Source organism: Pelodiscus sinensis, chromosome 8, assembly GCF_049634645.1.
Source record: "Pelodiscus sinensis isolate JC-2024 chromosome 8, ASM4963464v1, whole genome shotgun sequence".
In the NCBI taxonomy this organism is placed as follows: Eukaryota; Metazoa; Chordata; order Testudines; family Trionychidae; genus Pelodiscus; species Pelodiscus sinensis.
In genome coordinates, this window is record NC_134718.1 from 29,774,328 (window position 1) to 29,834,103 (window position 59,776).

The 59,776-nt window shown below is 45.4% G+C and overlaps 1 protein-coding gene across 5 annotated transcripts; it reads right to left on the reverse strand.

Annotated features, from left to right (window-relative positions):
- Positions 1-593: 593 nt before the first annotated feature.
- Positions 594-58,922, reverse strand: CHST3 (carbohydrate sulfotransferase 3). 5 transcript variants are annotated; one of them, XR_012905598.1, is made up of 4 exons: positions 58,208-58,922; positions 8,133-8,425; positions 3,309-6,765; positions 594-2,905 (listed from the first exon to the last, which is right to left on the reverse strand). XR_012905598.1 is itself a non-coding variant. In XM_075934949.1 (4 exons), the coding sequence occupies exons 3-4, from the start codon at positions 8,267-8,269 to the stop codon at positions 5,523-5,525; spliced, it is 1,380 nt and encodes a 459-aa protein (XP_075791064.1). In that variant the 5' UTR covers positions 8,270-8,425; positions 9,847-9,930; positions 58,208-58,922; the 3' UTR covers positions 3,228-5,522. The 5 variants fall into 5 exon arrangements, 4 of the variants coding, with proteins under 4 accessions (XP_075791064.1, XP_075791063.1, XP_075791062.1 ...); XM_075934949.1 differs by lacking the exon at positions 594-2,905 and adding an exon at positions 9,847-9,930 and having other exon boundaries at positions 3,228-6,765; XM_075934948.1 differs by lacking the exon at positions 594-2,905 and adding an exon at positions 57,364-57,440 and having other exon boundaries at positions 3,228-6,765.
- Positions 58,923-59,776: the final 854 nt, after the last annotated feature.

Below are 59,776 nucleotides of genomic sequence, written 5' to 3' on the forward strand. Positions count from 1 at the left end.
AACAGTGGTGCAGCTGCAGAGCCTTGGGTGAAGATGCTCTCCTGTTGACATAAGATAACCACCTCCACAAAGGGTAGCTATGCTGACACACTGATGCCCACGCTAGAGCTCAGATTGGTGTAAGTTATGTCATGTGCAGGTGGGGGGGGGGAGGAGAGAGTGGCTTATTCACACACTTCCACCACATAAATTACACCAGCACAACCTGTAGTATAGACAAACTCTCAGATTATGACAATGGCCACCTGAAAGGATGTCATTTTAAAGAAGTGCTGAAATAGTTTCTTGTCCAACAGCCTGAGCACCCGAGTCCATTCATTTTTGAGATTTCTTTTCAACTACCATTTCCTTAAAAATAAAAAAAGATGTTTTACAGTCTCCTGTTGCTATATAAAGGCCCCTGACTTTGCTAATAACAGGGAATAGCAAACTGGACTATGCAAAAATATTTTTCTCCAGCCTAGTTCAGTTATTGAGTGCGTAGGTGTTAGTTATAACAACAGCAATTAGCAGATTTTAGACAGAAGTGTGATTTTTTTTTTGTTTGTTTTGGGGTGTTAAGCAAAAAAAGAGACTTCTCAAAAACAACAGAATTTTGTTTGAAATCATTACTGTACTGTTCCAGGTTTAATTAGTTCCTTTTTCCCCTCTTTCTTTCCATTTCTTGGGATACTTGCCTGCTTGTTTTTGGGTGTAGCTCAAACTCCCTGCTAATAAAATATTTCCCCTCTTTTTCATACAATAAATAAATAAATTCCCCTTGCAGTTTACAATATTAAACCCTCCATTCTCTGAACGGTTCTACATGTTGCAGGAAGTGGCAGCCTCTTTCCTGCCAGACCGCAGCCCTTGTAGATAAAAAAATAAAAATAAACTTTTAAAAAGCACAAAATAGAAAAGAACAAACAAAACAAACAATAGCAATAATAACACCTATTCCATCAGAACCAAAAGTGCTGGTTGGAGCTTCAAGTAAATACTCTTTCCCCCTACTGAATGCACCAGGACCATTTCCATTGGGGGTTCCCTGCTATAGCTGCAAAATAAGTTTGATCAAAGTGAGGTGTGGATCTGATTTCTGGTTATTCTGCACCTTGATGCCAATCCCAATCCTGTCAAAGTCACTGGCAGTCTTTCCACTGACTTAAATGGGCCTTGGGTTAGGTCAGCTGGATAGTCATATAGTGTAAAGTAATAGTAACAGTATAGTATTGCCATTTTGTTGTGAGGACCTTTTACAGCCACTGATGAATGATGACACTAGGTAAAGAGCAACTGCAAACAAGACCCTTCTGCTGTACCTGCAGCATTTTTTGTTTTGGGCATAATCGAAGAAACTCTCCAGTATGCATTAAGGATACTACTCTGGAATGCATCTCGCTTCAAGATAGCTGCACGTACTGAACAGTGAAGTGTGCTTAAAGTTATGCCAAGCATAAGTACCTTCCTGAATTGAGGCCTACATCTGCTACCTACGAAAGAGAAACTAATTAGAATACATTATGTGGCAGTTATAGGACAGAATGGGAATATTAAAGAAAGCTCAAAAACAACTGCATGCACCAGAGGATCAGTGAGCTTCGAAGGAGGATGCTGAAGCCGGAGGTGCTGCTGCAGCCAAAGCTGGCTACAGGTTTTGCTGGGCTCTGAGCAAGGTGGACGTGGGGGCTAGGGTGTGTAGGCTCAGCTCTGGGTCTCTGGAAAGGGCATGGGCTTGGACAGAAAGGGGCAGTACTGAAGGATAGCTTCCTTCACCCAGCCTTAGTGATGCCCGGACCAATTTGTGCAGGGCTCCGGAGATGATTTAAGGGCCCATGGCACTGGCTGCTGCCGCTGCCATGGTAGCAGCCCGAAACCCCAGGCTCTTTTTAATTCTTGCCCCCCGGGGCAGCTGTCCCCTTTACTCCCACTCTCCTCATGTTGGCATCCCTGGCTGCAGCCCGTGGCTTGAAGAGGTTTCCCTCATATACAGGGTTTAGTTTGGTTCAATGGTTTTCAGCTTCCCCACAACACAAATTGTTCCAGCTCTCAGTGCCTGGTTTGCTTTCATTGTCCAAACTGAAATGCTGAAAGTAACCAAACTGCATAACTAGGGCAAATTAAATTCATATCCTTGAAAACAGTTTCACTTTTAACGATGTAAGTTGTTGTTAGCAACCCCAGGCAGGAGGCATAAATTGTTGCTTTTTTAAAAGGGAACTGTGATGGGTGCATACTACACACAGGCCCTGAAAAGATTCATGTGGGCTTGGGGACCCAATTAGAGCCAGGCCTAACTGAACAAGCGGCTCAGCTAGGCTGGAGCAGACTGGATTATGAAGCCAGGATGTTAGCTGCAGAAGGGGGCTACAGAGAGACTGTCTGAGTTTGCTCTGGGGAGCAGAGAGGAAGGAAGGTGAAAACACAAGAGGTCAAAGAAGCATCAGGGTTCTGATCAACCCCAGAGGACCTGGGGGGAAAGGAAGCCTGAGATAGTTAGACAGGAAGAAACCAAAAGAAACAGCAGTGAGGGGTAGAACCACGCAGACCGTGGCTGCCTGTTACAAGGTCTCTCGGCTGGAACTCGGTGTAGGGGGCATGCCTGGGTTCCCTAACCAGCCCCTGGGAAGTGGCACAGGAGCACTGGAGATGCGCACTGGACAGCTGGTTTAGAGATATACTGGAAGGTGCAGATTCTGGAAGGTGCAGATTACAGTGCAGGGCCAAGCCACAGAAACACTGCATTTCCTGTCACAGAGAGTGAGAGAGATCAGGGCATGCGGGGAGCAGAGGAAGGGGCACTGGAGATGGACAGATCTGATCTCCAGAGCAAGCAGGAGGAGCTGCCCCTTGTGTGCGTGGTCCTGGGGCAGGGACACTTTCACATGAGTGAAGATTGGGGAAATACACTGTGGCTATGTCTACACTGGCCCCTTCTTCGGAAGGGGCATGCTAATTTTGAACTTGGGAATAGGGAAATCCGCGGGGGATTTAAATATCCCCCGCAGGATTTAAATAAACATGGACGCCGCTTTTTTTCCGGCTTGGGGAAAAGCTGGAAAAAAGTGTCTAAACTGACGCGATCCTCCGGAATAAAACCCTTTTCCGTAGGATCTCTTAAGTAGGAATAAGAGATCCTACGGAAAAGGGCTTTATTCCGGAGGATCGCGCCAGTCTAGACGCTTTTTTCCGGCTTTTCCCCAAGCCGGAAAAAAAGTGGCAGCCATGTTTATTTAAATCCCGCGGGGGATATTTAAATCCCCCGCGGATTTCCCTATTCCCAAGTTCAAAATTAGCATGCCCCTTCCGAAGAAGGGGCCAGTGTAGACGTAGCCCATGTATTTCAGCCATTATTCTGCATTTATTTTTGCGTGTTCCACTTTCTCTTGCCAGTGTCATATAGGTTACTTAAATGCATGTGTGTGTGCAGTTCTCAAGCACAATCACCATAAAAAAGATGTGTCTGGATCTCCTTCTGCATTAGCATCTCCCCACTATGCCAATTACCCATGTCAGCAACAGCTTACTCTTTCTACCTGCTGTCCAGTTCCAGCTTACCAGTGCTCCCAGGCCATGCTCAGGATCCATGGGAGTTACTGGGGGCTGCTCCCTTGCCCAGCTGTGCTCACCCCCCACCCTTGTGCATAAGAATTTTTTGATATTCTCTCATGCTCGTGCATGAATTAGGAAGTGAATCCAAACATGGGCGAAACTGATTGCCCACAGTGCTGGTAAATGCATGAAGAAAACAGAGAAATGTCTCTTGCAATTTCTCTACATTTGACTAATCTAAAGTACTAATCGGTGATAATAGTAAGGAAAGGTAATTTCTAGTGAAATGACATCTGTGTTGACAGTAACCCTTTAAATGGGATTTGAAACAGAAACCTAATACTGCCCCTTGAAAAATTATTTAAAAAAAATCCCTCCCAGCCCAGCCCTTGTTCCAAGTTTCTTCCCTGAGGCTGTATTTAAGGGTGAGGGGACTCAAAGGGTATCTCAGCATAATCATGGGGCTGCAGAGGAGTCTAAGGACCTCTTTTCTGGACTAGTCTCTGGGTTGCCTCGGGAAGAGCTCGGACTCCAGGAAGCAAAAAACAAAGCTAACTGTCCATTGGACAAGGCTAGGAATTCATCTGCTGCAATCTGAGACCATCTTTCTGTTACAGAAACTATTCCTATTGACTAATTTTGGACGAGTTTCCTCTTGCCTGCCTCCCCATCTCTCCCCTTCTCCCTCTCCTTTCAAAAAGCTAATTGGTACAAAATATCTCCCTCCGTCTTGGGGAAGAGAATTGCTGGCAGCCTCCAACCAGCACTTCCAAAGAAATACAAACAATAGCAAGGAAAAAAACATAAATACAATTACAGAAATACCCTGCCACCACCAGCCAAGACAGCATTCAATATCGATCTCTAGACACCAGCAAATGATCACTGAGCAACCCAGCCTACAGACTCATGGTAGTGGAAGACAAAACAGCTGATGCCACCTTGGAAGGAGACAAGTTGAATCCCCAGGGATGGAGAGCATTGTGCACTTGCATGCGCTCTCTCTCGTTCCCTCATAGTGTTTTTATTGTCTCCCTGCCATTTCTCAGCTGCTGGCTTTGGTGCAATTGATAATGACACAAACAGCAGCTGAGGTGGAAAATGCTCCACCAGGGCCCGTGATCCTGGTGCGGCTGTTTGCTGGCTCTGCTACACGTTTTCCCGATGTCCTCGGCATTTTGCTTCTCCCAGTGCACAGTCTAAGGGAGTGTGTTCATCCTTGTAGGGCTCAGTCACATCTCTCAAGGTTTAATGGGCGGGTGGTATGTTTAAAAGTCTGCAGAGACGCACAGCGTGTCTTATACGGGAGTGTTTGTCAGCGTAAGGCAGCAGCAGTCAGCATGGAAGGAAGGAGTCCCCCAGGCGCCCCTCGCTGGGGATTTAGTAAGATGTTTCTTCGCAACAAATCCCAGTCAAGTCCCTTTCTGACAGTTCTGTCAATCCAACCAAAACCAGCTACGCGAGGTCTTTAAGTCTGCCCAAGACGATATCAGTGCAACCCTTAGCTCCTTTCACCTCTTCTCATGCTCGGCGAGACGAGGGACTGTAAAGTGTACAGACAGTTTTAAAACATACAATTCTCTCTTTGGGTGTGTAGTGCAGAAATGCCCTTTGAAAGAAGGGTGGCGCTTGTGCAGAGAAGCAGTTAAGAGGTGAGGTATGGGAGCTAGTGCTTACTGCTTTCTTTCTCCCCACTGCCAGATTTTGAGCTCCATTCTGTTTCAAAGGGTGGCCACATTATAATCCATCTAGATAAGGCAGAGCTCCTGGATGTTACTGCATTTCCCCTGCTGTCCCCTGGAGAATCAGAAAGGAGGAGCACAGGGCAAACACAAGCCTTACAAACAAGGATGTGAGCCATGTGAGCAGAGGACAGCGGCGGTCCCTTTCCACTTGCCCTTTTCCTGCTTCCCCAGCTGATCCTGTGCTCAGGTTTTCCTTTTCTCAGTCTAATCACACGTTTCCATATAGAAACCCAGCTCTGAGGGCTCTTACGTGATCCAAAAGGCCCTCCTCTCCTCCAGCAAACTGATGGATCTGTTTGTGAGGGTCTCTGGGTTGCTGGCCAGTTTATAGCCAAACAAACTCATGGCTGGCCCGCAGACACTCTGCACCACCTGGGCCAGCTTGAAGGGGATGCTGAAGCGCCACTTCTCGAACTGCTCTGAGGAGTTCTTCTGGGTGGAGTAGATGCCATTGCTGTCCTGCGGCGCCTGGGTGTTCTTCTGGATCCATTCCTCCACCTGCGGGGTGAGGCTGATGCCAGCAAACCTGTACATCTCCTTGGCGTTTTGGAGGGGTGACCTGGCAATATCCTCATAGCGGATCAGCATGTAGCGGCCCTGCAGCCACGCTGGCTGCTTCAGGCCAAGTTCAGCCGAGAGACGGATGCTCTCGCAGTTCCCCCGCAGCCTCTGCACTTCATCCTCATTTAGGGGAGCTTCACCTTCTGAAGCCCATTTCTTCCACGTTTCATACTTGCCCGAGAAGGCCACAATGCGAGAGGCCAGCACTGCCCGGGGGTCCCGCACTAGCTGGATGATCCTCATGTCTAGGCGAGGGTCTTCAACCAGGGGTCGTAAGAACTCCAGCTGCCGAATTCGCACTGTCTTGAGTGCCATGTGATCCTTGTGCAGGCAGGCCTCTGCAGCAAGGGTCACGTTGAGGGGGCCGCAGCGCCGGTTCTTGCAGTGGTACTTCTCAAAGACCTTCTTGACGAAAGGGGTGCAAACAGGGTCTTCGCACAGGGAGCGGCTTGAGCCCCGCCGGAACATGAACGGGGTCAGGTGGTCCTCCGGGAGCGGGGTGATGAAGTTCTCTAGGATGTAGAGGTCACAGAGGAACAGCTGCTTCAACACATCTCGGTAGACAAGGGCTGACCCCACCGCGTTTGCGCCACCGGGCTCAAATGAAACCGTCCTCTCGATGTGCCACAATGGCTCAAAGAGGTAGAAAATGTTGCCCTGTTGGTTGAAGAACTCTCCCACAAAGGAGGAACCTGTGCGGGTGGTGGCCATGAGGAGGACGTGTCTCCGGGGTTCCTGTGCCATGGCAGGCTCCCTGCTCCCCCCCAGCTGCAGGGTGACATTCTGAAGCTGGCTCTTGAGCTGCAAGAAGGCAGAGTCCAGCTCACTGAGGGACAAGAGGGACCCATTTTCTGACAGCACTAGGCCAGGGTCTGTGCTGTTGGCCTCCATCAGAGATTGTGGGGTTTGTTTCAGCTTGTCTGATACCCTGCAAACAAAGAGAACAAAACCACAAAGAAAAACCATGAGGCTGGGGTTAAAAAGGGGCACATTTAGATTTTTCACCTCTGAGCATTTGAGGGCAAGGCTTATTTCACCTGAGGCCTAAAGAAGTCAGTGATTTCAGCTTACTCCCTTGTGCCCCGCTGCCTGTGTCGCAAAGCCCACACAGACTGGCACAACTGGCAGCTTCTTCAGGAGAGGTCTGGTTTGGGAGCAGCAAGTCAGAGCTGTACGTCGGGATTAATGGGCATTGGTGGAGCTATCAGGGGACCCAGAAGTAGAGCCGCAGGGCTTGCTGCAGGTCAGGACTGTGGGACTCCGGTAGAACAGCTTGCGCCACCCGTGTCCACTCTAGTCACCCTTCATTTTCTCAATCATTAACATTTATCAGGTTTTAAAACAAAAGCCCAACAGCATGTCTACACTGGAAACTGGCATCGCTACATCTCTTCATGCCTCTGAAAGACGTCGTTCAGCTGACCTAACCCCGTATAGACAGACAAAGTCTTCCATTGATTCACTACCCCCTCTCGCAGAAGTGGATTAACTAGAGTGAAGGGAGAAACTCTCCTGTCACTACAACAGCTGCACTGAAATGCTGCTGCACCTGCACCACTGCAGGTATGTCATGGTAGTGTAAGTGCAGACATAGGCTTAAATAAAAACCCTTTTAATTCCCTCAGTACAGGCAAGTTGGCAGTTTCAGCTAGACACTTTGGTATCTCCTTACTTGTTATAGTCTATCTTGCTACAATCGTCTATGATGCCCATCACCAGTGTGATTGGCAGGCACATTCTCAAAGTGCGAGACTTACAAAGTAATCCGATGATCTAGGAGTCACTATAAAAATGTTTGGGTTGATGGAGCAGGCTGTTAACTGAAAGAGGGAAGAACTTGAAAAACCAAGACTAAGCACTGCTGCAAGAAGACCTTTCTCTGTAGACAGCTGTAGTGACAGACTGAGATTGTAATGGAAAGGTGACAGGGTGACAGGAAGAGAAGGGAAACAAAGCAGAAAAAAGAAAGTAATAATGGGAAAAGAGAAGAGATAAAGAAATGGAAAACCTTACTAAGGAAACGACTGGAAGAGATTTTAATGAAATGTGTGGTGTCACTCCAACGCTAACATGCTCGTTGCTGGGATATCTAGGTATGTGAATGAGAAACTCCTTCAGGCTAAACCCCGGAATTCAGAAACAGAATTAATGGCCTTCACATTCCAGGGGGGAGAAATGTATCCAGTTCTGAGGGGCTGGAAGGCTCACTGCAGATAGCTGGGGTGAAGGCTACATTGAGGATGAAGAGAAATCCCCTCCCAATATAACAAGAGTTTGCTCCCTCTTTTTTCCTACCTTGAAATGATATTGTTTTCCTTCTCGATAATGACAAGAGCTACAACAAACACCAGGAGAATGGCATATTTGCTCTTCATTCTCAGGCAGTGCCGCAGGTCCCGGATATCCTGGGGTAAAGTGTGTCCTTTATCCATGGGGAGAGACTGGGGTGTCCAAGGTTTTGCCTCGGAAAGTCCCTCCCCCTCCAAGGAGAATAAAGGAGCACCTCCCTGGCTCCTACTGCTTTGCAGCTATCTAGACGGCATCGTCCAGTTTTAATACTTCCTGATCAGGCTGGTGACGCCCTTGCCCTGCACAGAGAGAGAAAAGGGGAAATGTTAGCATGGGGAATGAAAAGATGGGTTGCCTGGAATATACCAATTGAAGCTTTTTAACCTTTACAGGGACAGCATCTTTTATATGGTGGATGCTCTAGTTAGATTCCAAGAGTTATACAATATGCTGATGCAGGGAAATGTCCACTGTGATTTACCCCTGCCCAATTACTGTGATATTTCCTCTAGTATCTGCTCAGAGGCTTCAACAGACTGCCCCGCACAAAGAACTTTTTCTCCCCCTGGCCCACTGCTGCCTCAGACAGTCAATAAGGGTATATCTACACTAGTTTGTTAATTCGAGCTAGGTAGGCAAATCAGGCAACCGGAGTTGCAAATGAAGCCCAGGATTTAAATATCCCGGCTTTATTTGCATGTTCCTATCCGGCCGACATTTTTAAATCCCCGTTAGTTCGAACGAACTGCCCACGGCTACACGCGGCAGTTTAAAGTTAATCCGAACTAAGGACTTAGTTCGGATTAACTGTTACACCTCATTCCACGAGGAGTTGGCTAAGCATCCTTTTTTATACTTTAACTTTCTTATCTAACTTGGCATGTCTTGATTTGTTACCTTAGCTTCGTGTTGCAGCGTTATCGGTTAGCATATTTCAACTCTATTCCACTCAGTAACAACCACCAGTATAGCTTACTTAAGCAATAGCAATTAGCAAATTTCCCTAACTCAAGTAATACATGCAATCTAGTCCTTGAGAAATGGGTCTAAACAGCTAGTTCCTCTACAGCTTCTAAAACATACGCAATCAGCTAAATGATACGTGCTGTTTCAAGCTTAAGTAATGGAAAGGGGAAGAAGCACACATAGTTTTTACTATATTTTACTACACTGTCACCTGAGGATGACGGTCAAAGTGCAGTAAGAGAGGAAGGTAGGAAGGTATGTGGAGAGGTGGATTCCTTACTTATAAGTGAATCAAAAATGTCAGGACTTGATGCTTTGGAAACATATAGCTCTCTGCTCAGCCTCCGAAGAGAACTGCTCTAACAACCAGTTAGGAAAATATCTGCTGCTCTCAACATCTGGAGAGCGGGTGGTGTCAGAGGTCTGTAGACAATTCCTTTGTGCTGAATTCAACCAAATTTCCCCTAACAATGACAGCAATAAACATGCAAGGGGCCTCCTCCTCTTTAGAACCTCCATCCTGCTCTGTAGGAACAGCTATCAAGAGCATCCGCCAGCCTCTGCCTCTTATTATCACCCTGTTCCAAAACTAAATCTTGTGAAAGAGCCCCCTTGCTGCACTTCCCCTCCAGCAGCCTCCCTCCCCCGCACCTATCAGAGTCTCAGTTCTCAGATCTGATACAACTATCTACATTTTTTTCCACCCCACCAGTTCTTCAGCTGCTGTGCCCTACAGGCCCTCCTTGTGAATCACCAATGAGGGGCACGAGAAGGGGGAGGGGATGAGGAAGGCAGCCTTGTTCTCCATCACCCTGCCAGTGGACAACAAACAGGGCCTCTGTGGAAGAAAACAGAAGGCAGGGAATATTTTCCTCACTCGGATTTGTTGAAACAGCACCAGAACCAACAAATCCTGCGTGGAAGTAAGGGCCCTGCTGTTTCCTTTCCACTCGCCTGTCAGGACTAGCCAGGGCAAAGAGAGAGCACCTGAAAGTGCCTTGACACACAGGCTTGTTGCAAATGGAATTCCTGCTTCATTAGTCACCATTCCAGCCTGATGCTGTTAGTTTATACTCAGGCCCCAGCCTGAAGGCAATGTATTTTTGGAAGGGAGCTTTATAGTTTTTCAGCCATTAAGAGGAAACGGTGTAGGGAATCAAAGACTTCCGTGCTCATATCCTTCTTGCTTGATTTCCTAGAGCACCACACAGCATTCTCATTTTCCAGAAGTCACCAGCTCTTTGTTGTACGGACAATGTCCTTTTGGGGTTTTTTTTTTTTTTTTTAAGACTTCATCTACACTTCTAAAATTAAAGCACTGCCAGAGAAGAGAAAGTGTGGTCATGACGCCAGTGCTGGGAGAGAGCCTGCCCAGCACTCTATGAAAACCACCTCGGCGAGGGGCATAGCAAACACAGTGCCCTTCACACTGGCACTTTTCAGCGCTGTCATTTGCTGCATTCAGGGGGAGGCGTTTTTTCACACCCCGAGCCAGAAAATTACAGTGCAGTAAAGTGGCAGCGTAGACTTAGCCTAAGTGATCATTGAAAACTGCTTTTTTGCTAATTTAGAATTTCGTACCTGTACAAGAGACCAAGGGTGGCATTTCGGGAGAGCAGGGTGGGAGGAGCGGGGAGCAGCTGTGTGTGCTGGGATGCAGCTTTTCTTCCCATTCTTCAGATGACAAGGGAGCGAGGGGAAAGTACTTGGATTCCCTGTATACCTCTCACTCCTGGCTGGTGAAGGGAGAAAGCCACAGAATCCACTTTGCTCTTGGTCCCTGATCATCAGGGGAACGGGATGAAAAGCAAGTTGTGTCCTGGTACAAGTGGCTGCAGCTTCTCCTCCCCCCTCCCGCACGAAACTCTGCCCTTGCAAGGGATGAAATTCATACACATGTCCAAATTTATACTGTTGTGACTGGAGCTGTGTGTGACTTTCCTGTCTAAGGCTTCACAGAGATCTTTCCTACGGCTTCAGTTCAACAGAACTCTGCCTAGGTCCACCAAGAGGTTTGTGAGACTCAGAAAACTTTGTAGTCAACATTGGCCCAAGTACTGGTTTAGTAATGAAACCCCCAAATTTGCAGACTTGGCTTTAGTTTGGGTTTTCAATACAAATACGTGTGCAGCTCCAATAGTGACTCCAAGCCACAGTCCCATATGATCACAAATATGAGGTTGCACAGTACATGGCTCCTACTTTGGATTAATAGTATATCTTAAGACGTTACATACAAACGCTATGTATGCAGCACATTCATCCCCTGGGGATGAGGCATATTGTTGGTTAGGCACAACACATGTTTGTCTTGCAAGTCAGAGCCATGTGCTTAGCAGATTTACAGACTGTTTCTTAACTAATGGCAGCTTCCTGTTTTGTAGATATTAATATAACAATCGTTACATAGTGTTTTCCATAATTATGGTGAAAATCTCAGTTGAGTATTTTCTTATGCCCAGAGGTTATGCTGATTCCCCAGATGTTCCCAATGGTAATGTCACCTTTACAAAAGGCAAATATCCAGTTTCTCATTTGGCTTAGTCCAGGGGTGTCCAAACTTTTTTCAAAGAGGGCCAGATTTGAAGAAGTGGACATGCGTGAGGGCTGTCCCCGCACTCTCAGCCCCAAGGCGGAGGGCCCGCAGGGTCGGAGGCGGGCAGAGAGCGCAGGGCACGCCGGCCTCACGGCGGCCCGGGGGCAGGGCGAACCCGCAGCCGAGCGGGGGAGCGGGGCTGCGGACGTGCCCTACAGGGCAGGCTCTAGGACCGCGGAGGCCATGGGCGGCAGCGGCGCGGCCGGAAGCGGCGCGCTGGGCGCGCCAGTTCAGAAGAGCGCCGGGGAGCCAGGAGAGGGGGAGGAAGCGGGGGCCGTATTAAATCGGAACACGGGCCGCAATTGGCCCGCGGGCCGGACTTTGGACATGCCTGGCTTAGTCCAAACTCCATTTAAGTTGATAGGAGTCTTTACATTCACATGAATAGCAGTTAACATAGGAACAGCCATTCTAGGTCAAACCAAAGGTCCATCTAGCCTAGTATTCTGTCTTTTGTCAGTGGCCAATGTCAGGAGCCCCAGAGGGAATGAAAAGACCAGGCAATCATCAACTGAACCATTCCCTGTCACTCATTCCCAGCTTCTGGCAGAGACTACGGATATTATCCCTGCCCATCCTGGCTAATAGCCACTGATGGACCTATCTTTCATAATTTACCTACCGTATATACTCGAGTATAAGCCGACCCGAATATAAGCCGAGGCACCTAATTTTACCACAAAGAACTGGGAAAAAATATTGACTCGAGTATAAGCCTAGGGTAGGAAATGAGGCAGCTACTGGTAAATGTAAAAAATGAAGATAGATACCAATAAAATTACATGAATATTTATTTCAAAGAAAAACAATAACCTAGCTCTGTAAGTGGAAAAGGGGGTCAACAAAAACAATATGGTATCAAAAATACCGTAACTTTAAAAGTACAACAACCTTAGCTCAATCAGCAACCAAGCTCAATCAGCTCCCCATAGCTCTTTTCCTCAGGTGTCCCGGCTTCCTAGCTGTTTTCGTGTTTTTAGCTGAGGGAAACTTGCAGATGGCAACTCCCTCTCCACATATACCATTCCCCCGACACAGAGGATAAAATATTTCCACAATTCCTGGGCAGATCCTGCTTTCCATAAGGATTTTATCCTTTCCATTCAGGCCCCTTACCTTATCTCTTCTCTTCAGCCTGCGCCGAGCCGCGCTTCTGCCTCCGGACCCGCCCCCTGCCCACAGCACAGTGACAAGCCAATCACTGGCAGTCATTGTGCAGCCAACAAGCCTATGTATGTGCGCTGTTCATCGCACATACATAGAGCTTTCAGACCTCAGAAATTGACACGAGATACTTTGATGATGAATTTACAGTGCAGTCCATAACAATAACACCTCCTGACAGATACGACAACCTGGATGCCTTAGAACCTGACCAGCGTACTCACTTTCCTCAGTTCTCGAGACGCTGACTCGAGTATAAGCCGAGGGGGGCATTTTTCAGCACAAAAAATGTGCTGAAAAACTCGGCTTATACTCGAGTATATACGGTAATTCTTTTTTGAACCCTGTTGTAATCCTGGACTTCACAACATCCTCTGGTGAAGAGTTCCACAGGCTGACTACTCTTTGTGTGAAGAAGTACTTCCTTTTATTTGTTTTACACCTGCTGCCTCTTAATTTTCACTTGGTGCCCCCTCCTTCTTGTGTTATGAGAAGTTAATAGCAGTTCCTTATTTACTATCTCCACAACAGTCATGATTTTATAGACTTCAATCATAACCCTCCTTAATTGTTTCTTTTCCAAGCTGAGAAGTCCTAGTGCTTTTCATCTCTTTTCATATGGAAACCATTCCATATCCCTAATAATTTTTGTTGGCTTTTCCCAGATCTTTTCCAACATATCTTTTCTTGAAATGGGACGACCACATCTACATGCAGTATTCAAGATGTGAACAAACCATGGATTTATATTGAGGCAATAAGATATTTTCTGTATTATTCTGTATCCCAGAGCTACTCAATACCGGGCTGCACGTGGCCCACAGCCCCTTTTGTTTGTGGCCCACGGTGCAGTTTGGGTTTACGCGGACCTCAACATGCAGCCCGCAGGTGGGATCCTTTGAACATGGTCTCCACTGGGAATATGCTCCACAATGGTGAGGCATCTCCCAGGCTGGGTGAGCACTGAAAAATGCAAGCAGACGGGCTGGGCTGGCTGGAACAGACTGGTATAGAGTGTCGGCATTTCTAGCCCCCAGGGAGGAGATACCGGGAGCGCTGGGGCATTGTGTGAAAGAAGCTATTTGCATATATATGTGCATGTACATGCAACCACACTTAAGTTGTGGCTCTCGGCATGTGCTGTGAGTATCATTGTGGCCCCCGGAGCTTCCAAAGTTGAGTAGCTCTACTCTATCCCTTTGTTAATGATTCCCAACATTCCGTTTTTTTGACTGCTGCTGCACATTGAGTTAAATCTGGGCTGTGCAGTGCATGTCGTCTAGTAGCCTGACTACCGGACAGGGAACTAGAAACTTCTGCATATCAGGCATGGTTCTAACAATGATTTCATTTGTTGCCAGGAGAAAGTGACCTAACCATGCTGCCTCTGTTATCTCAGCTGTAAAATGGAGATACTAATTCTTAGATCCCACAATGGAGAGTTTAGATTACATTATATTTGTAAATTACAGATGAAGGACACTACATGATGCAGGTGCAAAATGTCCTTATTACAAGAACGCAAGGGAAGAGGAGTAAAGAGATTCTTGTGATTAAGGCCCAGGACTGGAACCCAGAAGATTAAAATGAATTTCTTGTTTTCCCACAGACTTCCTATGTGACCTGGCCAAGTCATATTATCACTCTATGCCTTCTCCTCCGTATCCGTACCATGGGTATTCCCGCAATAGGGACACCTGGAGTACTGAGATTCCCTGTCAGTGTAAATAGAGGCCAGTTAGGAAGAGCATACCAATCACCAAAACAACGCAGAACAGTCAGGGGCATTTTCTCCTTGTTGGTTTTTTTTTTTGCATAAAAGTGTTGGGGGGTGGTGATGGGGTGTATCACTGATGGAGTTACACTGGGCCAGTTGGCAGAGAGTCCCACCGCCACAGCCCTGCTGGGCATGCTCCGACTGGAGACTGGCTATAAAAGCCTCTGGAGCAGCTCAGTTAGGGCTGACTGCTGAAGGGGAAGGAGGTGCTAAGGGAGGGCCACAGGAGGAAGCACAGCTGGACCAAAGAGAGGCAGCCGGGCTCTGCACGACAACCAGAAAAGCTGCAGAATGAGAGCAAGCATACGGAGAAGACGTCTACCAGGAAGTGGTAGGAACTAGCCCAGGGCAGGGAATTGCTCCCTGAGAGCTCAGCGTGTAGTGGCAGGATTCCCCACAGAGCAAGCAGTGGACTGTGCTTCTGCCAATAGGGCCCTGGTCCCCCTACCTCCTCCATACGTATCCCCAGCTCGGGGGAAGGGGAAGGAGTTTTACCAAGGATGTATTGACTAAGGCTGCAGGGCCATAACACCTTGATTAGAGGGACTGTGGTGTGGACTAGAGCCGCAGGGCCGTAATATCCTGACTAAAGGGGCTTATACATGGACTTAGGCCACTGGGCCATATTACCTGGAAGAGAGGGGATTAGTATATATGGACTGAGGCCTCTGGGCCATATTACCTTGCATACAGGGATATGTATATTAATTGTGGCTGCTGGGCAGTATGACCCTGCACACAGGGGCATGTATATTGAATGTGGCCACTAGGCTGTAATAACCTGAGTACAGAGGGGTGACTATTTGATTGAGGCCATTGGGGCCATGACACCCTGAGTAAAGGGGAAATTATAGCGACTGAGATCGTTGAGCCATGCCATAATAGACTCAGAGGTTGTGAGTTTACTCAACCAAGAGATTACAGCTGAGGGGCCTCCAAGGGCTTGTCACCCCTCAACAGGGGGTTTCTGATTTGTTGTGTACAGTCAATCGCTCTCCATTAGGTGAGAGAGGGAGAGACTAGTGAAGAGCAGAGCCCAGAAATGTGCATTTGTGTCACTGGCCTAGAGGAGATTATGAAACAGATACCTAGGAATATCACTCACTCTGTAGAGTCTCTGCTCTTCCCTACTTCTCAACTGCACAGAACAGGGAGCTTCTTGCAATTGGTCTCACAAAGACTTTTATTTGCAGTTGGACTTTGAAATAACTTGATTTCATTATTTTACAGATGGGTGTCTCTTCCCCAGTACAAACTTGACAGCAAGCAACACTCTTTCAATCCTCACTAGTTAGAGCACAGCCCCCACAGTGCTATGGATTAATCAGTTTCTCAGATCATGTGACTATGATGAGAAACTTAAGTCACAGGAAACGTTTCTCTCTGAGTAGTATCTAAGAGCAAAGATATTTAGTTTTCTGCAGCAGCTTTGTTTGTGGTGGAGGAGGGGTACAGGAAGATTCAAAATAGCTCAACACATTTTATTTGGTACTGTTTTTCACATAGTTTGTTTATTCCCCTTTTCTACTTCACAAACAACTAAGAAAATAATTATTGATAGTATATAGAAAAAACACTTGCCCCACTGTATGTACTGGGGCAAATTTCACTTGGATTCCATTTTTTAAAGGCCTGATTCTCTATTGCATCTTGTGTAGTCATTCACAATGGTACAATGTGAGTGAAAAGTGGATATAGTTGTATTTTGCACCCATGTTTGCACTGGTGTAAATGCTTGCACAGGGCAACTGAAAATCACACCCTCCATGTTTAAAACTAATAGAAAAGGAGTCGGTGTGTCAGGGACAAAGGGACAGAGTGGAACAGTTTGACTAAGAGTCAATCACTAGCCATCTTTAAATAAGATAGATGCATTTGTTAGAGACAGACACTGGCTTTAAGATCAGAAGGGATCATCATGATCATCTAGAGTCTGACCTTCTACACACTGCAGGCCACACACCCTCTCCCACTCCTGTACTCTTAATCACTGCATGATTTACTGACATCCTCAAATCATGGTTTAACAATTACAAGTGGTTAGAGACTCAACCTTTTACACTTGTTTAAACCTGCAAGGGACCCAGGCCCCATGCTGCTGAAGATGCGGGGGAAGGCTGCAGTGGATAATAAAAATAATTCCTTTAACTATTTCAACTATGATTTTTGTGCAAACAAGATATACATTAATTAGGAACAAAAAACAGGACTATGTAGCACTTTAAAGACTAACAAGATGGTTTATTAGATGATGAGCTTTCGTGGGCCAGACCCACTTCCTCAGATCAAATAGTGGAAGAAAATAGTCACAACCATATATACCAAAGGATACAATTTTAAAAAATGAACACATATGAAAAGGACAAGGCAGCGATATAACTGTAGCACCTGCTTTCTAATGAATACCTTTTTCAGTCAATCTGGATTCTGTAAATTGCTGCAAACTGTCTTTGGTAAAACTCTTCTGGAATTTAATAGAGAGAGAAACTTTCTGTAGGTTTGGGAATAATCGGATGGAATCTAACAGAGATTTACATCCCTGATATAAAATTATAAAAGATAGTTTTAAAACCCATGGAAAGGATATTGTTCTCTATCAAAGTCTATACTGCATTATTGATTTTATTCCTATTACATTCTATAGCCCTTTTCAGTAAGGGCTGAACTTGGGCTGAGAGAGGGCCAAGTTTGGTATACTTAAAAGCTGAAGGGTCTGTTTATAAATGACTGAGATTCTGGAAAAACTTAAACAACAAATAGTTTAATAGATTCTTGGTTCTGGACTTCCAACTTTCGCATCATCTGCAAAAGTGGTCTGTGCCCACGAAAACTCATGATAACATCTACATGTTTTGTTAGTCTTTATAGTGCTATTAAACTATTTAAGTTGTTCCTGTTACAGACTAACATGGCTACCCATGTGAGATTCTGGAGTAATGTACCAGATTTCTAATGCCTAGTTATTGCTACTACAACTAGTAAATGAAGGTTATGCTTGCTATTACAGCATCTCAAGAGCTGTGCTATAGTTGAGTGCAATGGCATGTCCCTTCTACATCCCATCTTTCCAGTCACCTTCAACTTTCTCAAACTCCTCTTTGAGCTGAAATTGCTACTGATTAAAGCAACCTTGTCTGCCTCTTCCCATGTTGGACACTGATTGCTATCAGGGCTGGATGCTGCTAATGTGAACTGGGGAGAACACTAGGACTGCATTATTCCAGTCTCTGCCTCAACCATCAAGCAGAGATGGGGATGGTGAATTCATTTTCAATCCAAAATTAAGGTACTTATTTAAAATGAAGTGTTAGCCTAGAGGCTGCTTCATATTATTCTGACTGATGACGTATCCCACTCCAGTGGTCAAAGAGACTGTTGTACAGAACATACGAAAGGATGTAGAGTTCCAGTGCTGCAAAACCCACGGCTCTGACTACTTTGGCTATTGTGCTACTAAGGTCTCCACCTTAATGTTGCAGTAATAGTTTTGTGCATGCACTTTGAATGAATTCCAAGTGTTCCAGATAGCCTGAGGAAAAGGCAAAACAAATCCAGGTGAAATCCACACTAGAATCAAACCCAATCCACTGTTTGGAATTAGAAGTATAATGAGTCTAATTTCATCTCTAAACAGGGAATTTGGCAGAAGAGCATAAAACTCTGTCAAACATCCTGAACTGTTGTTTATAAAGAGATCTTTGTCTTTTTAACCCCTTCTCCAGAATCAATGCTCTCATTACCATTTTCACACTGACAGTGAATATCTTACATGCAATCATCACCCATATAATATATGTAGCCCCTCTTTGCTAATTATGCTCAAACATCACTTCCTTTACATTGTGCTCATACTTCCTCTTGCAGGATGAACTTTTGCTTTTGATTAAATGATACAGCCTACTTCTAGAACAAACAACTAGGCTACGTCTAGACTGGCATGATTTTCCGCAAATGCTTTTAACGGAAAAGTTTTCCGTTAAAAGCATTTGCGGAAAAGAGCGTCTAGATTGGCATGGATGCTTTTCCGCAAAAGCACTTTTTGCGGAAAAGCATCCGTGCCAATCTAGACGTGCTTTTGCACAAAAAAGCCCCGACCGCCATTTTCGCCATCGGGGCTTTTTTGCACAAAACAAATCTGAGCTGTCTACATTGGCCCTTTTGCGCAAAAGGACTTTTGCCCGAATGGGAGCAGCATAATATTTCCACAAGAAGCACTGATTTCTTACATGAGATCGTCAGTGTTCTTGCGGAAATTCAAGCGGCCAGTGTAGACAACTGGGAAGTTTTTCCGCAAAAACTTGCCAGTCTAGACACAGCCTTAGGGTATGTCTACACTACAGCATTATTTCAAAATATCTTATTTTGAAATAACGCGTCTAGACACAAAATGCATTAGCACGTCCACACTGATTGGATGCTGAATCACATTTAAGGTTCAACAGGTTCCGGCAGGGCATCACGTCAGAAGTTACCTTGTGGCCAGGGCGGCCAGCAGGGCACCCTAGAAGGGCTGGAGGCCCTCTATTTCGAAATAAGTGTCTACACAGCGCTTATTTTGAAATAGCAATTTCAAAATTGGAGTTATTCCTCGTGGAATGAGGCTTACCAATTTTGAAATAAACCCTCCACTATTTCGATATAATTTTGAAATAGCAGTTGGCTTGTGTAGACACTAGGGCAGTTATTTTGAAATAACCCCTGGATAAGTAGCACAGGCATCAAATTCATCAGCCTCTTTTAGAGACTTGTTTAGCTTTGCACTGTCCTCTGTCTCAGGCTACCTCTACACTACATCCAGGATCCATTCTCTGAGATGCTAGTGGGAAGGGGGTAGGTTTAGAAGTTAAAATAAAAAAGAACAAGTTAAAAATTACTTAGAAAAGTTAGATGTCTTCAAGTCACCAGGGCCTGATGAAATGTGTTCTAGAATACTCAAGGAGCAGAGGGTATGTCTACACTACCATCCTAGTTCAAACTAGGTGGTTAATGTAGGCAACCGAAGTTGCAAATGAAGCCCGGGATTTGAATTTCCCGGGCTTCATTTGCATCTTGCCGGGCGCCGCCATTTTTAAAGCCCCGCTAGTTCGGATTCCGTGCCCGCGGCTACACGTGGCATGGAGTAGGTAGTTCGGACGAGGTGTACCGGTAGTTCAGAATAGGAAGCCTAATCCGAACTACCTACTCCGTGCCGCATGTAGCCGCGGGCACGGAGTCCGAACTAGCGGGGCTTTAAAAATGGCGGCGCCCGGCAAGATGCAAATGAAGCCCGGGAAATTCAAATCCCGGGCTTTATTTGCAACTTCGGTTGCCTACATTAACCACCCTAGTTCGAACTAGGGTGGTAGTATAGACATACCCTGATAGAGGAGGTATCCGAGCCTTTAGCTATCATCTTTGAAAAATCACAGAAGTCAGGAGAGATTCCAGAAGAAGGGAAAAGGACAAATATAATGCCCATCTATAAAAAGGGAAATAAGAACAACCCAGGAAACTACAGACCAGTCAGCTTAACTTCTGTGCCAGGGAACATAATGGAGCAAGTAATTAAGGAATTAATCTGCAAGCATCTGGAAGATAATAAGATGATGGGAAACAGCCAGGATGGATTTGTAAAGAATAAATAATGTCAAATCAATCTGATAGCTTTCTTTGATAGGATATCAAGCCTTGTGGATAAGGGAGAAGTGGTTGACATGGTATACCTAGACTTTAGCAAGGCATTTGACATGATCTCACATGAAGTTCTTATCAATAAACTAGGGAAAAACAACCTGGATGGGGTGACTGTAAGGTGGGTGCATAACTGGCAGGATAGCCATTCTCAGAGAGTAGTCATTAATGGTTCACAATCATGCTGGAAGGGCATAACAGGTGGGGTTCCGCATAGATCTGTTCGGGACCAGTTCTGTTCAATATCTTCATCAATGATTTAGATGATAGCATAGAGAGTACGCTTATTAAGTTTGCAGATGATACCAAGCTAGGAGGAGTTGCAAGTGCTTTGGAGGATAAGGTTGTAGCCAGACACAAAACCCCATCTTGTTTTTCCACGAGCCCCATCTTGTTTCCCCCCCCCCCCAGAGAGCAAGAGAAAGGCAGTCAGCCTTTGATGCCCTGGGAACACAGGTTTGCTGCCTGTCCCTGACTCTACCATAAACAGAAACCAGACAGTAAATGGGCTAGCTGACGACCCGGGGCCTCCCGTCGCCCTGATGGCTAGTACCAGTAATTGACACGCCTGCACTGTCCCAGAGAGGAATCTTCGCCCATCACATACCAGAGGTGCCCATTGTCTGCATTTTCCCAGGTGTAAATTATGCTTTGCACCCTTCGTGGGAAACTTGGCATTCAAAGCCATTTTTCCTAATTGGCCACTTGAGCCTAGGAAGAAGCCTTCATGACCCAAGGGGTATAAAAGAGGTTCAGCAGCCCACCCCATTTGAGCTCCAATCATCTATACCTGCTGGCAGGTATTGATTGTCTCCCGAGGTCTGTGGGACGCCCAACCTCGCCCTACTTCTTCCCGAGGGATTGAGAGAAAGACGCTGGCCACGCCAAGTCTGGAACGCAGGGGTGAGAATATATACCTGCTATGTGTCTATTTTGCATGCATTTAATAAGAGCTCAGAGAACCAAAGGGTTTCATGGTACCTGTAAGTGACTTATTAGTGTAATTTCTGTCCTGTCCTTTGTAGTGTCTGTGTTATCTGTAACACAGTAGTAGCATTTAACAGCTAAGTTTACCCTGTAACAATAAAATAGTAACTGTTTAAGCTTTAACCTGACTCCTTCAGTTGCTGTAACAGAACCAAGCACAATTTAAAAGAACTTCAGCCGGTCATAAGGGACTCACTGCCCTGACCGTCGGCTGACAAAGGTCAAAATTCAAAATGATCTGGACAAACTGGAGAAATGGTCTGAGGTAAATAGGATGAAATGTAATAAGGACAAATGGAAAGTACTTCATTTAGGAGGGAACAATCAGTTTCACACATACAGTATGGGAAGTGATTGTCTAGAAACGAGTATTGCTGAAAGGGATTTAGGGGTCATAGTGGACCACAAGCTAAATATGAGTCAACAGTGTGACACTTGCAAAAAAAGCCAACATGATTCTGGGATGCATTAACAGTGTTGTTAGCAAGACATGAGAAGACATTCTCCAACTCTACTCTGCACTGATTAGGCCTCATATGGAGCATTGTCCAGTTAAGGACACCAAATTTTAAGAAAGATGTGGAGAAATTGTTCAGAGAAGAGCAACAAAAATGATTACAAGTCTTTCCTCATAGGTCATGTTTTCTCAACTGAAAGAATTGGGATTGTTTAGTTTAGAAAAGAGAAGCCTGAAAGGGGACATGATAGCAGTTTTCAGGTATCATCACAAGGAGTGTTTCCAGTGTTACAAGGAGGAGGGAGAAAAATAGTTCTCCTTGGCCCCTGATGATAGAACAAGAAGCAATAGATTTAAATTTCAGGAAGGGAGGTTTAGGTTGGACATCAGGAAAAACTTCCCGTCAGGATGACTAAGCACTTGAATAAATTGCCTACGGAGGTTGTGGAACCTCCATCACTGGAGATATTTAAGAGCAGTTTAGATAGACATCTATCAGGGATGTTCTAGATGGTGTTTGGTCCTGCTGGGAGGGCAGGGGACTGGACTTGATGACCTCTCGAGGTCCCTTCCAGTTCTAGTATTCTATGATCAATATATCAGCAGTCAATTTGCGGGTCTAGTGAAGATCTGCCAAATCAACCACAGGTCCCTCTCTAGTTGACCCCTGTAATTTACCCGAGAGAAGACTAAGGGAGAAGTCTGTCTCCTGTTAAACTCACATGGTGTAGACTCAGCAGTAACTTGACCGAAGGTATGTATCTAGGGTTGTGTACCTTAGATTGACTTACTGTGACAGTGCAAAGCTGTTTTAACAGACCATGTTACACACAACAGCCATGAATCTCTCTCCCTCTCTCTCTCTCTCTATATATATATATCGACCATGGCTGTTCCCCACTCTGGTATTCTGAGTGTAGAAAAGGGGAGGGGGGGACATGAAATACTTTAAATACCATGCCTCTATAGGCTCTGCTTACCAAAATAATAATAATAATAATGATAATCCCCAGAGTCACAGAAGCACGGACAGGAAGATGATAGAGAAATAGCCGGTTTAGTCTGATCTTGGTAAAACAAACAAAACAGTTATGTAGCACTTTAAAGACTAACAAGATGGTTTATTAAGTGATAAGCTTTTGTGGGGCAGACCCACTTCTTCAGATTATACTGTGAAACTGAATAGGCATGATCATTATGTAACAGAGGGATACAATGAAAAAGTAAACAACATATACTGTAACAAATCAGATTCAGGCGGTCCCCGAGTTACACAGATCCGACTTATGTCGGATCCACAATTACGAACTGGGCTTTTCTCGCCCCGGAGGACGGGAGCGGCAGGACGCCCAGATGTGCCGCGGTCCGCCGCCCCCGTCCTCCGGGGCGAGAAAAGCTGCTCCCCGTCTCCCTGGTCTGCAGGGAGACGGGGAGCAAAGCCTTGGACCACGCCCGCAGCGGGACAGCCCGGGCGCGCTTGAGGTGTCCCCCTGCGGGCGTGCTCCGCGGCTTTGCTCCCCGTCTCCCGACCAGCAGACCAGGGAGACGGGGAGCAAAGCCACGGAGCACGCCCGCAGGGGGACAGCTCAAGCGCGCCCGGGCTGTCCCGCTGCGGGTGTGTTCCGCAGCTTTGCTCCCCGTCTCCCTGGTCTGACTAGCAGACCAGGGAGACGGGGAGCAAAGCCTCGGAGCACGCCAGCAGTGGGACAGCCACAGCGCGCCTGGACTGTCCCGCTGCCCGTGTGCTCTGCGGCTTTGCTCCGCGTCTCCCAGGTCAGCAGACCAGGGAGACCGAGCAAAGCCGTGGAGGACTTGGGCGGTCCCGCCACCCCCGTCTTCCTGGTCTGCTGGGGGGGTGCAGCTAGTGCCCCCCCCAGCAGACCAGGCTTTTCTTGCCTACCCCTGGGGTAGAGCAGCTGGGGGCTGCCGGGTTGGTCCCGCAGCGCTGCTCCGGACCAACCCGGCAGCACCCCAGCTGCTCTGCCCCAGGCGTCCTGATTCAGCCGCTGCTGGTCAGTTTCAGCAGCTGACTACAGGAAGCCCGAGGCAGAGTTGCTCTGCCCCAGGCTTCCTGGAATCAGCCGCTGATCAGTTTCAGCAGCAGCTGACTTGGGGACGCCTGGGTTTCTTAAGTTGAATCTGTATGTAAGTCAGAACTGGCGTCCAGATTCAGTCGCGGTTGAAACTGATCAGTTTCAGCAGCGGCTGACGCCAGTTCCGACTTACATACAGATTCAACTTAAGAACAAACCTACAGTCCCTATCTTGTAGGTAATCCGGGGACTGCCTGTACATAACATAGAAGGTGGAGGTGAGGGGCAGTGACAAGGAAGGAGGAAATTGCTTATTGTAAGCATCAGTTAAGTGGCTTATCTGGAGTCACTACAAATATCAAAAGGTGGGGAGGCTGTCTTTGTAATGTGTGAGGTAATTATCATCTCAAAGGGTACATCTACACTTGCTCCCTAGTTCAAGCTACGGATGCAAATGTAGCCGAGCGAAATTGCTAATGAAGCGGGGATTTAAATATTCCATGCTTCATTAGCATGATCTTGCCCGCATGTTATTCCGCTCAAAAGCTGATTCGAGCCAGGAAGTACGCTCCGGGATGCATTAGTTCGAACCAAACCGCTTGGTTTGAACTAACATTACTCTTCAAAAAATGATATTAAATCCCCGCTTCATTAGTAATTTTGGTCGGCTACATTTGCATCCCTAGCTCGAACTAGGAAGCAAGGGTAGTCGTACCCAAAGAGATTTTAACACCAGATTACAGAGAGAGACTTCAGAACTCTTTTTTATGCTAAAATTCAACACATTGCGAATGGGCTTTAATTTAGATAATTACCTTACACAATACAAAGACAGCCTCCCCACCTTTTGATATTCATAGTAACTCCAGATAAGCCACTTAATTGATGCGTACAATAAGCAATTTCCTCCTTCCTTGTCACTCCCTCCCCCCCTCACTCCCACAGTCTAGCTATGTATCTGATTTTTTACTGTATATTTTGTTTACTTTTTCATTGTTTCCCTCTGTTAGGGTATGTCTACACTTGCTCCCTAGTTCGAGCTAGGGATGCAAATGTAGGCAACTGAAATTGCTAATGAAGCGGGGATTTAAATATCCTGCTTCATTAGCATGATCTTGCCGGCACATTACTCCGCTCAACAGCTGATTTGAACCAGGAAGTGTGCGCCGGGACGCGTTAGTTCGAACCAAACCCTTTGGTTCGAACTAACATTACTCCTCAAAAAATGACCAGTGGCCAGAGAGTGAGGAGTTGGCAAGTATAGCAAGCAGGGGGTTTTCATGGCCTGAGAGCAGGGGAGGAGGGACAAAGCAAGCAGGGGGCAGCCCCCTATCGTCATTTAAAAAGAGACCAAAATGTTACAGTTCTTATTTCAGATTTTCATGCATACAACACACTTTGTGTTGCCCTGCTCTGCTCTTTACCACAGAAAAACAGAGAGCAAGTTTTCCTAGTACCCCATCTCTCTTTCTCTCATGCACACATGCCCCCTTTTTGATACTTTATAGGTTTACTCAAAATATCTAAAAAAAATAAATTAAAATATTGTCCTTCCTTAATCCTAACACTGCCCCGGTGATCAGCTAATTGCAAGAGATAAACCCAAAAGGCTAGAAACATGTTTTGCCTTGACTGTGCTAACTTTTCAGAGGCAAGTGTTTTGTGACAGAGAGGGATGGGGAGAGGTTCAGAGGGCAGTGGCTTGTAGATTAAATTCTACACTCATAGCATGAGTTCAGGTTTTTCTAACAATAAAATATTAAATCCCCACTAATGTAAGCTGGGGGAGAACACTAGGACTAAATAACACAGAGACTCAATTTCCCTCTAATTTTAGGAGAGGGGATAGTTCATGTCCCATGTGTCAGGGTTGAAATGAGGACAAGTTCAAGGTGGAAAAGGTTGAGTATCATCTTAATTAACTCTGGCCTTCTGCTTTGCTCAGAGGAACAGCTCTAAGGGTGGAACAAAACAAAACAAATAAGCAGAAACATTTCTCTTAGACTCATAGGGTTGGAAGAGATCTCAGAAGGTCATCCAGTCCAACCCCCTACTACAAGCTTCTTTCCATTCACAATCTTGTCAGAACATGTCTAACATGATGAGCATATAAAAAGTGACACACTAGACAACGCATTCTGAACTCAGGGTCCTGCACAGAGTGATAGCAAATACCGTACTCAGCTTAGGAAAGCAATAGCTGTGATTAGCTGGGAAGTTTGCAGGTCAAAAGTGAAGTATTGAGTCGGGGAGAGAGAAGACTATATCATGAGGAAATTAGCTACCCCACACCTTGCCAAAGCTTTTAAACTGGACTAGCCTCTTTGCCCTACATCCTTCTGGCCAGGTCTCTTGGTCCATAGCAAGCTTTGACAGAAAAGCAGCTTCTCTGACCTCTGTCTCAACACTGGCCTCCTTTTAAACATCACATTTTGGTTTATGGGCTTTACTGTAACTGTTTAAAGCCTGCAGTGTGGCTCACAAAGTAACATGATCTGCAGTTTAATCTGAGGCTCTGCTTGAGAATGTTCCTCCAAACAGCTTTTCTTCCAGGAAAAAGAGAAATTCAAGGAGTTGACCAGACAGAAAGTTCCCTGCGCCTTTGACTAGAGTGGAAGCTGAAACAATTCCAAGTATTGTCAGCAGTTCAGTGTTCAGAATTCCTGTGCTCCTCACCTGGGAAAATTCCAGCTTTTCCTCTGAGAATCCCAAGTGTCTCCTCATTGTCCTAACTAGGGACCCCACAATTCCATAGCTCTTCCCTGCTGTGGTCAGAGGAGATTCATTCTCCATGTTCATTCAGCTCAGTTCAGGCCCTTTGGAGGAGCAATATAAGCAATTAGTGTTCCTTTCTGGGAGGAATCTGCACAGATTCTCCAGTTCCTTTTCATTGCTCCACCAGTGTACCTCTGCCACTGTGCCCAGAAGGAGATACTGTATTTCTGCACTCCACTGCTAACCATGCCTCTTTGTATCACAATCTGACCCTTGTGAAGAGATGCAGCTAAGCTGTCAGCATACAGCAGCTGCCAGGTGGGACAAAGCTGTCTCAGATAACAATTGAGATGATGTGTGAAGCAAAATAGCAATTCTTGCAAAAGAATGAGGAACTGATTTATCAGGCAGTGTTTCAGTAATAGGCAGCGAAGTCAGAGGATGAAAATGACATACCCAGGAAGTTATTTACAAAGGCCAGTTTCTATGACTACAAACCCCAGGAACTCTACATAAGCAGATCCAAGGGACACTCTTGCAGCTTGATATCTCAAACTGCAAAAGAGCAACAACTGTTACAGAAAAGGATGTCATAATTAGCGCATTATGTAATTCTGAACAGTATCCTACATGAGAATCAGATATTCTAGAGATGGGAAGAACATCTATTTCATCTCTTTCCAAGGCAGGATTTCTACCTACTGTACTTTTAGTTCTCTGATCTGTCTAGTTTTAAGTGTCCTAGGGATATTAATACCTACTAATTTATTACTCTGCTGTAGCTCCCACCCAATGTTTCCTCTAATCTTTTCCATCCACATCCAGAATAAATGTATTTATGTGCACCGAGGCAAGTGTGAATGTGCACCACCAACAGAAACAAAAACATAGCTGTGGGAGCTCTACTAATCAGCTGAGTGGCTGCAATCCTGCACAGCAAACAGGGAACACTGCTCCCACTCCAGAGGTAGGTGGAGTTCACTGATGCTTTGTTTCTGATTTGTAAAATGCTTTGGGATCCCTGAGTTTAAAAGTGCTGTTTGCGAGGTTGCTAGTTTTTATAAAACATCTTCAGCTAGCTCCAGATTTAGAACTTTTTCTCAAGAGAGAGAGGGAGGATAGATTGGAGGAGGGAAGGGAAAGGAAAGATGTGAAGATGAGCAAATAAATATAAATAAACTAAGATACCATATTTATAGAAATGGTAGGCTTTTCTAGTGCTCCTGACTTGCTTAGATGCTTAAGTCCCATGATTTGTGATGGGATGTACGTGCCCCTAACTTCTCTAAATTAAAAAAACAAACAAATTACATTTTGCTTTCTTTACCTATTTTCTGTTGGCACCCAAATATTATAACCAAGGTTACACACACAAACTGAATTTTGGCTTCAATTTCATCTCAAAGTTCCAGTGATTTGAGCCTCGTGGTTTATATTGTCATCCCTGATGAAACACAGCCTTGAAATAGTTGTAATTGGGTGTAACTTATTCCCTTTGCCTAGCAGAGGAAAGACCAAGCCTGTGTGACAGCTATTATTTTACTGTGTCCCACAGCAGAATGAGGACTAAAAGAACACTACTAGAGACATTGCCAGCCAGAAAACTCTTGTACTTGGTCTTAAAAGCCAAAAAAATATGTTTCTGGCATTGTATATCAGCTATTATTAGCTACATAACCTTCCTGCTGTGGAGGAGAAACAATGTAGAGAAAGAAAACAATGCAGAGAACAAAGAGCAAAGGGTCAGATGGAGAGGGATATAAGAAGAGAGCTAAAACTGATTGGGGTTAAGTTAGACTGGTACAAAAGAGCTATTCCTAGAAGGCAGTCATATTTTTAAGGCCATCAAAAAGGCAACAAAAGAGATGTTTAGAGTTGCTGGAGAAAGAACAAAGGCTCATTCACCAACTGCAATTCTCCAAAACATTTTGTTCGTCTTTAAAGTGCTACACAGTCCTGTTTTTTGTTTCAGCTACACCAGACTAACACGGCTACATTTCTGTCTCCAAAACAGTGGAGATTCCTTGTTCTCAGTAGAAGACAAATATGAGATTTTTCTGTTTTAGATGTCTGGTTCAGCTTGAGTGAAGTCAATGGGAGACTGGCCACTGAACTGAACAGAAAGAAGGAGTGGACAACTCCCCCGTCAGTAATGCAGAAGTAAACAGGAAGCTGAGGATGTTTAGCTGAACAAAGCAAAAACACATTGAAGCTTTCCTCTCAGTATAAAGTCAGTGATGGAAAAACTCTTTATAACATAAGAAAATTCACATAGTAGTCAATCTGCATTTTAGTAAAAAAAAAAAGATTTGCATAGTAAGATTAAAAGTTCCCCCTTCTGAGAAGCAACTTTTCTTAAACCAGATGTGTGGTGCCTGATAAAACATTTGTTTTCCATTCTGCAAGATGATTTTCTACTACATAACTCTGGGGAAGGCAAATAACTATTTTTGTGGAAACTTTTTCCCTCCTGGTCCAGTAAATTTCTCCCTGTTCTTTTCCTATCACTGTTCAATTCTGTGCATAAAACATTAATATCCTCTGTAAGCAGAGCCAACTAACTACTGTATCTTGTATCCACATCCAAAGCCATTCTCATGACAGTGTAAAACAGGAATGCCACTGCACTAGTGCAGGTAAAAGGAGAATCAAGCCCACTGATAGCCAGCCCATTCTGTGCTTTCTGCTTCTCTTTAAATAGCTGTCACTCAGGATTGCAAGGTGTAAAATCAATCAATGAATCAGCATCATTGTGAACTGATGCTCTAGTGTCATGCAAAGTCTGTTCCTAAGAAAAGAGTAGTGTACATAAAGTATTTTGTAATCTTTGGCAAAATTGACAGATGGGGTATTATGTAACTACCTGAACTGCAGTGATTGTTTTACTTGGTTTAAAGTTTATATTTACATTCAGGCTTTTGAATGTCAATTGGCTCAAAGAGAGTTGCTTGCTTTTGTTTTTACACTAATCTTAGCATAATGTAACTTCTATCAGTGGAGGCTCCCTGTACAGCAGTTGTTGTTTTGCACATTCCAATGCATGGGAACAATTTGGAGAGTTTGCTGTGCATCAGAGCTATTACTGGATTTGGTGCATTTCAGTTAATGGAATGAGCTTGACACAAATATATTTAGCTTTATACACACACACATGCATGCATGTGCATGCACACTTTGGAGATACGGTATTCTGGGAGATTTGCATATTTGACAAAGATATGTACATGTCTGCAAAGTTGTTTGTATTTTCACAGACAAAAGAACTATTTCCATTGGTGGTAAAAGCTCATTAACTCAGTTACTTTTGTTGAAGTGCAAATCTGTCCTTGTATCTCTAATTCTTGGTCTGTAGATACCCAACAGGCATAAGACAAGTTCTGCATACACAAAAGTTTTTATGGAAAACAAATTTTAGTTTTCAAATTAAGATAACAGCACCGCTACTCAATAATACATCCACAAATGTTGATCCTTTGAAGTAACACTTCACTGAAGAGCTGCAGCAGAAGCAACTACTGTATGGCTGTGTCTAGACTGGCAAGTTTTTCCACAAAATCATCTGCTTTTGTGGAAAAACTTGCCAGCTGTCTACACTGGCCGCTTGAATTTCCGCAAAAGCACTGACGATCTCATGTAAGATTGTCAGTGCTTTTGCGGAAATACTATGCTGCTCCCATTTGGGCAAAAGTCTTTTTCTGAAAAACTTTTGTGCAAAAGGGCCAGTGTAGACAGCAGAGATTTGTTTTCTGCAAAAAAGCCCCGATCGCGAAAATGGCGATCGGGGCTTTTTTGCGGAAAAGCGCGTCTATATTTGCCACGGACGCTTTTCCGCAAAAAGTGCTTTTGTGGAAAAGCGTCCTGCCAATCTAGACGTGCTTTTCCGAAAATGCTTTTAACAGAAAACTTTTCCGTTAAAAGCATTTCCGGAAAATCATGCCAGTCTAGACGTAGCCTATATGTAGTTATTTCACTTTGGCTCATACTAGTCAATTGAACACAACTGGATCCAAAGGTTAGTGCTTCCTGGTTCCATGTATATAAAGCAGCCTATTGAACTGCTCAGTGCATGTCTGCTACATGGTTCCTGAAATTTTGGTTACTTTACCTTTGTAGTGACCAGCAGTGAAAGAATCATGCACCAGTTTGTATATTTAAAGCTTTTGTTAGTTTAATTTGTCAGCAAACCATTCAGAGGGAACATGTGTCTGGGACAGCTGCCTTTTGGTTTACTAGACTCTAGGGTTGCCACTAGTCAGTTTCAGCCAGAAAGTAAAGCTTTCAATGTTCTGCTCAGTGTCTAAGTGATGACAGAACTTGTCAGAATATTTGAGCAACTGAATAAGAAAAAAAATACAACGCCCCCCTCTAAATATCTTCTCTACTCTGTTTCTGCTTCTACATTTCATAAGGCTTAACAATCTCTTCTGAGATTTTGATTTATTTGAGAGAAATTTTGTTTTCCCTTCCATTAGGTTATTAGAAAATAAAAATAGCTCATTGTGGAGTTAAGGAGCCCAATGCAGTTAAGAAGACATGACAAAAGTGCATTGTTCTTTATTCCTTCTGGATTAGGAGGCAGGAGGGAGGCAAGAGTGCAGAGAGTGGAGCATCACATCCCTTGAACTGAGCAAATACAAGAGTACTTTTTCAGTTTCTCAAATAAAATCAAATTTGCTGTGTTTATGGTACTTTTTTGTTTGCTTGTGGAGGATACTGCTGTGAGTTTATTGGCAGCGATTCACTGTTTTTGTGGGTATTATATATGTATACAGCGGGTATTTAAAGAAAGTGAATTTCAAACCTATAATCACAGATATCTGCACCAGAAACTTGAAGAGTCAAACTCATCCAGTCAGGGAACTAAACATTACCATAAATCCTCAATGGGCAATGAAAACGAACAGATGATGCTTCAACTTCCGATACTTACAGCAAACTCCTTGTAAATAAGTCAGAGCCAAAAATTATTCGCTGGAATTTTTCAGTGAATTATTTCAGATAACTATGTTTGACAAAACAGATCTATTCACAGACAAGTCACAAACTGAAAGAGGCAACAATACTTAAATTATTGGCTACAAAATATGCACCCAGTTCTATCCATCCAAAAAGGGAATAAGTCATCAGGTACAGTGGGAAAGAAAAGTTATCTAGAATATTGCCCTCTTGCTTTAACTGTACAGAGAAATTTGAGATTGCTGATGATCACACTGAACTCCATATGCCTCTCTTCTCTCTAGACTGCAACTGCTGACCCTCTAATTTTCAAACACACACAAAGCTTCTTTTCAGGAAGAAATCCCTGCTCTCAACCCCTCAGTTACACAGCCATCCAAGTACATTATGGTTTGGTTTGTGCCCTGAAAAAACATCCAGTGCCCATTGCCTGCCACTGCTGGATACAGCTTACAAGCTTGGATGGGCCAATTACCTGGTACAATAGGTTATCTAGTGATCAGTAGCATTCTGGAGTGTGTGTAATTTTGATGGATGAGAGCATTGTATGCTTTGTGTGTGCTAAATTTCATAAAATATTAAGTGACAATTGAGCCACCTTCTTCCAGATGAGATGTCAAGTGAGAGTAATGACTTCTTTCTTGTATTCTGTTAGCTCCCATGCCACTTCTACCTGTGAGATTGTGATAGATACTGAAACTACATGCAATGTATCTCAGGGGACCATATTGTATACAGCTTATGAATGGTTTATGTATGATTGTGTTCTACTCTATAGGGTTGGGCTACCACGGCTCCTATAGGAAATCAAAAACTGATGAGGAAAAGGGGAGGCAATGATTAATGGGAATCACTCTTGGGTTTAAACACCTCCAGAGAGATGCCACCCCCTGAGGCTGCTTTCATGTACTGGTTCTAACTGAACTGTCCAGAGACCAACAATCCTATAACTTCTAGCATAAACAGGCTTTGTTCTTTCTGCTCCAGCAAACCTTCTGTCCCTGGGAGCCTCCAAACTTTGTGGAAGGCTGTGAAATAGGGATGTTAACAAGCACATAATTCATTAATCATGTAGTTGAGAAAAATGTTGTCAATTACATGATTAATCAATAAGGGTTAGCACTGCCAGCACTCAGTCCCAGCTCGAGCTGGGTACTGGCAACTTCTCTTCATTATAAGCACTTTAAGCACCAGTGCACAGGCCAGCTGGCTCAGTCCCAGTTCACGCCAGGTCCCAGCATCAACCCCCGCTGTGACTCTGCACTGGATGCAATTTAGGAACCGGCACATGAGCAGGCTAGCTCAATCCTGGCTTGAGCCAGGTCCCAACCTCAGCCTCTGCTGAGCCTTTGCCTCCAGGAATAACACGTGTTAATAAGAATCCGGACAAAGAGTAAAAGAGCCCTGCCAGTGACTATAGTTTCATAGATTCCAGGCCACAAGGTTTGTGATCAACTACTCTGATCTCTTCTATAATACAATCCATAGAATTTCCCCCAAATAATTTCTAGCAGAGATCTTTTTTGGAAAAACAGCCCATCTTGCATTAAAAATTGTTAGTGATGGAGAATCCACCATGACCTTTGGAAAGTGGTTCCAATGGTCAAGTACCCTTATTATTAAAAATGTACACCTTGTTACCAATATGAATTTGTCTAGCTTCAACTTCCAGCCATTAGATTGCTATATCTTTCCTTGCTAGACCTAAGAATCTACTATTAAATATTAGTTCCCCATGTAAATACTTAGGCCACATCTTCACTTGCCACACTGGAGATCAGTCTTCTGGAATTCGAGTCAGCAGGTCTAAGACCACTACATCAAATGCTGAGAGTGGCTCCGGTTGGCGCTGGTATTCCTTGCGGTCATGAGGAGTAAGGGAAGCTGACAAGAGCATTTGGACTCCCTCTGTGAAAACAGTGGCAAGCTCAGTTTAAGGTAAGCCAACTCCAGCTACGTATTTTATGTAGCTGGAGTTGTGTACCTTAACCTGACCTTCCAGGTCTAGTGTAGACCTGACCTTAGACTGTAATCTTGTCACCCCCTTACCCTGCTCCTTGGTAAGCTAGATATACTGAAAGATTCAAGATGCCCAGTCTAAGGCAGGTTTTCTAACCCTTTAATCATTCTTATGGCTCTTCTCTGAACCCTCTCCAATTTATCAACATCTTCCTTTAACTGTGGGCACCAGACCTAGAGACACTATGCGTGTAGTGGCAGTACCAGTGCCAAATACAGAGGTAAAATACCTCTCTACTCCTATTCAAGATTCTCATTTATACCTGCATGTATCCCATTAGCTCATTTGGCCACAGCATCACATTGATTATCCACCACAATCCCCAAATATCTGTCCGAATTCTTGGTTCCCAGGATAGCGTGCCCCACCATGTAAGTCTGATTGATAGTCTTTGTTTCTAGAGCTGTACATTTACATTTAGTCTCACTAACAGCATACTTTTTGCTGGAGCCCTGCATAACAAGTAATCTCAATCGCTCTGTGTCAGTGACCTGTCTTCATTCTCTCACTTTTTGTGTCATCTCTAAACTTTATCAGTGATGATCTTATGTTTTCTTCCACATCGTTAATACAACTGTTAAATATCATAAGGCCAAGGACTGATGCTGTGGTAGCTCATTAAAAACATACCCATTAGATGATAATTCCCCATTTACAAAGACATTTTGAGACCTATCAATTAGCCAGCTTTATTGTGTAACCTGTTAATTTTATTTTTCCAGTTTTTTAATCAAAATTTCATATAGCACCAAGTCATATACCTTATGTAAGTCTATTATATTGACATTGTTACCTATTATCAGTGAATCTGTAACTTCTTAAAGATCTCAAATTAATTTGACAAGATCTATTTCCATTAATCCATGGATTGTCATTAATATTACCCTTGTTTGTTATTGAGTCCCATATTAGTCTCTCCATTATGTTGCCAAGGATCAACATCGAACTGATAGGCCTATAATGACCCAGGTCATTCAATTTATCTTTTTAAAAATATTGATAGAACAATAGCTGTCTTCCAGTCTCCTGGAAATTCCCAGGTGTTTCACGACTTATTAAAATCAACACAACCACCTCTTTTAAAACGCACGTATGCAAGGTCTGGACTTGCTGATTTTTAAAGTGTCTAATGCTAGTAGCTGCTGTTTTAAAATCATTCTGCGATACTAGTAGAATGGAAAGAGTAATATCCTATAATACGACTACATCATCTCCTACTTCTATGAAACTGAAAATTGTATGTCAGAGAATATGGGATTTGAGTCCGAATATGCCATTAGTCCGTACTGATAGACACAAACACAAGGCACTGAGAGGTCAGCCCTCTATCACCAACAGTGAGGGTCATTCTAAGATTGGGCCTTGCTATTCCTGGGATTGCAAGGGAGAAGCACAAGAGTAACAGTTTGCTCTCCTGCTCTTCTCTGCTACTCGGCACAGCAAAAGTACGAAGGGTTGCCAGGTGTCTGGTCTCAAACTGGACAGTTCGGGATTTTTGCCTCCTGTTGGGCAAAAAAAAATCAGAAACTACCGGACACCTAAAATGTCTGGTACTTTCTGATTTTTTTCCCAGCCAGGAGGCAAAAATCCCAGGCTTTCCGGCTCAATACGAAGGCAGCCTGGCAACTCTCGTGCTTACTGAGTTCCGCAGGAGAGCTGTCTAGCCCTGTGCAGGGAGGCAAGATGGTAGGCAGCCACTGGCAGCCTGTTAGGGCCAAAAAGCCTCGCCATGCAGTGGGTTGTTGTTTTTTTCTTAACAACCCTCGGGGTCCCCTTTTTTTTTTTTTGCTCAACAAACTTTTTCCTGCCAAGTTTTTTTTGTTCCGTATTTTTTCTGAAACTATCTGGTAACCCTAAAAGTACCTCTGTAGCTAGTATTCAAGGGGGAGGCAAGGAAGAGTGAAAATCGGACTGGGTAACACATGTGGATGTCGTCATGCAGGAACACTGGTGAGAGAAAGTGTGTGCTCATTGCTGGTAACCCAAGACCTCATTACAGAATAGAGGAGCTCGGGACACAAAGAAGTCTAGGTAAAAGAAATAGATGGTCTCCCTAACAGACATCCTCAGTAAAGAATGCAAGGCCAAATTCAGTCCCTCCTACTTTTTATTTTCTCTTCTTCAGTACTGGAAGTAAACTGTGAGCATGTGTGCCTGCCTGCTGGCTAGTGATGAAACAGAATGAAAAGTCATAAATGGGCCATTGTTAGCTGAAACAGAGAGGGTCTCTGTGCACCATTTAGCACTTCCCTCGTGGATAAGTTACTCCCAATCTCCTAACTAACTTTGTTTTATCCATGAGAACTAGGATTTCTGGGTGGAGGAGAATTATGTTTTCTTTCAAATCAAAGTCAGACCATGTTGCTGACAAAGGATTTGGTACTTTGGGATTGGGGGCAGCAAGCTTTGTAGCTCAAGCATATTGGCGTTGTGATGCAACAGAGTTGTGATTCTGTAAAAACCCATGGGCTGGCTAGCTTGAGATTGCAGGAAAAGGAAAGTGATAGGCACCCTCATGGCTGTATCGACCCTGATTAAATGGTTTTGCTGTTAACCCAAATCTCTCTGAGGGATATGATACTGCACCCAAAAGGGGATAATAAATAGGATGTGTTGTGCTCTTCTCTTTCAAGACACAACCTGAACTCAGTGTACTCAGTTTATTAACTATAAAAGGGTATGTCTACACTACAGAGTTATTTTGAAATATCTAATTTTGAAATAGTTACTTTGAAATATCTTATTTTGAAATAACATGGCTACACACAAAATGAATTTCGAAATAGCTGTTTGCTATTTTGAAATAGCGCGTCCACACTGATTGGATGCTGAATCGCATTTAAGGCCAGCAGGGCATCAGGTCAGAAGTTACCTTGTGGCCAGGGCGGCCAGCAGGGCACCCTAGAAGGGCTGGAGGCCCCCTATTTCGAAATAAGGGTCTACACAGCACTTATTTCGAAATAGCAGTTTCAAAAGTGGCACTATTCCTCATGGAATGAGGTTTACCAATTTTGAAATAAGCCCTCCGCTATTTTGAATTAATTTCGAAATAGCAGTTGGCTTGTGTAGATGTTAGGAAAGTTATTTCAAAATAACGGCTGTTATTTCGAAATAACTTTGCTGTGTAGACATACCCAAAGAGTCCAGTAGCATTTTAAAGAGTAACAAATTTATTAAGGTATAGGAGCATAAACTTTTGTGAGTGAGCTACAACTCACCTCCTCAGATGCTGAAGAGAAAAGGAAAAAAATCAGGAAGGAATTCAGAGAAGGGAATGTTTAAGTAGTATTAATTAAACTGGAGTGGATGTGGGTCACCTCAATCGTGTTAAGCAGGTGAGAGTAACTGAATGAGAAATTACCTGTGGTAATGTAAAAACCTCTCCATCTGTCTATTTAATCCTCGTTTCAGGGTGTCAAATATGCATGTTAATTCTAGCTTGGCAATTTCTTGTTGTAGTCTGTTTTTGAAGGTTTTTTGCCTGAGAAAGGCACCTTGCAAGTCTGAAACTGTGTATGCAGGGAGGTGAAAGTGCTCCCCACTGTTTTTTGTATGTTGCCGTTGTCAATGTCTGATTTGTGTCCATCTATTCTTTTGTGTAGAGACAATCCAGTTTGGCCAATGTACATGGCAGAGGGGCATTGTTGGCACATGATGGCATATATCACATTAGATGTGCACATGAATGAGCCTTTGATGGTGTAGCTGATGTGGTTAAGTTCTGTGGTGTCTCTACGGTAGATGTGTGGACAGAGTTGGCAATGGGGTTGTTGCAGAGATAGGTTCCTGGATTAGGTCTTCTGTTGCAGGGTGTTAAGCAGGTGATGAGTATCTGTCTCAGGTTGAGGTCTGTCTGTAAGCAAGGACTGGTCTGCCTCCCAAGGTCTGTGAGAGCAAGTGATCATCATCTATGATAGGTTGTAGGTCCTTGATGCCGTGTAGGAGAGGTTTTAGCTGTAGGTAATGGTAGTGACATTCTGTTGCTTTCTTTGTAGGGTCTGTCCTGTAGTAGGTGACTTCTGAGTATCCACCTGGCTTTATCAATCTGTTTCTTCACTTCTCCAGGTGAGTATTGTAGTTTTAAGAATGCTTTATGGAGATCTTGTAGGTGTTTGTTTCTGAGGAATTAGAGCAAATGTGGTTGGATCTTAGGGCTTGGCTGTAGATAATAGATCATGTGATGTGTTCTGGGTGAAAGCTGGAGGTGTGTAAGTATAGTGGTCAGTACCTTCCAAGGTGTGAATATATTCCTATTTGTTTCTAAATTAAACATACATGAAGCATTGCTCTAATCTGCTTGCATGGAAAAGAGAGGTCACTGATATTTTGGTTTTTTGCAATTTTTAATACAACCTTGGGCTCACTGAATATCTTGGCAAATTGCAAGTTGAACTGATTCCAGCAAACACACCCATTTCTCCTCCTTGTATTTGGCCCTGTCACTGCTGAGAACAGAGAGGTTTTTAAAGCTCTAGGCAACCAACTATACATGGCCTCTGTATTCTGTACAAACAGATGACGGGAATTTTTCATGGTTTGAAAACAGAAGTAAATGTGTATTCATATCGCCTGAAAGATAACAGAAATAACTAGCTTTGTCTAGCCCTATTAAATGCTTCTGCCACATCATCTTCACCACTAAATGGTCTTTATTTAAATTGCTCAAATATTGAGCCATTGTTAGCTTTCCTTTGTCACACCGATCCAGGTGTCTCGGAGCAAGCAAAAGGAACATGTAACATTAGACATAGAAAGAAAACCCCTAAAACTAAGCACAGGCTGTTTGAGCTTTCCCCTGCTTCTGTAATGGTCGTGAGCTTCACCCATCTACTGACTAGTGGTCTTGCCACAATTAGAGCTGGAAATGTTTTTCAGTTATGACCCGTGTTGCTACAACTGACACTGACAAGATGGTCAAGACTTTACCCTTTTATATCTGGAAGCTTATTAATATTAATAAATACTAGTCAAAGAAATGCAGTTCTTATAAGCAAATTTGCGGCTAGGAACACACACAGCTATATATCCCCAGGCAAGGACAGACTGGTTCAGTGGTATTATGGAAAATTACTGAAACTTTCTACTAAAGATAGCACACAGTCATCACAGTAACACAGAATGGGATACTAGAATTTGACGTAACCCACACCAGACACCAGAACATATAATCTTTCATAGATCTCTGGAGTTTAGAAAGCCAGAGTTGACATTGAACCTAATACTGATGATAGAAAGAAACAGATGTCACTGGTTTTAGCCACATCTGTGTGGGGGGGAGGGCGGAGAGGAGGAGGAGCATGGAAGAATGAAACCGTTTTATTCTAGATCACCTCTTATACCTCCAAGTATCTTATGAAGAAACTGGGCATGCAGTGGCTGTACAGGCATGGCATTATGTATGTGCTCAGCCACAGCTCACATGCTACCTTGAACATCAAAACTAGTTTAAGGTCCTGAGATGCCCAGAGATACTTAGCTGGGCAGGCCCTTAAAGATAATTTTTGTCAGTCTGCCCACAAAAATTATGCTTCTACTTTCTGAAAAGTGCTGGGAATTCTTCAACTTCCATCTGTACAGCAGCTAGAGCCAATGTCTTGAGAAAGTGTTTGTCAAACATCTCATCTGAAAGACCACAACTCCACCTTGTCCAGACCCTACTTATACAGACTCGGCCCTTATACTGCACTGCAGTGTCTGCACTAGGAATAAGCTGAATCCTCATATGGGAACATGATGCCAAAGCCAAAATGGTACCAGCTGAGAATTCCTGCCACCACATAAGAGAAACTTCCTCCAGAGAGAGTGGCATCTGCATGACAGGGCATCTAAGGCTACACTGACAACTGAGAAACAAAACTTTTGTCATGCAGAGGCGCTAACTCCTTCTCCCTCTCCCTGACCCCAAAAGGGATATGCTGCAGTAAGTGTCAGTGTGAACAGCGTGTCGTCAACAGAAGTGCTCTCCTATTGACAATGTGAGCACTGCTGGTTGGGGGTAGAAGTATTTTGTTGGCTAAAGTGCTGACAAACAGCGTTTCCACCACCCGACTTTTAGCAACAAAGCTGTGGCAACAAGGCTGTGTTGTTAAAAGCTGTGTAGTGCAGACAAAGCCTAAGGGTATTTCTACACTGCGTTTTCAAACTCATGGCAGCAAGTCTCAAAGTGCAGATGTACAGATGGGTTTGTGGGGCTAACACTGTGTACATTTGAGGTTTGGGCTGGAGCTTGGCTTCTGCAGCCCCAGGGGGAGGGTCCACAGGTCAAGTTTCAGCCCAAACTGCAGTGTCTACACTGGTCCCCACCCCACTGAATCAACAGGGCTGAGAGGAGTTTAGTTTTAAAAAAAGACCACAGAACTGTTCTGAGCAGCCGACAGAGCAATGGTTTGTCATATTTCTTTATTTGTCCACATCTTATTTCTTTAGAAACAGATAAACCGTGCCAGTCCCAAGCCTGCATAAACCTGAAAGACTCTGCAGTTGAGTTTGCAGCCCGCTCAGATAAAATCTTGCTGCAACCCAAACTTGAGGGTGGTAGATGACATGGAGTTCAAAACCAAATATCCAAATGTGTAACAAGAGTAGATACTGACACATACACACTTTGTATAGTACACAAAAGCTGGCACAGGTTATACCAGAAATAAAAAAATCCCATGTGAATATCCTTGGTGTCAAGGAGAGGAAATGGGCAGAGAGCAGCATGATGATGTTTGACCAATTTATACTCAGGTGGAGCAATGCATGGAAGAAATGAAGAAGTTATATTGGATTGAAGAACAAGCCAGACAATAAAAAGAACATTTTCATTCCACATTAAGCTGTCTAGAGCTGACATTCATGTACTGGTTTGAGAGAAATGGCAATGCTAAGTTAGAAACAGAAAAGGGACCAATAACACCAGTGACATAAAAGCAGCCATCGGAGGCCTCAAGCCAGAGGAAGGCTCCTGGGGTTCACAGAACTCAAGCCGAGGTACTAAATGCTAGATGCAAAATTCTAACTGAGCAGCTAACAAAGTTCTGTAAAAGAATGAAAGAAGTGGCATGAGACTGGAAAGATGGGATCACCGGGGCATTTCTAAAAAAGGGCAACAACATCAGTGCAGGAACTAGAAAGACATAGTACTGCCACCAATTCTGGGCAAAGTATTGGCTCCTGTTTTACTGAACAGAATGAAGAAGGCAGTGGAAGAAATATTATGAGAAGAAGACCACAGATAGATCACATCGTAGAGTGTTAGTCCCTGTTTAACAGATCACTGAAATAACTCCTGCTTGGAAAAATCCCATCTTAATCAGCTTTATAAAAGCATTTGGTAATGTCCAGAGGGAGCCACTGTAGAATACTGCTAGATGCTATGGAACGCCACACAAGCTGATCAGCAAATGAGGTGTATATGAAGGAAACAGATGCCTAGTAGGATCAGATACAGGCCTGGGTGAGTGGCTCAGCATTGTTTGTAACTAGAATTAGAATGGGTGTAGGTTACCATCTTTGATTCACAAGACAGGGTGATGAAGAAGGCACCAAAAGGTATACTGTAAAGTTGTGAGTATAGTGTGCACTTTTTTTCCTGTTTTTTTAACGTCAAAGTAGGGGTGCGCATTATCCTTAGGAGTTTTTTTTTCCAAAGTTTTCATTTGGCAGTTCCGCGGCACTTAATTAATCGCTGGACACCAGAGGTTAATTTGATTTTTATTAGCATCGACAAGCAACTATATACACCATTTCAAAAAGGTAAGTTAAACAAATGAAATCAACACTGCAGCGCAAACAAGCAAATACCATATGTTAATTGATCTTCTACTCATCTTCGAAGCCCTCAAATTCGCGTTTGTTAGAATCAGCCTGCGGTAAGTGCAGCCGGGCTGATGGCCAAGTGATGTGCTGAGTGTGGGCATTCAGGGCACTCCAAGCCAGGACTGCTTTGCTGTCCCTCATTGAGTTAGACAAGCGAGCGGGGAACCCCTGAGAACTGTCTGTCCGGGGTGGGGGTCGGGTCCCTTTAAGCACAGCCCTCAGCTAGCCTGAGACAGCAGCTCCTCGCTCTAAGTCCTAATCTGATGCCCTGCCGGTATTGCTTCCGGCCATCCTTAACCTCGGTTCAGGGTCCACTCAATGTGGACATGCTAGTTCGAATTAGCAAAACGCTAATTCGAACTAGTTTTTAGGTCTAGATGCACTAGTTCGAATTAGTTTAGTTCGAATTAACTAATTCGAATTAAGTTAGTTCGAATTAGTGCTGTAGTGTAGATATACCCTTAGAGATCGCTTTCTCATGAGTCCACCCGGCCACTTCGCCCAAACCGTCTGTAGCCAATCAAGCATTAAAGCTTCATCAATCCAGCCTTTAGGGTGAACACGCACATGAACGGTGTTTGGGAATATAACATTCTTTGGCATTGTCTTGTGCTTGAACACAATATAAGGAGGCAGCTTCGTTCCGTCAGCCATGCAAGCAAGCATTACAGTACACCTAGACTTTTCATGGCCTGTGGTAGCAATGGAGACGGTCTTGGCACCTTTCACTTCAAGCATTCTGTTGTAGGGATTATTGAAATTTAATGGTGTCTGATCTGCATTACCAATTAATGAAAGGTCGTAGCAGTGCTGCTTGTGTAGTTTTATGATAAACTTTTGGAACCATAGTAGCTTGGTGTCTGAGTCCATGGGTAGCTTCTGTGCGATAGTTGTTTGGCGTCGGACCGATAGACTATGGCAATTCATGAACCGATTGCCCCAGCCATACAAAGCTTTAAACCCAGCTGTGTTAGTGCACGTTTTGGCAATGGTCAAAGCCTTCATACTAACCTCCGCGATGCTAACACCACCGCCTTGCTATCTACGCTCAGCAATCCATTCAACCATCTTGGCTCCAGCTCAGGATACGCAGCATTTTTACCTCGCTCAGCCATCTTCATCCAAGGCAGCGCTTGCAGGCGCTCTTTCTGCCGTCTCCAAAGTCAAATGTTAGACTCTGCTATGCCACCAAATTCATGGCTGGCAGCTCTGTTGCCATGAGCCTCAGCATAGCTAACAACTTTAAGTTTTTCAGCAGTTGTGTAAGATCACCGACAACTCACGGCATCCCAAAGAGAGCATGGAAACACTGCACAGTGTTTACTCATGCGCTCACGTGTGATTACCCGGCAATACAAAAAGACAAGATAAGACAAAACAAAATACGGCAAAGTCGGGGTGCGCATTATAGAAAGGAGCTCAGTTTATGCCGGAATTCTCATGTTTAAAAGGTAGGTGCGCATTATGCATAGGAGCGCATTATAGTCGAGATTTTATGGTAATTGACAGTGTAAAATGGATGAGTGGAAACAAGGTGCACAAGATTGACTTTGCTAATGAAACTGCATTACTAAGTAAGGCTATGTCTAGACTGCAGAGTTTTTCCGGGATACCAGATGTTTTTGAACAGTCTCTGAAAAAGTAAACATGTGAGGTGAGACGAATAAGGGATGTTCTGAAAGAGGAGTTTTTTCCAAAATTTGACCCTGTGTAGATGGGCCAAATTTCGGAAAAGCCTCTTTTGGAAACTGCAATTTGCGTATCTTTTTCCAACTTTTCTCTGCAGTGTAGACATAGCCTAAGACTTGAAACAGAATGATTGCTCTTACATGTAAGAATGGGAAGCAGGAAAAATTGAATTGTAAGTAACAGCAAAGAAACCCAAGATGAGGAAGGTAACTGAACAACCAATGCACAGGTCTATGTAGATGGAAAATAAATGAAACAAGTAGAAGGGAGCTGCTCTCTGGGAAACATGATAACTTTTGGAAGTGGTTGTAATATAGATATACAAGATTATGGAAAGCAAACACCACATTTGAAAGAATGAACAGAGATCTCTGCATCAAATTAACATTCAGGTTGCCATGCAATTATACTGAGCAGGCTACTATATTGAACAGAGACTTGACCAATGACAATGGAGAACAATAAGAGATTGGCGACCGCCTGTGACAGATGGCTTAGGAAGATAAGAATAAAGGTGCTAAGAGAACAGGACATGTTAGAAAACATTATCAGAGAAAGAAAGCTTAGGTGGCTGGTCCATGTGCACCTTATGGCAGATGGGAAACTTGCTAAGCAAGCACTGACTGGTTTACTCAAGAGAGGAAGGCCAAGGAAAAACTGGCAGATGACAATGACAGAGGCATGCTGTAAACCAAACTCAGGTGCATTGGCACAGTTGAGCAGCAGTGGCCAGAACAGTGGCATGTGGCAAAGGACTGATGTGTATGAGGTGCCCTGGCTTCTCTGCCTTCTCTTCTCCAGTCGTGCACACATTCACACTATTCTGTAGCTGCAAACTCACTGTCACTCCATCTATCCCAACTGATTGACTCTGGAGCAGCATGGTCAGCCCTGCTGGAGTGAAGGGGTCAGGCAATGCTGGCCCCATGAGAAAGGAGACAGAATGAAAGACCCCCGCAATCTCTGTTGGTCAAGGGAACAGCTTTGGTTTGGGTTACTTTGCTAATTTTATGTGTGAATTAATAAACCAGGCCCTGTGGGAAGGGCCTGAAAGAGATTGGTGTGGGGAAAAAAGCCAGCAGCACTACAGAGCCTGCCTGTGTAACCAGCTCACTCATGAACTCCAGTGTTCTCAGTGTCTCATAGCAAGCAAACAAACACAGAAGTATCACTGCAAAGAAAAAACAAGGTCCCCAAGCCAAGTGGAAATGGAACAGTATGGTAAGTTCTCCCTGCTCTTTTGATGGTTCAAAGCAGCACTTGCCAGAAAAGCCCATCTGCTGCTCTTCCTGCGGCCAGAATGGTAAATTGTTTCACCAACAGCACAATTACAGCTCTGAGGATTTAATCTCTTCTTTCCTGAAGCTGTCTGCTGGCACCATCTCACCTACTTGCACATAATTCTACATTAGTGTTACTTGCAGCCTCTATAAGCAAAAAACACAGATGGAACTGCTGCCTCTTATAGCGTGTAAAGGATGGGGCATCGCTGCAAGTGGGCCCCAGTGGGCCACGGCCCACCCACTTAGCCTCCAGGCTCACCCAAATCAGGGATGGACCTCCCCAAATGTATAGTCTGGGACTCCTGACTCTGGCTGAGTATCAGTCAGCCTGGCTGCATCACACATTGCTGCCCTAGTCTCTGGCCCCAGTGCTAGCCCCGTGGGGGGAACGGGGTGCCTTATGGGGGGAAGGTCTGAATGGGGCTGGGGCCAGAAACTAGGGCAGAAGTGCCTGGCATACCAGCAAGAAAGCAATGTGGCAGGGCTGCCTGCTGAGCAGTAAGAGCAGGGCGGGAGGAGACAGGTCCCCTATTCTTCCTGCCCCTGGCACTGGACCCCTACTCGCCCCTTTCCCCCATTCCTGCTGTCCACCTTGCCACGGGGGTTGCTGCATGGGAGAAGGTCTGCGTGGGGCTAATGCTGGAAAGGGGGGCAGCAGTGCATAGCACATTGGCTGGAGAGCAAACACTGAACTGGGGTTGGAAGGTGTGGGTGGAGTTCAAGCGCCTGTGGGGTCCCCCTCTACCCCACTGATGTTCCCTGCAGCCAGTGTGCCCCAGGTGCCTGCTGAGCAGTTAGAGGAGAATGGAGAGAGGCAGGTCCCCCATTCCTCCTGCCCCCTCTTGCCAGGGTCCGATCCCTCCCCTTCCTTCCCCTCTCCTCAGGTCACTGGACCCTTCCTGCACCCTCTCCCTTCCCACCTTCCCTATGACACTGGATCCTTTCTGCCCTTGCACCTTCCTGCCTCCACAAAGGCCTCTTTCCTGTCCCCCATCATGCCCACCCACCTGAAAGCTGGGCCCACCCACTTTTCCTGTCCTACCTATGCCACTGTGTCAAGGAGAAAAATATGGAATGAGAATCTGGGTGGGCTAGCCACCTGCCAAAGTCAAAGGCAGTTTGCTCATGTCTGTCTGTATCCCTGTGCTGTAGACTACAGGCGGCAAAAAATGGGAGACATAATACAGGAAAGGAAATAAATGTAACAGTTCAGATTACTAGGGCAACCCGTGGAAGGCCGTGAATAAACAAAGTCTCATTTTCCCCAAATAACTCGATCAGCGAAAGAGCCTCTGGAGTGTAAACTGCGAGCCTCTACTTCCACATCCCGCCCCTTCTTTGTGGGATTCCTTTAGTCATTCATCCTTTTTTTCACCTCCAACCCCTCTTTTATGACTGTACTCAGACAAATTAACACTCAATGGACTGAACCTGTAGCACTAATTACTCCTCTCCAATGCCCTGGTGCAACTTCTTAGTATGGAAATTCATCTGGCATGAGAAAACTTGAACGGGTTTCTATTAGTTCACTTTGCATTGACTCTGCATCTCCTCCACTGTGCACTTCTCCATCCTTCCATTGTCCATCCCCACCACACCTCTCAGACACACTCTTCAGGGACGAGTTACACTCAGGGTACGTCTAGACTACAAGCCTCTTTCAAAAAAGTGCATCTAGACTACAACCAGTACTTTTGAAAAAGCAAGCCGCTTTTTCGAAAGAGAGCACCCAGGCAGTCTAGATGCTCTCTTTCGAAAAAGCACAGTTTGCATTACATAGCACCTTTTTTCGAAGGAGCACTTTTGAAAAAAGGCGTTATTCCTCATAAAACGAGGTTTTCCACGGTTGAAAAATTTGCCACGTTCTTTCGATTTACTTTCGAAAGAACACAGCAGCAATCTAGATGCAGGGGAAGTTTTTTCAAAAAAGGCCACTTTTTTCGAAAAAACCCCTGTAGTCTAAACACACCCTCAGTGACTAAATAGGCAATGGTGTTTTATAGCATTAGTGCAGGGTAGAGATGTTTCTTCAAACCCTAACTGAACTGGGTGACTACAGACTACATTGGCCACATTCAGACCCATGCCAGAGGGTGTAACTCCTGAGAAACTGTAGCCTGCTTGAACCAACTCTGAATTTCATCCCATCAGTCAAACTGGAACTATGGCTATAGCTCCTGGAAATATTTACATTATATGTAAGTTCACAGACAGACTGGAGTGACTACAAGAGCATGGTGCACTTGAGAGGCCTTCTAATGCCATAGATGGCAAAAAAGCAGTCACTTACTGGATGGATTGGCTGTGAACTATTTACACTTGTGTGGACTGCATGTGATTCATTGCCTAGAACAGAGACCTCAGACAAAATACCCTTGAATAAAAGTATATTGGAGGGCTTATTAAAACACATACCGTCACAAAGGGAACCACTGCACCAGCCAAAAGGTCTTGCCATCAGCATGCAGTTTTTGAGGGGATTACTGTGAACTGGACTGCAAGACTTAGAGGCAGCCAGAGCCTACACCCATGTAGTTCAATCTTTTGTGCAGCATTTACACAAGTTCATGCCTAGGCTTACACCAAAGAGACTTCCAGACATGATGCCCAGTGCTACAGTGGATAGTAGTTTGGTGATGTAAACAAACACTCAATTCAGCAAACTCATATAATTTGTAATCCCAAATAGTGTGTGAAACTTTCCTATTTGAATCCTAATGCATTGTGCTACTGTCCCACTTCAAAGGACAGTAGGGGACAGAACACATAGACTAGGATATTCCTGCCGAGTGGGAGTTGCTTTGTTTCTTCTTCCTGTCTGTCCATTAAAAGTGCTACAGGTAGCCCTGCTATAGTTAAAGCTGACAATTTCTTTCCACTAGAATACTCTGTTTTCAGTTGCTTAAAATATCTAGTTCATCCTTTTACTTTATGTGATTTAAAATAATCAGATCTGATGTGAAAAAACACTATGGAAATAGTAGTGTGATAAAATGTGAAGTCATAATTGGGTTTCTGCTGCTTTATTTGTTCACAGTCTGAAGAAAAACTCGTAAACTATGATTCTTTCTAATCTGACTGACTCTTCAGACCCAGACTATAATACATTGTATTAGCCACTTCAGTGCTTGTTCAAACATGACAAATTCGGAAACATGACAAATTCTCTCCACTCCCTTTCTCTATGTGAAACGTTGATGCTATCTCTGCAGTTCCTCAAGTTATGATGCTAGTAATGTAAAGATAAAATAAAGTTTGGGTGAACTGCACAGCTTGTTTTCAAAGCACATCCTCAGAACTATCAACTTGATTCTAAGCATGTAGATGTGGCCACTTGTCCCTGAAAGAGGAACATTAGATAGGGTAATGTGTGTGAATTTATAGTCACTGGGTCATTCTCATTGTTAGGCAGACAATCTACAGTGTAGCTATCATCTTGTCAGTGAAACTGGGAGCAGCCATGCAAAAAAGGAGTTCCATTAGGAAATGCATAACATGAAGCATCATGAACATGGGACCAACATCGTCGCTTTGCAACAGGGTGAAAATGTTGAGCTATGTTTGACTGACGTGGCCATTTTATTTTAAGAGGATAGCCAAGCAGATTTCATTTAAAAATTAAAATCAAAGACTATATATGTGAGTTTAAAAAAAAAAAGTTGTCTCACTGCATTTTTAAAGTTTCCTGAAATGGCAACAACTCCCATCCAAATTAAGCAGCCAGTGTTCCCTTGGAAAGCTTCAGAATAGAAAGGTTGGAGCCAGTAGGTGTACAAATAACTGTTGTCCCACCCTACCTATGACTCTTCGACATGGATATAGGGGACAAACGTTCACTGATTTTTTTTCCAGGTGGCATCCCTTAAAAAACTCCCAGAACTTTGTAACTGCACCTTAAAAACATTTGTACTCTCTCTCCTATTTGATTCTGACTCAGTCTCTTGGAGTAGATTGAAAAACTGGATGAATTTATACAGCTCTCATCTGAGCAAAAAGAATTCTGGCACATCTCTGTATAGGCCAATTCAAGCTAAAAAGCACTCCCCGCCCACACACATATTTTAACTCCCCAGTCCTCTTCTACACATCATTTACAGCACTGATTCCAGTAAGCAGGGTCAGGGAATCCTGTCTGAGTAGACTTTCAATGACTCCTCTGTTTGGACTAAGCTTCCGCATGAGTTAAGCTGGATCTCCCTATCTGCCAGCCATTTAGAGGGTTAGATGGTAAAATGTATGTGCAGTAGAGGAATATAGGGAAGGACTATATAAGTGGGTATATATGTGGGTGAGATGGGTTCGAGTAGGAATGAACAAGTTGTATAGATACTGCCATGTGGCAGTGGCCTCGCATAAAGGATGGTCAAAGGCAGTCTTATTAGATATAAACACAAAAGCAGCATATGTGCACTCAGTGTTGAGAGCACAGCAGATATCTGATATTGGCAGACTTTTGTCACTATAGTTCAGGAGATTCTGTTCCTCCTTTTTGGCTCAGTTTCTAAATCTGTAAAATGGGAATAATGGCATTGCTCTTCTTTATAAAGCACTTTGTGACCTACTGATGAAAACTGCTATGTAGGTCCTATTTTTTTTAAAATCTATCTATCTGTCTTTGAATAAAGAATCAAATTCTGAAGGTAAAACTCCCATTGACTTTGGTGCCTAATGTGTGTGTGAGAGAGAACACATGTGTGCAAGGGTTATACTTAAAGTTTAAAACAGATACCAGTGGTTTTCTTAGCCTGTTTACTCACTGGAGTTCATGGGAGGTCAAGCTGGGGACTTGTTTGTTTATTTTTCTCACTTTGCCTCAAGGCCTTCCTTCAGACCACTCTGGGTATGTTTTCCAAAGCCCTGTTAAACTGACTAAGGCTAAGTCTACACTGGCACTTTACTGCACTATAATAACTTTCTGCCTCAGAGGTGTGAAAAAACACTCCCATTCCGAGTGCAGGAGGTTACAGCGCTATCAAGTGCCAGTATGAACCAGGCTGCTACTACTCCCCTTGCAGAGGTGGTTCACAGAGTGCTTGTGCCATGGCCACATGTTAACGGCTGTGTCTACACTGGCATCCCTTCCGGAAAAGGGATGCTAATGTAGCACTTTGGAATAGGCAAATCCGCGGGGGATTTAAATATCCCCCACGGTATTTGCATTAACATGGCTGCCGCTTTTTTCCGGCTTGGAGGTAAGCCGGAGAAAAGCGCCAGTCTAGACGTGATTCTCCGGAAAATAAAGCCTTTTCCGGAGGATCTCTTATTCCTACCCTACCCATGGCGGCAGCCATGTTAATGCAAATGCCGTGGGGGATATTTAAATCCCCTGCAGATTTGCCTATTCCAAAGTGCTACATTAGCATCCCTTTGCCGGAAAGGGGTGCCAATGTAGACACAGCCTTACAGTTTATAGCTTGGCCACAGCTGCACTTTAAACTGTTAAATGCAGACAAAGCTTAAGTGTGCTGAGGACAGTTGCATCCACTCAGAAAGGAAAAGCAAGTGGCATGAGAGCATTTGTAAGAAAAGAAGCTGTGTTCTGGCTCCCCATCCCAGCACAGACTGGAGAAACAGGAAAATGTGCTGATAGAAGCTAGCAGATCTGTACTGGGATCTTTTATAAAAATCTTTTCTCGTATTTAGTTCAAAATTCTAGACTCATTATTTATTATTGTGTCTGCCTTGAAATAGGAAATGATCACTTTGATAACCAGGATGGAATTTGCTTTTCTGTTAGGGTATGTCTACACTACAGCATTATTTCGAAATAGCTTATTTCAAAATAACACGTCTAGACACAAAATGCATTTTGAAGTAGCGTTTTGCTATTTCGAAATAGCGTGTCCACACTGATTGGAACGCTGAATCACATTTAAGGCAGGCCGGAACCAGTTCTGGCAGGGCATCAGGTCAGGAGTTACCTTGTGTGACTGCTGCCTGAGGCTATCTTAGACCTGTGATTAAAGGGATGATCTCCCCCCCACCCCCCCACAGCCGGTTCTAAGGTTTCCCTGTTTGCTTGCCTACTTTGCTGAGGGACAGCAAAGCATTTTTTTTCTTTGCATGCTCTGGTTACCCTCATTCTAGACCCCACAGTACTCTGCAGCATAGAGCCAGAGCCACCCCTGGGCACGCTGGTGCTTCCCCTGTACGTGTTGCTGCGAGCCTGGTAGCACGTTCTTCAGGCAGTAACAGTCTCCCTAGTATGCCCCACTGGGGGCTTGTGCCTCATTCCTCCCTCACGTCCTTCCATGTACCCTTCCCTAACCCCTCTTCCTGCTGTACAATAAAAGACACGTGTTCATTACAACAAAGCCTCTTTATTGAACAAAACTGGGTCGGGGGGGGGGGAGAATGAAACTGAGGTGAGACTGGGGAAAGAAGGTAGGAGAGTGGAGGAGGGAGGTTGGGAGAGGGAAAACTGGGAGGAGGGAGCTGGCAGGGGGAGGCAAGGGGAGGAGAAGCTCAGGTTTGGGGGTCTCGCCGGCCCAACTGTCTCCCAGCACCACAGGTGTGGGGGCATCGGCACCCCTGGGGGTGTGGGGAGGGTGGGGAGGAAGAAGCGGGAGGGGGAGGAGGAGTGGGAGGAGGAACGGTACCTGGGTTTGCAGCAGGGGGTGGAACAGCAAGAGGCAGCAATCTCTGCCCCAGGGTCGATGACCACCTGGGGGGCATGGACCATCTTGTCCCCCAGGATGTGGTACATGGCATCAAAATAGGGGCAGGAGTCTGGGTCTGCCCCTGGTTGGGAGCTTCCCCCTGTGGCCCTGGCATACTCCTGCCTCAGCTCCTTTATTTTCATGTAAACCTGCTCCTGGGTTCGCATGTGGCCTTCGGTGGCCAGGCTGGCAGCCATCCACCTGTAGACGGTTGCGTTCCTCCATTTAGTGCGGAGATCATGGACGTTGAGGGCATCCCCCAAACCTGAATTAGGACCCTAATCTCTGAACTGGACCAGGCAGGCGCCCACCGTTTCTGGCTCCTGGCAGGCTCCTGGCAGCTGGCGGACTGGTCCTAGGGAGTGGTGGAGGGCTGGCTGGTATTCACTGCCTGGCTCATGCTGAGGCCACTGGGTCAGGTGCAGCGACTACCCCTTTTAGGGCTCCGGCGAGGGGGGGGAGGGAGAGGAGTTTTCTTGGTTGTGCCCAGAATGGCCACCAGGGAACCCTGGGAAGGGCTGGAGGCCCCATATTTCAAAGTAAGTGTCTACTCAGCGCTTATTTCGAAATAGCAATTTCGAAATTAGCGCTATTCCTTATGGAATGAGGTTTACCAATTTCGAAATAAGTCCTCCGCTATTTCAATTTAATTTCGAAATAGCGGTTTGCTGTGTAGACATTTTCTTAGGGATGTTAACATATACCCAAGTAGAAGCAGAGTTGGCTTCCCTGGAGCCAACTGACCCCCCCATTCCGCTGCCGCTGCCACCCACAGAAGCAGCATCATGGGGGAGAGGTGTGTGATGGGCAGGCAGGAGCTGACTTAAAAGCTGGCTTCTCATGAGCACCTCCCTCTCCCCTCTGCAAAGCTGTCTGCCCCCCTCATTGGGAGGAGATGGGGGGAACAGGAGCGGATGCTGGCTCCGGCTTTCCCCCAAATGCATGTACACACATAACCACTAAAAAATTTAGCGGTTACACATTTACACAAATAGACGCATTTTAACATCCCTATTTTCTGTTGTGCCTTTTATACTCATGAAATGCCAAAGACTTTACTTGGCAATGACTTAGACCTGGGGGATATTTAATAGGATTAATTATGGTAGTGCTGACATGACTGTGTTGTTCAGATGGATCACAATGTAGTCTCTTTCCTCCACACCAGTCTGACAACGTGAGGTGCAATGTCAGGAAGGGCCCTTTCCCCAGTGAAAACAGACCTGAGCTAGCAGGGCTCACTAGAACTCTATAAAAAAAGCTATGGAGACAGCACTGTGAAGTTGCAGTGGGAGCTGGAGTTCGGGCTCCAAAGAGCAAGGAAGGGAGTGGGTTTCCAAGCTCTGCCTCCAGCCCAAGCTGCAAGTTAAAGTGCTGTCTATATAGCTATTTTTAGACCACTAATGGGAGGCCAACTGACTGTGTAAAGTCAGGCTGGGAGGCTTGCTCCAAAATGCTGTGTTGACATACCCATAAAGCACCCCTGAGGCAGGGAAATGTTTCTCCTTTCTTCCTCTAGCAGTTCTGCTTTTCTCTAGCAATTTTGTTTGGCTTGTTACCTATCCCCCCCTTTCATTTCTGGTTGCCCCCTTTCCCCTCCCTCCCCCCCCCCCCCCCCGCCCCGGCTCTTTGCCAGGAAAATCTGTTGAAATTAAGCAGAACCCTGTTATTATTTTCTGGATCTGACTATAAGTGAAAAGTGCCTCACTGGATATTTTTGCTGCCTCCAAAAATACTCCCTTGACTCAACCCTGGTTACATGTAGATGGATTTTTAGAGAAAGACATCAACACTGGGCAGGGGGCTTGTTCCAGGTAGCATTTGGATAGCAGCTCTCCAATCGTATATCCCACTCTTGGCTCTCTAAATACGTTCCTATTGCTGTCATGTACAAGAGGCAGTCCTTACCAGATTATGCTCTGGTTTTCTCTTCATTACCATTACCAAGTAACGAACTCAAGTAAAATGCATTGGTGCATGTCAGCCGGGACTTTTTGTGTCCTGGAACAAAGATTGTGAAGTGTCCAGAGTAGCATGTACAAATGTGTCTAGCTAACTTAAACTGATTTTTATCAACCAACCGGGGTTAAAAATCCTCTAGTACAGACATACACTGTGTTGCTATGTTATAAGCTGGTGTGAAGGGGAGCCAAAAAGGAAGTGACCAAATGATGCCTCACATTCAGGAAGCTCTGACAAGGAAATGCAAGTGTGGAAGAGCCTGCAATGGCTCAGACCCACTCCTGAATAAATGAAACAGTAAAGCACATTGTGCCATTCCAGCTCATTATATGCATTATATTCATGTAACATTACAAGTCCAGGTGATGTAGTAATACCCTCAGAAACCTTCTAGTCAGAAGGATTGGCATAAGAATGGCTACAAAACCATTTTAAAAGAAGAAACACTGATGAGGGAGAATAGTGATAGAAATGTAGCCGTGTTAGTCTGGGGTAGTTGAAGCAAAATGCAGGACAATGTAGCACTTTAAAGACTAACAAGATGGTTTATTAGATGATGAGCTTTCGTGGGCCAGACCCACTTCCTCAGATCAAATAGTGGAAGAAAGTAGTCACAACCATATATACCAAAGGATACAATTAAAAAAAATGAACAAATATGAAAAGGACAAATCACATTGCAGAACAGGAGGGGGATGCGGGGGGGGGGGGGAAGGAAGGAAGGAAAGTGTCTGTGAATTGATGATATTAGAGGTAGGGCGAGTGGGATGTTTGTGAGTTAATGGTATTACAGGTGATAATTGGGGAAACTGTCTTGGTAATGGGTGAGATAGTTCAAACGTTTGTTAAGTCCTTGTTGGCAAGTGTCGAATTTTAACATGAATGACAGTTCAGAGGATTCCCTTTCAAGTGCAGATGTAGGGTTAGTGGCTTCAGTTTCCCCTTGTTTTACAAATATGAAAGGTTTGACCCTACCTCACTCCTTCAGTGATCTGGGCACATTCCAGCGAAGGGTTCTGCCCTCAATCAGCATTTAAACAAGAGAAATGAAACCACAGAAGTAACAGAGAACGTAACTTCCAACAACCGTGAGGTCTTTGTGGGCCAGATGAATCAGTAGGGACAGACTGCAAATGTCATGATGAGTTGTTCAAGAGAGAGTCTTGATGAAAGTTTTATCTTCTATTCTTCTCCATATTAGGCAGCAAAGGTAACAGGAGAAGACTTTTCCTGATCACCTATTGGCCTATATGTCCCTGAAGAGTTATCCAGGTATGTGAGTTCTCTAAAAGAGTATGACACAGGAAATGGTTTGGAAAAGGAGAAGAACAGTATATAGTCTACTAGTTATTCTATAGACTACTTAATAGGGATGTAAAATCCCATTTAACTGTTTAAAAGGGAGGGTGGGCAGGGGAGAAATGCTCCAGCGGGCTGAAGCTGCCCCCTCGCCTGCTGAGGTTGGGCTAGAGCGGCCTCCACCACTGGCAAGTGCTGCTCCAGTGTGGCTGCTCCTGCCTGTGGCTCCTGGTCCTCCATGGAGCCTGCTGCCACAACTCTGGACCCACCTTCCCCCAACAGGGGCGGCTACATGGGGCAAAGGGGTGGGGGCTGAATAGGCTGGAGCAATCCTCCGCCCGCTGCTGGGCCCCTGGTGGAGGAAGAGGGCTACTCCCAGGGTAAAGGTTAACTGTTACCTCGTAAGCATCACCCATTAATGCTTACCCAGTAACTGTTTAATGGGTTACCCATTAACATCCTTATAACCTAGCAAAATAAATTCCTGGAGCCATCTCTTCCTCCCCTCTCCCCAACCCTCAACTGCTGCCTACTTGAATCCCGAAGTGATTCACTTGGCAGCAGGGCTGAATTAAGGGGGAGGGGGAGGCTAGCCGGGCAGCTGCCTGGGGCGCCAACCTACGGGGAGGCGCCTGATGGCAGTGTAAGGGGCGCTGTGCGCCCAGGGCCGGGAGCCGCATGGTGCCCCTTAAAGCTGCCATCAAGCGCCATACAGCCCTCAGCCCCGGGTGCGCGGCGCCCCGTAGAGCTGCCATCAGACGCTGCATGCCCACGCATGTGCCATGCGCCCGGGGGCGGAGCCGCGCATGCGTCCCGCTCCCGCTGACTGGGCGCATGAATGGCTCGAGCCGGCACTGCTTGGCAGAGAAGGGAAAATGGAGGCACTGCTGAGCCAAGAGTAGACCCAAGACCTACTGGCTTACACCCCAGAGTAGGTAAAATGCAGGTAAAGAGGGAATGAACTGTGCCTGGCTGCTGCTGTTTCTCTACAGCAGTGTTTCTCAAAATGTGCTCTGTGGAGCCCCCGGGCTCTGCGAGACATCTTCAGGGGCTCCGCAAGGTTGACAAACTGGAAACATCGATAGGTACAACACATACAATCAGTGGACCACATGTAAAGTGCTCCGGAGCCCAAAAAGTTTGAGAACAGCTGCTCTATAGCAAGGTATAATGTTGACTGCTGTGTGCAAGCTCTTTTCCACTCTGTCCTTAGCACATATTTGAAACCAGGAGTGCAAGTCTTTGTCTCAGCAAGTTCTTTCTCAAGTCTATGTGTTGTATGTAGTGCTTTCAAAACCTCCCAAAGCTCAGGCTCCTCCTCTCACACTCTGGGAACATGCCCCTTCTAGACAGTCACCCAGCTTCTATGGGAATGGAATGTCCCTTTCTGCTTCTCATAATCCCCCTGACCCACCATTCCTGTACTGAGAGAAAAGAGAAGTTGCCCAGCACTGTGCCTGTTCAATAGGCTAGCATGAGACTTGCATTTGCTCCACTTTTATGATGTAAACAAAGCGGGATGTTAGCCTAATCACACTATCCAAGCTCCTGCAGATGGGACAGGAAACAAGTAGTGTTAAGAAACAGAGAATTCCAGCTAATAAATAAATCTGTTGTGCTCCTGGGACATTGAGATTAATATCCCAGAATGCATCCGTGTACACATAGCTCATTTCCAGGAAACAGTCCCCCATCAAAGCAACAAGTCAGAGGTGTGTGTTATTGACTAACATCATTCTCTCTTCATCACCATGCTCTGGACCCGTAAATCACCCCAATTAGTAGTGGAAAAGAACAAGTAAAGCAAAAAAGGACTTGGATCCCTTGGGGAAAGGAGGTAAGTCAAGATGAAATCCTGTGGTTTATACATATAGGGATCTATTCTCCCACTGATGAATGAGGGATTTATGCGGATAAGTCCTCTGAATATTAACAGGAATTATCCACAGACAGCCTCACGTGCTCAACAGAATACACCCATGTGTCTGTTTCTCCATCTGGGAGTTCGGCTACAGCAATCAGCTAAGTCAACAGGAGTCAGGGCTTCCGATCACGGTGGCTGAAGTCCAAAAGAGAGGAACTAGCAAAATTTGTGGTGGACATGCCAATGCCAACTCTGCATCGGAACTCTCTGGGTGGAACTTTCAGACATGGACCCAGTCTGCACCACCACTTCCTCAGGGAGAAAGAGAAGCAAGTGAAGAGAATTTTCCACACCTCTGAGCAAGCAAACAGGGTTGACAAGAAAGATGATGCAATTCCAAGATACTTATGAGTAAGTCCCCTTTTCTAGAGCCAGAAACATTGCTCTTTTTGGACAGAAGCTCACTGTTAAAAGCTGGACTGTCTGTCTTTAATTTTTAAAAAAGTAACCAAAAGACCTAGATGGTGTGGGAAGATACTCTACTAATAAGATCTTCTCTCCTGAAGAACAGCATTCAGATTTGACTAACACCAGTAGTGAAATGAAGTCCCACATTGGTATCTGTCATTCTCTCTGCTTATGAGAGGCCCAGGAATTATCAGAGGATGCTGCATGCGAGGTTTGCCTGAGGTGGATTATCAAAGCTGTATATACTAGGCAACTTCAGAGGGGTAGCCGACTTAAGTCCGTAACTGGAAAAACTTAAAAAACAATGAATAGTCTAGCAACACCTTAAAGACTAACAAAATATGTAGATGGTATCATGAGCTTTCATGGACACAGTCCACTTCTTCAGATGAATGGCAGGGCCAGCAAAGAGGCTGCAACTAAAGACTGAATTGGGGGGGGGGGTGTGGGTGTGTGTGTGTGTGTGTGTGTGTGTGTGTGTGTGTGTGTGTGTGTGTGTGTGTGTGTGTGTGTGTGTGTGTGTGTGTAAAGAAACGGAAGAGCCAAGGGGGGAAGCATACAAAGTTGTAGCTATTGATATGAGACAGGAATAACATCTGAAGCTACCCTAGCTAGAAGACAGTTTACAAAGATCACCAACCTTCCTGTTTCAGGGTAGATACTGATCATCAGCTGGGAGCAGGAAAAAAAATATCTCCTCCTCTCCCTGTCTAGCAAAATTTGGTGCATTAAGGAGGTTTTACACCTGCCTCTAAAGCAAGTGACCATTGCAGAAACAGGATACTGTACTAGTGTTGACAGACTGACCACCAAGTTTCCGATATAGCTGCAATTCCCTATTCTTCATATCATGGAAAAAGAAACCATACCTAGACCCGTCCCTTTGTTTCCATCTACCTGGACAGGTGAGTCAGTCTTCTTTTTAATTCCAGTGAATGTATTTTCACTGTAATGAGATAAAGATAGGTAACATGCCAGATCCTCGCCTGCGGTAAATTAGCCCTGCCCAGCATATTCAAGGCAAGCAGTTTAGCTTGGTCCTCTGAGCTGCCTTTCACTCCCAGCAATGTTGCTTCATTTTAAATCTGCTGGCAATTACATTCTGGAACTTCCAGCTGAACAGGCCGCGTTGCACACGCACAAGTTTTCCCGAATCGCATCCCACAGCTGGAGGGCCAAGCAGTGCAAAGCCTCCTGCCCGGCCAGGGCTGCAACCACTGCTCCCGGCTTTGCAGCCTGAGCCTCCAAAGCAGCCTTGCTTTGGGTCTCCGCTTTCTGTTTCATGCCGCTGACTCCCGCCTGTAGCGTGGCCTCTGCAAAGCTCAACCCGGCTTCTCGCTCCCGGGGACCCCCCGCCCTCGCGTGCTCTTGGCTCTGCTCCCTCCTTTCCTCCTGCCCGTCCTGTCTGGTCCCGGGGAGCGCTGGGCGCACGCGGGAGCTGTGGGACAGACAGACAGACAGAGCAGGGGCCGCGCTCCGCGGCTGCCCCCAGCCCGGCTCTCCCCGCCCCCCCCCCCCCCGTACTCGCTTTTCGGGCGGGGGGGACGCTCCTCGGAACACGTTTCCAGCTCTCTTCCCCCCTCCCCCCAGTCCCCGGGGCGCAGCTGGACGGCGCCTCCCCCCGCACTGTCGTGCTGGTCTGAGCCCGCGCGGGCATCCGCGCCCCATCGAGGAACAAAAGCGGCGGCGGCCGAGCACGCGAACGCTCCTTACCCAGCCCGGGGCCGGCGCGCTGCTCCCGGGGACGGCCCGGCGGGATGGGCTGCAGCCCGGGCACCATCCGCGCTCGCTGGGCGGCAGGGGGCCAGGCGCGGGAGGCTCGCGTCGGGTCCAGGGCAGCCCCGCGCGGCGGAGCGAGCTCGCCTTCCCCCGGCACTGGCGCGAGCCGCCGGAAAGTCGCTGCGGGCCGGAGGCAGCGGCGGCCGCGACGAGAGTTCGCAAGTGAGCTGAAGTCCCCAGCGGGGGCCCGGCGGCGGGCCCCGGGCAGGAGGAGGAGACGGGCAGGGAGAGCCCCCGCCCCCGCCCGCCCCTCGCCCCCGCCCGGGAGCAGCCCGCTAACAAGGACCCTTCTGTTGGCTTTGTTCGAGGCGCCCCTGCTGTCTGGCCGCGCCGGCGGAGACTCCGCGCCGCGCTGGCCCGGGCACAGGGACTGGCTGGGGGGGCTTCCCTGCGCGCTTCTGGTGCCAGGTTCCCTGTGCCCCGCGGGCGGGGAAACGCCCTGGGAGGGAACGGGCAGGGCGCTGGGAGCCAAGCGACGAAGTCACTCGGACCGAGACTCCATCAGGAGGGTTTGCAGGCGCCTTCTCCGCCTGCGTATCCCGAGGCCGTTGTCTGGCGCCGCTCTTGTGGTGGGGTCGGTGGTAACTTTGCAGGCGGATCGTGGTGGAATTGGACGCGCTTGTCGCTGGAGCGCGCACAAAGGGGTCGAGAGTACCTAGGAGTAAAGGGGGGACTATGCATAGCCGCTCTCCTCTCTAAGGAAAGTGCATTTGTGCCTAAGCAGCGTCCATATTAGTGCGGTGGGTCTTCTTGCTTCCGTTCATCGTTGGGTATTTCCCGTTGTGTATTTCAGGGGCGCTTTCCTTGTAGAGGATGGACTGAATTTGTAACCCTTCTTGCTCAGCTTTGGGCAACTCATGGTAATAAGGCTTCCACTGTCAGTTCCCGAGCCAGGGGAGCAGAATACAGTACAGTGGACATTTCCCCCCAGGTGGAGTACAGGATGTTGATCTGAGATCAGCAGTTGCTCTTGGAAGAGGACTCTTCCCTGCACTCAGGGGTACTCTTAATACCTCATCTGGAAGGAGCAAATGCAGGATGCAGCTCTGAATCTCAAACATCCCAGAGTTTATGCACATCCACAGACAGGGTTTAGGTTCCGGGGGCATTTTTGTTAGTCACTGATGGGGTGACCCAAAACTTGTAGACATTGAATACAGTCTGCACTGTCACATACTTCTAGCACCACAAGGAGTACCTGCACACCATTTATTGAAATACTTCAGGGGAATAATACTGATAGGTATACAGCCATGTATACACAACTTCCAACTCCATTGGAGCATTCAGATTATATTGGAAGCCACAAATCACCTTTCAGATCACCAGAACCCTGCGAGATGGAATGTATTTATGGTATTCGGCAAAGTCAGTTCTTTTGGAACAGCTGAGCAGATAGTGAGGAGTCACAGGCTCCATTTTTTTGTAAAAGCCCTTCAGAACTTGTAAACTTGCTGCCACTCCTGAATCTATAAGCCCACAATGAGGTGAGATCCTCAAATA

What these genes read in the sequence shown, in the direction of transcription:
- CHST3 (XM_075934947.1), bottom strand. Translation starts at nt 8,269, where the DNA reads ATGGATAAAGGACACACTTTACCCCAGGATATCCGGGACCTGCGGCAC. An exon ending in GAAAACAATATCATTTCAAG is followed by an intron (nt 6,766 to 8,132) that starts GTAGGAAAAAAG and finishes CTTTGTTTGCAG; the next exon opens with GGTATCAGACAAGCTGAAAC.